General features: G+C 46.7%; 1 pseudogene; it reads right to left on the reverse strand.

Moving 5' to 3' along the window:
- Nucleotides 1-16,108: 16,108 nt before the first annotated feature.
- LOC123114655 (probable glucan 1,3-beta-glucosidase A) lies at nt 16,109-29,127 on the reverse strand (annotated as a pseudogene).
- Nucleotides 29,128-72,089: the final 42,962 nt, after the last annotated feature.

A 72,089-nucleotide genomic window follows, 5' to 3' on the forward strand; every position in this document is an offset into this window, starting at 1 on the left:
ACAAATAAAAATAAAAAGGGCAATGCTACTATCTCTTTTTCCACACTTGTGCTTCAAAGTAGCACCTTGTTCTTCATGTAGTGAGTCTCATATATTGCGCTTCAAAGTAGCACCTTGTTCTTCATGTAGTGAGTCTCATAAGTTGTCTTTTTATACTAGTGGGAATTTTTTATTATAGAACTTGGCTTGTATATTCCTACGATGGGCTTCCTCAAATGCCCTAGGTCTTCGTGAGCAAGCAAGTTGGATGCACACCCACTAGTTTTCTTTTGTTGAGCATTCATAGCTCTAGTGCATCCGTTGCATGGCAATCCCTACTCCTCATGTTGACATCAATTGATGGGAATCTCCATAGCCCGTTGATTAGCCTCGTCAATGTGAGACTTTCTCTTTTTTTGTCTTCTCCACACAGTCCCCATCATCATATTCTATTCCACCCATAGTGCTATATCCATGGCTCACGCTCATGTATTGCGTGAAGGTTGAAAAAGTTTGAGATTATTTAAGTATGAAACAATTGCTTGGCTTGTCATCGGGGGTATAGAAGTTGGGAACATCTTTGTGTGATGAAAATGAAGCATAGCCTAACTATATGATTTTGTAGGGATGAACTTTCTTTTGCCATGTTATTTTGAGAAGACATGATTACTTTGATTAGTATGCTTGAAGTATTATTATTTCTTTGTCAATATGAACTTTTGTCTTGAATCTTTCGGATCTGAATATTCATATCACAATTAAGAAGATTTACATTGAAATTATGCCAAAGTATCACTCCGCATCAAAAATTCTTTTTTATCATTTACCTACTCAAGGACGAGCAGGAATTAAGCTTGGGGATGCTTGATACGTCTCCAACGTATCTATAATTTTTGATTGCTCCATGCTACTTTATCTACTGTTTTGGACTATAATGGGCTTTATTTTTCACTTTTATATTACTTTTGGGACTAACCTATTAACCGGAGGCCCAGCCCAGAATTGCTGTTTTTTGCCTTTTTCAGTATTTCGAAGAAACAGAATATCAAACGGAGTCCAAACGGAATGAAACCTTCGGGAACGTGATTTTCTCATCAGATAAGACCCAGGAGACTTGGACCCTCCGTCAAGAAAGCTACGAGGCGGTCACGAGGGTGGAGGGCGCCCCCCTGGGTGCGCCCCCTACCTCGTGGGCCCCTTGGAGCTCCACCAACGTACTCCTTCCTCCTATATATACCTACGTATCCCCGTATGATCAGAACAGGAGCCAAAAACCTAATTCCACCACCGCAACCTTCTGTATCCACAAGATCCCATCTTGGGGCCTGTTCCGGAGCTCTGCCGGAGGGGGCATCCACCACGGAGGGCTTCTACATCATCACCATAGCCCCTCCGATGAAGTGTGAGTAGTTTACTTCAAACCTTCGGGTCCATATCTAGTAGCTAGATGGCTTCTTCTCTCTTTTTGGATCTCAATACAATGTTCTCCCCCTCTCTCGTGGAGATCTATTCGATGTGATCTTCTTTTTGCGGTGTGTTTGTTGAGACCGATGAATTGTGGGTTTATGATCCAGTATTATCTATGGAAAATATTTGATTCTTCTCTGAATTCTTTTATGTATGATTGAGTTATCTTTGCAAGCCTCTTCGAATTATCCGCTTGGTTTGGCCAACTAGATTGGTAGTTCTTGCAATGGGAGAAGTGCATGGCTTTGGGTTCAATCTTGCGGTGTCCTTACCCAGTGATAGAAGGGGCAGCAAGGCACGTATTGTATTGTTGCCATCGAGGATAACAAGATGGGGTATTTATCATATTGCATGAATTTATTCCTCTACATCATGTCATCTTGCTTAAGGCGTTACTCTATTTTTAACTTAATACTCTAGATGCATGCTGGATAGCGGTCGATGAGTGGAGTAATAGTAGTAGATGCAGAATCGTTTCGATCTACTTGTCATGGACATGATGCCTATATACATGATCATTGCCTAGATATACTCATAACTATGCTCGATTCTATCAATTGCTCAACAGTAATTTGTTCACCCACCGTAGAATACTTATGCTCTTTAGAGAAGCCACTAGTGAAACCTATGGCCCCCGGGTCTATTCTCATCATATCAATCTATATCACTTTATTTACTTGCTTTGGTTTTACTTTTTACTTTGCATCTATCTATCAAAAATACCAAAAATATTATCTCTATCAGATGTCACTCTCGTAAGTGACCGTGAAGGGATTGACAACCCCTAAGCGTTGGTTGCGAGTTGTTATCGTGTTGTGCAGGTACGAGGGACTTGCGCGTGACCTCCTACTGGATTGATACCTTGGTTCTCAAAAACTGAGGGAAATACTTACGCTAATGTGCTGCATCATCCTATCCTCTTCGGGGAAAACCAACGCAAGCTCGAGACGTAGCAAAATACAAGGCTATAAGAGATCACGCATATAAGAGATCAAAGAACTCAAATAACTTTCATGGATATAAAAAGATATAACTGATCATAAACTCGAATTTCATCAGATCCCAACAAACACACTGCCAAAAGACTTACACCATATGGATCTCCAAGTGACCATTGTATTGATAATCAAGAGAGAGAGAGAGAGAGAGAGAGAGAGAGGAAGCCATCTAGCTACTAACTACGGACCCGAAGGTCTACAAAGAACTACTCACGCATAATCAGAGGGGTACCAATGGAAGTGGTGAACCCCTCCGTGATGGTGTCTAGATTGGATGTCGTGGTTCTGGACTCTGCGGCGGCTGGATGAAAATTTTGTCGACTACCCTAGGGTTTCTGAAATATTGGGGTATTTATAGAGCAAAGAGTCGGTCCAAGGGGCACCCGAGGTGGGCACAATCCACCAGGGCACGCCTGGGCCTCTTGGCGCGCCCTGGTGGGTTATCCCCTCCTCGGGACTCCCCCCAGGTGCAACCAGGGCCCATCTTCTTCCTTCTGGTCCATAAAAAATCATCATAAATTGGTGTGGCATTTGGACTCCGTCTGATATCGATTTCCTGCAATGTAAAAAACATGCAGAAAACAACAACTGGCACTTGGCACTATGTCAATAGGTTAGTACCAAAAAATGATATATAATGATTATAAAACATCCAAGATTGACAATAAAACAGCATGGAATAATCAAAAATTATAGATACGTTGGAGACGTATCATCCACTTCAATACTTCTTTCAGACATTTTATGGCCCAAGACAATACCTTCATTAACCATAAAGTGACACTTCTCCCAATTCAAGACAAGATTAGTTTTTTCACATCTCTGCAAAACTCGATCAAGATTGCTTAAACAATCATCAAAAGACTTCCCATAAACAGAAAAGTCACCCAGGAAAACCTCAACAATCTTTTCACAAAAATCAGAGAATATAGCAGTCATACATCTTTGAAAGGTAGCAGGTGCATTGAATAGACCAAAAGGCATATGTCTATAAGCATAAGTTCCAAAGGGAGAAGTAAAGGTGGTCTTTTCTTGATCAGGTTGAGAAACAGGTATTTGTGAAAAACTAGAATATCCATCAAGGAAGCAAAAATGTGTGTGCCCAGGCAATCTTTCTAGCATTTGATAAATAAAAGGCAGAGGGTAATGATATTTTCTAGTTGCCTTGTTTAGTTTTCTAAATCAATTACCATTCTATAGCCTATAATAATTCTTTGTGGAATAAGTTCATTCTTATCATTAGGAACAATAGTGATACCTTCTTTCTTAGGGACACAATGAACAGTACTTACCCATCTACTATCAGCTATAGGATAGATTATACCTTCTTCCAGAAGTTTTAATATTTCCGTCCTTACCACTTCTTTCATCTTCGGGTTTAACTGACATTGGTGATCAACGACGGGTTTAGCACTAGGTTCCATATTAATTTTGTGCTGACACAGAGTGGGACTAATGCCCTTAATATCATCAAGAGTATATCCACTAGCAACTCGGTGCTTCCTTAGAACTTTCAATAATCTTTCTTCTTCATGTTCTGAAAGGTTAACACTAATAATAACAGGATATATCTTCTTCTCATCAAGATAAGCATATTTCAAAGTGTCTGGTAATTGTTTTAAGTCAAACATAGGATCACCTTTAGGTGGAGGAGGACCTCCTAGAGTTTCAATAGGCAAATTGTGTTTAAGCAGAGGATGTTGTTCAAAGAAGATCTTCTCTATTTCATTTCTTTCATGCATATGTAAATCATTTTCATGGTCTAGCAGATATTATTCTAAAGGATCAGTAGGAGGCACGGCAATAGAAGCAAGACTAATTATTTCATCCTTACTAGGCAAATCTTTTTTAAGAGGTTTTCTACTAAACTTGGAAAAATTAAACTCATGAGACTCATCACCAAAGCTGACCCCGACAGTTTGTTTCTCACAATCTATTTTGACTTTGACGGTGTTCAAGAAAGGTCTACCAAAGATAATGGGACAAAATCTTCTTGTGGGGAACCAAGAACAAGAAAATCAGTAGGATATTTTATTTTGCCACACAAGACTTCAACATCTCTAACAATCCCAATTGGTGATGTGGTATCTCTATTAGCAAGTTTAATAGTAGCATCTATTTCTTCTATTTCAGTGGGTTCTATGTCATTCATAATTTCTTGATATAAGGTAAAGGGAATATAACTCACGCTAGCACCTATGTCACATAAACCATGATAACAGTGATCTCCTATTTTAACTGAGACAACATGCATGCCAACAACGGGTCTATGATTATCCGTTTTATCAGGTTTAACAATTCTAGAAGCTTCATTACAGAAGTAAATAACATGCCCATCTTTATTTTCTTCCAAAAGATCCTTAACCATAGCAACACTAGGTTCTACTTTGATTTTTTCATCAGGTGTAGGTGTTCTAATATAGCTTTTATTGACCACAGTTGAAACTTTAGCATGTTCCTTTATCCTAATAGGGAAAGCTGGTTTCTCAATATAAGCAGTAGGAACAACTGGATCAACATTACAAATAATAGTCTCCTTTTTACCTGATATCGGTTCTTTAATTTCTTCTTTAATAGTTGGGTGATATTTAAACCACTTCTCCTTAGGGAGATCAACAGGAGTAGCGAATGATTCACAAAAGGAGGCTACTATCTCAGAGTCAAGTCCAAATTTGGTGCTAAACTTTTGGAAAGCATCGGTATTCATAAAAGATTTAACACAATCATACTTAAGCTTAATACCTGACTCTTTACCTTCGTCGAGTTCCCAATCTACAGTGTTGCCTTTAATTCTTCCCAAAAGATCCCAACGGAATTCAATAGTCTTCTACATATAAGAACCAGCAAAAGAAGTATCAAGCATGGATCGATCATTATGAGAAAGTCGAGCATAAAAATTCTGGATAATAATTTCTCTTGAGAGCTCATGATTGGGGCCTGAATATAACATTGACTTTAGCCTCCCGCAAGCTAGAGCGACACTTTCTCCTTCACGAGGCAAAAAACTATATATATATATATATGTATATATATATATATATATATATATATATATATATATATATAAAATTCTGATCACGATGAACTAGATGCATAGGATAATTTTTTTGGTGAAAATCCAATTTCAATTGATTCCAATTCCAAGATCCAATATCATCGCATAGCCTATAACATGCCAATGCTTTTCCCTTCAAAGATAAAGGGAAACCTTCTTATTAACTTCATCTCCGGGTAAACCTGCAAGCTTAAATAATCCACAAATTTCTTCCACATATATCAAGTGCATATCAGGATGTTCTGTTCCATCTCCTGCATAAGGATTAGCTAGCAGTTGTTCTATCATACCCGAAGAAATTTCATATTCAAAATTTTTAGTATGTGCGGTAGGTTGAGGGATAACTAATTGTGGTTTCCGGTCTAGGTGAAGTTACCCCGAACAAACCCCTCAAAGGATTGTTTTCCATAGTAACAAGTGACAACAAATTTCAGCATGTAGTAATAATTTTTCCTTACCAATTTCCACTAACCAAGAGTTCTTCACTCCCCAGCAATGGCGCCAGAAAATGGCCTTGATGACCCAAAAGTATGTGGGATCAATTGTAGCCTTTTCAATAAGTAAGAGTGTCGAACCCAACGAGGAGAAGAAGGAAATGACAAGTGGTTTTCAGCAAGGTAATGTCTGCAAGTGCTGAAATTGTAAGTAACAGAGTAGTTTGATAGCAAGATAATTTGTAACGAGCAAGTAATGATAGTAGTAAAAAAGTGCAGCACGGTAGACCAATCCTTTTGAGGCAAAGGAAAGGCTAAAACGGTCTCTTATAATAAGCAAAGCGTTCTTGAGGGTAAACGGGAATTTCATCTAGTCACTTTCATCACGTTGGTTCAATTTGTGTTCGCTACTTTGATAATTTGATATGTGGGTGGACCGGTGCTTAGGTTCTATTATTAATTGAACAAACCTCCTACTTATGATTAACCCCCTTGCAAGCATCCACAACTACAAGAAAAGTATTAAGAATAAATTCTAACCATAGCATTAAACTTTTGGATCCAATCGGTCCCTTACGGAATAGCGCATAAAATTGGGTTTAAGCTTCTGTCACTCTCGCAACCCATCATCTAATTACTACTCAACAATGCATTCCCTTAGGCCCAAATATGGTGAAGTGTCATGTAGTCGACGTTCACATGACACCACTAAGGGAATCACAACATACATACTATCAAAATATCAAACACATATCAAGTTCACATGATTACTTGCAACAAGATTTCTCCCGTGACCTCAAGAACGAAAGTAACTACTCACAAATGATAATCATGCCCAAGATCAGAGGGGTATTAAATAGCATATTGGATCTGAACATATAATCTTCCACCAAATAAACCATATAGTAATCAACTACAAGATGTAATCAACACTACTAGTCACCAACAAGCACCAATCTATAGCTCCGGTACAAAGATTGAACACAAGAGATGAACTAGGGTTTTAGAGGAGATGGTGCTGTTGAAGATGTTGATGGAGATTGCCCTCCCCAAGATGGGAGAGTTGTTGGTGATGATGATGACGATGATTTCCCCCTCTGGGAGGGAAGTTCCCCCGTGGAATCGCTCCGCCGGAGGGCAAAAGTGCTCCTGCCCAAGTTCCTCCTCGAGACGGCGGCGCTCCATCCCGAAAGTCCTCCCCTTATTTTTTTTCTAGGTCAAAATGACTTATTTACCGGAAGATGGGCACCGGAGGTGGGCCGAGGGGAGCACAACCCACCTGGTGGGGCCCCTCTGGTACTTATTGGCTCAAATATTTCTCATTTATTCCTTAAAAAAATCCCATGAAGTTTTAGCTCATTTGGAATTGTGCAAAATAGGGCCTGACGTAGCTTTTTCAGGTCCAGATTTCCAGCTGCCAGAATTCTCCCTCTTTGTGTGTACCTTGCATATTATGAGAGAAGAGGCATTAGAATTACTCCAAAAAAGCATTATTATGCACAAAAACATCATAAATAACAGTAGGGAAACATGATGCAAAATGGACATATCAGTAGTTACCCCCTCTTTCATGCTTCCATAAATGTTATCAGTGAGATGTTGGAGATGCTTTAGCTTGGCGACCACTTTTTGCTCTTTGAGTGCAAGCTCTTCATCACTTGGTTTTTAACTTATTGAGGAAGCTTGACCTTGAGAATGTTTTAGCCTTGGAGACACCCTTCTTTTCGCAACCACAAGCTCTTGTTCATTACGAAGTGATGATGTGGAAGGCACTTGTGGTTGGAGTTGATCTTGGTCCTGATATTGAACTTGAGATTGATCTTGAGCCTCAATAAACCATTTGGTTGAGCTTGCCCTTGATCTTGCTCCAGAACATGAGGGACTTGATCTTGTTCTTGGATAGGCTCATGATCTCCTGAAGCATCTTGCACAAGTGGTGAGGGTGATGACTTCCCTTGTGGAGAATCCACAAGAGGGGATCTTACTCTTTCTTCTTCTATTTGGACTTGGGGTGTTTCTTATGGATGAATGTAGCCTATCCCCCATAGTCCTGATAGATTATGAAGGAGCCTCATCACCTACAAAACTAGGAACAATTTGCTCGGCACAGGAGCCGTTATCTTCATTAAACTCCACATTTAGCGTTTCCTCAATGCATCTGGTGGATTTGTCGAGAACTCGGTAAGCATGAGATTTTTATGCATATCAAATAAACATGCCCTCATAAGTTTTAGGTTCAATCTTTGCAAAATGGGATTTTTTGTTTAGAATGAAACACTTACAACTGAATACTCAAAAGTATTTGACGTTAAGCTTTCTCCCAATTTGGAGTTCATATGGGTTCTTGTTCTTAAGCTTGCGAAGGTAAAGCCGGTTTGTAGCATGGCACACATTGTTGATGGCTTCGGCCCAAAGCTTGTATGGAGACTTGTACTCATCAAGCATGGTCCTAGCCATCTCAATGAGTGTTTGGTTGTTCCTCTCTGCAACATCATTTTTTGAGGAGTATATGGCGTGGCATATTGATGCTTGAATCCCCTCATCACTTAAGAACTCGTTCATCGTATAATTCTTGAACTTGGTGCCATTGTCACTTTGGATTGCCTTGATCTCACAATTGTGTTGACATTGAGCTTCTTTGGCAAAGTTGATGATGGTGTCATGAGTTTCATCCTTAGTCTTGATAAAGAACACCCATGTATATCTTGTGTAATGTCGACAAATGACAAGGCAATACCTCCTCCCTCCCGTACTATCATAATATGGAGACCCAAAGAGATCCAAGTGGATGAGCTCGAGAGGCCTCAAGGTGGTAATGATAGTCGTTACTCTATGTGCTTTTTCATGAAGTTTCCCGATAACTCAAGCACTGCAAGGATGATCTTTGGCAAAAGACACATTAGTTAGTCCAAGAATGTGATCCCCCTTTATGAGAGCTTGTAAATTGCTCATGCCAAGTTGGGCTAGTCGTCAGTGCGAAAGCCACCCCACGCTGGCCTTGGCCATTAGGCATGTTGCAAGATAAGTTTTATCTTTTGATAAATAAACCACGTAAAGGTTGTATTCAACATGCCCAACAAATACCACATTGAGATTGATCCTCTGATATATGGTCACATGAAATTCACCGAAATGAGAATCATAATTGACATGTGCCAATTGAATTGTTGAAAGTAAATTGTAGTGAAGGGATTGAACAAGCATGACATTCGAAAGTGATGAATCACTAGATATTAACACCTTTCCCAAACCCAATACATTGCCCTTGCTATTGTCACCAAAGGATATGTTCGAAGAGACCTTGAGCGAATCAACAAACTCCACAAGCATCTCCCTCTCTCCGGTCATATGATTGGTGCATCCACTATCGATCACCCATTGTGTTCCACCGGGGATACATTCCTACAAGAATCAAGCTTTGAATTTAGGTCCCCATTTTGCAATGGGTCCTAGAGAATTATTAACAAGGGTCTTAGGAACCCAAATAGTCCAAGCATAATCGTCATAGTTAGTGCCAACAAATTTAGCAAAGGTGTAACCATCATTTCCTCTCATGAGGATATATAGGATGGGTTGTTCTTGCTGGCAAAGTTTTTGGGAATGGCCTTGTTCCTAGTGACATTGCCATTTCCAACATCCCCCTTTTGCTTCTCCTTCTCTTTGTACCCTTCGTGCACAATACTAGCTTTTGTTGAGGAGGAGGAGTAGGACCGATCTTCTTCTTGTTGCTCTTCTTCTTGTTCGTCTTTTTCTTAGAGGAGGGGTCAAACCCAATTCCCTCCTTGGCAACACACTCCTTTTTGTTGATCAAGAGGTCATTGAGGTTTTTCTCCCCTTGAATGCATTACACAAGCCCTTTCTCAATTTGGGCTTTCAACTTATTATTATCCTCTTGGAGAGAGGAGCAATCATGAACAAAGTTAGCCGAACAATATTCACCATTTAAATCAATATGAGGGACAAAAGTAAGAGCCTTAATGGTTGTAGCTTTAAGTTGAGCATAAGACTTGGTGAGGGCAATGAGGTCACCTTTGACAACCTTGGAACTAGACTCACAAAGGAGCTCATGTTCCTCAACAAGTCTCTTGTGATCAACTAGAAGCTTTTAGACCATAACCTTAAGGGCATCTTCATTCTCAAGTGCAAGTTGCAAGGCATCATTGATTTTAACAAAGTCAATTTGATGAGCTGACAAGGCTTCCTCAAGTGATTCTCTCATGACACTCTCTTCATGTAGTTCGTGCTCGAGGATTTCGACTTTTCTTTTTCCTCTATGAGGAGGTTTTCAACGTTCTCAATGAAATCATCACGTTCGGCGAGTGACTTAAGGAGATCACCAAAATGAGCATTAGCTTCACCATGAAGAGTTTTCATGAAAGCCATCAAGGATCCCTCATTACTATACATGCCCTCTTCACACACATCCTCCACTATCTCACATGAGACATTGGAAGTGTATATGGCGAGTTTTCAATATTTGGACTTTGTTTTTACCTCTTTGGCCATAAGGCAACGATGAGTGTAAGTGCATCTAGTGCCCCTTAGTGATTTTGGTGTATTGAAGACTTATAGGTTAAGGTACTGATGCGTTTGTGAGCATACACGGGTCTATAAGTCTATGAGGAGTTTGATATTTACAGAGAAAGACGACCCCTAAAAATGAAGTTCTTCAACTGAAGACTTTGGATTTCTGAAGACTTTCTGAAGACTTTGAAAGTGAAGAAATTGGTGTGACCTTGAAGACTTGGCAATCATTCGAGGAACATGAAGCGTGAAGACTTTTGTTTTTGTAGTTTCATTTTCTCTTTCTTGAGTCATGTGATGCTCAACTCAAAATCCTACAACTACCAAGCCCTTCGATTGAAGCCATTGGAAATCTCATATAGTTCAGTCATATTCTTCATTGATAGAGACGAAGTTCTACTGGTCTCTGAGGAATTTGTTCTGACTGAGGAGTTAGGAATTCGCCAGTGCGGATTGCCTACACAGTGAGGAACATGATAGCCCTGAGGAATTTGAGAGTCAAATTTTCGACCGTTGTTGTGTTATGCGCCAGCTGTCCCAAAATATCTACCCACCTAACGGTTATATCATCGAAGGGCATTTATGTCTTATCATGTCGGGCTGCTCCCTAGGCTATAAATAGCCGCCCCCTACAACCACTAGTTGGTTGGCTGCTCCGAGAAAAATTGACACTTGTCATTTGAGAGCATCCCATCCTCTGAGGACTTTGAGCGAAAATCATCAAGTGAGTAAAATCCAAACCCAAACACACCTACAAACCCAAAGTGATTGAGCATCACTGAATAGATTGATCCTGCGTGGATCCGATGCTTGTTACCTTTGAAGACTGTGCTTCTTCCAGATGGTTAGGCGTCATGGTCTAGAGCATCCAAGAGGAATTGTGGATCACCGAGTGACCTAGTCTGTGAAGGTTTGGAAGTCACCTGAAGACTTACCACGAGTGATTGGGCGAGGTATGTGTGACCTTAGCTCAAGGAGAATACGGTGAGGACTGTGTGTCCGGGACTGTGTGTCCTCAGGTTTAAATACCTAGCCGCTCCAACCAGACGTACAACTGAGACAGCAGTTGGAACTGGTCTACCAAATCATTGTCCAAGCTTACTGGTTCTATTTCCTCAACTCTTCTATTTCCTCATTTCAGTTGTTGTGTGCCTGTTCATATCTGTTTGAAGACTTTGACTGAAGACTTTCTCAATTTCCTCAGTTCAATTTCTTTAGTCTGTCCGTCTTCATCCTGTGTTATCCTGTGCTTACGCTTTCTGTACTTTGTGTTTATCTTCATTTCATCATGATGACTATGCTTGTGTTCTGCTATGTTTACTTTTGAGTACTTATTCCGCTGCAAGTAGTTCTTCGTTAAGGAATTTCCTCACTAGCAAATTCCTAAGTGACGAATTCATAAAAATCGCCTATTCACCCCCCTCTAGTCGATATAACGCACTTTCAATGAGTGAAAGGCTTGTCCTAGTTTGGATAGTCGAAGAGGCCGATGGTGGAGGAGGAGGTAGTGGCATGCATGGTAATGGTGGACGTGCCCACATGGTCATCATCACCATCATCTTCATCTCCGGACATGTATTCTTCATGGACTAGCTAGAGCATTGTCATCTTTCCTCTTTGTGAACTTGGTGAACTTCTTCTTCTTGGGCACAAGCTTCTCGGACCTGTCTTCACGTCTCTCATACGGACAATCATGCACAAAGTGTCTTGGGCTATCACAATTGTAGCATTTTCTTCGTCCAAACGATCCTCCTTGAAGATTCTTCTCTTTATTTGCCATGGTCCCGGAGTACTTTTTGACTAAGAGAGCCAAGTCTTCCGCGAAGTCATTTGTCGGGCATGAGGTGTTAACATCTTCCTCACAAGTCTCTTCAACCACTTTATCGTCCCTTGAGGGTTGACTAACAACTTTCTTGGCCTCCAAAGCAGGATTTGAGTTCTTGGTTGCTTGAGCAATAGAAAAGGTCTTCTTGGACTTGGTCTCTAAAAGAACATGAGTCGAGAAAGTGGATACAACTTGAGCCGCGATCAACTTGTGATAATCCGGGCGTTGATGTATCATCATCACCATGGTGTGCTCCCTAAGAACCATAGCGTCAATGAATTGGTCCTTAATGAAATCATTATTTTCCCAAGTGCACCCATAGGTCCTTAAGTTGAGCATCTTCAACCTTCGGTACACCTCTTCCGCGGACTCACCCTCATTCCTTACAAATAAATTGACTTCTTGCTTGAGCAAAGCGAACCGAGATCTTTGAATTGCTTGATCACCTTTGAGGGCCTCCTCAAGGCAATCTCAAATTTCCTTGGCGGTCTTCAGAAGAGCAATGGATTCACTATAGAAATTGGTCACCGCGGTGCACAAAATGTTGTGGGCGGTGGCATTGAGTTGATCATCAACCGGTTCTCTTGGGGTGAGATTCATCGGGTCTTTAGGATTGAATCCATTGACCACAATCCACCATAGGTGCGTAGAAGCACTGCTAATGTGAGATTCCATATCTAGCTTCCGCTTAGCAAACACATTAGCTTTCAAAGGAGATGGAGGCCCAACAGGATTAATGTGAGGGTGTTGCAAGGGTCGAGGTGAGTAAAAAGGTTCCACCGCATTGTACTTGGGAACTTGAGTGTGAGCCAGGGATGCAAGGGGTTCTCTCGAGTAATCCACATCATGAGTGGCATTTGGATCAAATGAATTTGATGCGAATGTCGAGGGCTTTAAGAGAGCATCAATTTCCTCCTTGAATGAGGAACAAACTTCTTTCAACATGGCGGTTTTGAGGTCCACAAACACTGAAAGAATGTCGGCCGCGGTTAAGGTGGCACTTGGATTAATGGAGGCGATGGGAGCATCGACCGAAGCAGCTAGTGCATCGGTCGCGGCGGGGGTATAGCTTTTGACCATCCCGTGCAAGTGGTGCGACACCTCCCTCATTCCCTATATCAACCATATCCTCTAAGGTTGTAAAAACTTATATTAGAGAACGAGGCTCCGGTACCAATTGAAAGGATCGGTACGGTCGACTAGATGGGGGGTGAATTGGAGACTACAAATTTTAATGTTTCTTGTCAAATTTAAGGTTTAGCGGATAAATAGGTTTCACTAGATATGCAACTAGGTGAACACAACCTATATGACAAGAAAGCTTAAAGCTAAATATGCTAGGCAATAAACTAATTTGCAAAGTAAAGTGCGGGAAATGATTGACCACAAGTGAGACGAGGACGCGGATTTTATCCCGAAGTTCACTCTTCCTTCTAGAAGATCTACTCTCCATTTAGAGCAGTGTCGGAGCCAAAGCTTGCGGAACGCCACCGAAGGCTCGTAATCTCTATCGAGTCACCCCCAACGGATGAGCCTCGAATCGCTCGGGGTTGGTCTTGAAGGCAACCACCACACCTTTACAAACTTCTCCAGAGCACACCACAAGCAAGGAAGCTTCCGGAGGAACATCTAACTGCCTAGGAGCCCAAGCTCCAAGAGTAACAAGTAAATGGTGGATGAATATTGCGGGGAACGCGATTTGGTTTGGTCAAAGTGTAGATCGCGTCTTGCTCTCCCAATCCCGAAAGTTTCAGCAAGTTTGGGTGGAGGGATTGAGAGTATTGAGCAAAATGAGATGTAGCAATGGTGGAGCTCAACAAGATATTAGGGTTTGAGATGGAGGAAGAAGAAGGTTTTTTTAGTGTTCTTGGCTGGGTGACCGTTTCTACCCATTGGACCCCGTGTGCACAGGCTAAGTCAGCCCCATGTGCACGGGGTACCCAAGAAGATATGCAACACCCTGTGCGCACGGGGGTCAAAAGACCCCGTGAGCACGGGGTACCCTCGGAGTTACGCACCCCCCCTACGCATGGCGGTTGAAAGACCCTGTGCACATGGGGTACCCAGAAAGTTCCTGACTACCCCGTGCGCACGGGGGTCGACCCCGTGCACACGGGGTATCCAGAAACTTCAGTTGTAACTTCTTGGATACCATAGCTAGCACACAAGTGAAAATATGGTGGTAGGAGTGGGAAGGCTTGTGTATATGGTTTTGACGATGGCATTCCCACACGACATAAATCCATAATGACCCCTCTTAGTACTGTGCTTTTTCCTACGACTCAAATGGAACCAAAAGAAAACCTTTGAGTCACCGGTAAACCACGCCTTTGATATTTTTGAATTGGGGGTCGCACACTTCAATCAATGATAACATCGAACCAATATCTTGAGATAAACCATAGCAATTGATATTAGTTCCACTAAGGACATTGTTATCACACCAAAATATAATATAAGTGACACTTGCACTTACACATAAGTCGTTACAAATTTATTTCAAGACACATAGAAAACATACCCTAGCTTTTCAAGGAGATGTATCCATTGTTGATCATCCAATCCATACTCGAGTGGTTGTTTAAATTTGTGAGAGTCCAATGGGCCCATCCAAATGTTGCCTTCCCATATACATCCATCTCTGCATTTGCAAACATCTCGTACTCTTTCTTCACTGCATTGGGCACCTTCCACTTAGCCACCCATTCTCCCACGGAAAATATGTCATCCATGCCACATGAAATGCATGAACCGATTATTGGCAACGGATTGCCGTCACCAATAATGATCTTAGGTGAAAAATTGGCTCCATAGGTCACGATTTGGCCCGTCACCAAAACTGGCCGTCAATGACAAGATTAAGTTCGTCACCTAAGATGCGAACTTGCGTGACGAAAAATTGGCATCGTCAAAAAATTATTTTCTGTGACGACGCTTTAGTGACGGTGGGGTTGACGGCCGAAAAACGTGACCAGGCCTGGTGACGATAATTTTTTACGTGACACAAGTGAACCATCATAAAATAGTCCACATTTTGTAGTGAGCTAACCAGGATATTTTTTATGATGAAACTAAGCTTCACCTAATGGCGAAGCATGCATGGCTGCACACCAGACAAGACAAACAAAAAGAAGTAGAACTACCTCGGTATATTGTGGCCAGAAGCATGATTTACTCAATACTAGGCCTCGTGATTTAGAAGCGAGCTTCTTGTTTAAATAAAATCAAATTATGAGTGAAGTCCCATTTTATATTTCCATGTGAGCTATGTTATTTAATGAATGTGCATCTTTAGTTGATACTGTTATTTTAGCTTAGCCAGGAGTTGAGATGTCTCCACTATCTCTACTCAATGTTGTTTTTGTGTCGTATCACCTAGCTGGTATATTGTTAAGGTATAAATTAACAGAACAAAAATCACACTCATTTTTGGTTTTTTAATTAAAAAATTAGATGCTTACTCTGAACAATATTTCTTTAAAATATTTTTTGTCATCAACTTATACTACCTTTCATAAACTCTCTCATGTTTTTAAACATCAAATTAATTATTGTTCCCACAGCAACGCACGGGGTATCAACTAGTTATCATAGACTCCCATATTGAATTACATGCACCAAACGGTTCACCCAAGCCTAAGCTCATGGAGAAAAGGGGATATATATTTATACACATGAGACATGTGTTGCAAATGGCCAAATACTACAATTTTATTCAACTCGAATCATTTTTCTAGAGATGTATCCATTGTTCTAGAATTTAGTTTCATGAGTCGTTATAGACTTATTTCAAGAGACATGAGTAACGACACATAGCAAACATATCCTAGTTTTTCAAGGAGATGTATCCATTCTTGATCATCCACTCCATACTCCAGTGGTTGTTCACATTCTTGAGATTCCAGTAGGCCCACCCAAACGTTGCCTTCCCATACACATCCATATGTGCATTTGCAAGCATTTGGAACTCCTCCTTCATTGCATTGCGAACCTGACACTCAAACACCCATTCACCTGTGGAGAACATGCCATACATGGCACATCAAATACTTTCACTAAATTCTTGTAGAAATGGGGACAAAAATATACATGCTCCAAAACCAAAAGGGGCCAAAATATTAGTTACACTCACCTACAAAGCTGAGAGGACCATTTTGTTTCGTCACAGTGCTGAGAGCGCTTGAGTAGTTGGTCTTGATAAAATCAATGTTCTGCTGAACGGTGAAACTATCAAACATGTTGTTGAACAACACGTAGTAATGCACATAGATGACAGATCGGGTAACCCGCCGGCGAGCCCGAGGATCTTTGTTGGGTCCGGGGATGACAAACAGTTGGACATGATCACGTGGGCCTCCGACGAGTACTTCCTGACGGCGTTGTACCCATCGCGATGATACGTTTCCAGGCTCTCCAGAGACACCCCGGGCACCAGCGGCTCGTTCATCAGCTCAATAGAGAGGAGGCTTGGACTTTTAGCGTACCTGGATGCAAGGAAATCTATCACTTGCACGGTTTCTATGTTGTTAGCATCGGTGGTGCCCCAGTCTTGTGAACCATCCTTGTAGGAACTATGCTCAAAGGGGTTTTGCAACCCAGGAGCTGCGTGTAGGTCAATGATGACGCCTAGATTGTACTTCCTGTTTACGCACATAAATTGAGCATTTATAAAGCCAAATATGCCCTAAAATAATTAGATGTTTAAAAAAGGAGGATTAACCCCTGGCCAAAATGTAATTAGATAACAGAAGCTTTAGTTTGCTCATGATGATGCCAAGATCAACCCCTGGCTTGAAATTTCTTGAAGTTGACCCGATCATTGGTTTCTACATTTAGCACCATTAGATTACAAGTTTCTGAAGGTTGCTTACTCCGCCCATATGAATGCCTTGTCCAACGTTTCAAGTGAACCTCCAACGTAGGGTGCAGGAGGCCTGGGGTCGTTAGCGATCCATCATCCCACTGGTATTCTCACTGCGATCAACCCGCTTTCGGAGATGAATCCGAAGTCATCTTCCACTATATATGTGCTCTAGTGTTTCTGCCAAACATGTAACATTCCAAAAAATTGACGTGCCAAGAATGATATGTATTCCTAACTTCGAGAGAGAGAAATGATACTTATTCCTAGTTTAGCTATGAACCCTGCCAACTTTGGGTATCTACCTTGTCAAGACAATAAAACCACACTTCTCGCAAAAATAGTAATAATAGAAACACACGATCAGTTAGATAATATAATACTAAGTTCTTGGCACAATGATCGCCACTAGGTGCCATGAATAGTTCCCACTTCGAGTTGGTTTTTTATGCAATAATTTCAAACTAGGCGTATCAAATCAGATTATCGGCACAATGATCGCCACTAGGACTCATTCTTGGTTTCCTCGTGCAAGTGGACTAATATATAATAACACAAGAGAATCAATGAGGAGGGAAACCACCGAGGACAGTGATCTCCGCATCATGCATGATAAGCAGAGCAGTGGCCACAGTGATGTTAAATGTATTATTTTACCCTGAGAATAGGTGTAGCTTTTGCCGTCCCATAGCCATTGCAGATTTGGTATTCCCCTTGGAGGCCAGAAACTCTGGTCACCGCGAACACCGACGGGTCGTCGTCGCCCCAGCACTGGTGGAAAAGGGCCTTTGGTCGCGGTTCGCAACTGCCATTAGTCGCGGTTGCGCAACCGCGACCGAACGGGCGCGACTAAAGGCCCCCCCTTTAGTCGCGGTTGCTTAAGAACCGCGACTAAAGGCCCGTCCACATGGGCGCCAGGTGGCCGTCGGGGCGGAGGACCTTTAGTCGCGGTTCTTCTGGCCAACCGCGACTAAAGGCCGCCGCAGGTTTAGGGTTTTAGCCCCCCCCCCCCCTTAAACCTGTTTTCTGTTTAATTTGTATTGTTTTATTTCTTTTGTGCTTTATTTTAATTTTGAAGGAGTTTCATATATTCTACGGTACTACATACATGCATATGAATGTACAATTTCAAATAAATTTGAAATTAGAACCAAAAAGAATTCAAGAGGAATATACAATATATATTCAATATCATCGGATGACCATATACAATTTTGAACAAGTTTCCATACATGATTTAATGCATATAAAGTTCTACGTCCTCGTAATAGTGTTCTCCTTTAGGATGGAGGACTTCCCTGCTGAACCATCCAGCTAGTTCCTCTTGAAGTGGTCGGAAGCGAGCTTCTGGACTAAGCATCCACCGGAGGTTATTCCTCTGAGCATTGGTATCACTCGGAACCCGCTCAGAGGTGTATCTCCGGATCATCTCACAGACATAGTATCCACATAGATTGGTCTCCGGTGGCTGAATATCCCCAGCATTCTTAGCCTTTAACATTTTGAATTCTAGCTCTTTTTTGAATTCACCGACCTTTGTATCTACGAACCGTCTCCAAACCCTACGAGGCAAAGAAAATTAAATGAACAAGAGAGTTATTAATTAGTTACTTGATATTAGGAAATGAACGAAATAGGCCGATCGATATAGAGCGCAAATGAATGAAAATAATTACTTCTGCAGCATTCTTCTCATGCCGCCCCAAAGCTTTGGATCCATATTCACAGAGTCGTGGACGAGACATTCTGAGGTGTTAACTTTAATTACTAGCAGAATCCAGTGGAACCTGCGGACACGATACATGCACAGTACGTCATGCATAACTCATCGATTAGCCGGCCACATACCATGCATGGAGTAAACAAAAGAGAATGTGCTCAAGACAGAAACACTCACTCAAAATGGTAAGGAAATAGAATATCACTTTTGAGTTCCTGCTTTGTAAGAAACTGCCACAGGTCTGCCTCCACGTCGGCGGGGTAACGCTCCAACACATGTCCATTAACGATGTGTGGGTCAATGAACCCAACATCATGGATGTTCCTTACTCTGCATTCCTTAATCTTCATTCTGCATGTATAATAGCGGACACAACAATATAGTTAGGACATATATATAGTGCAGGCAATATGAACGAGATGGGGTAGAAATTAATAAATCACTTACAGAACGTAGCAACTGATGATAGATTTATCGAGCTCGCGCAGATTGAAAAGCTGGAACAATTCACTCAGTTCAATTTGTACATAGTAATGTTTGAAGTGATGCTCATGTCTAACTTCCGCATAAATATATTCTTTGGCGTTTTTATTTTTTATGTAACCCTTGTACCATTTCAGCAGACCTTTCATTTGTGGAGGTAGATCCTTTTCCTGCGCAGGCTCGACGAGAGGCCCATTCTTGACATATGTAATTACTACCTCCTTCACTGGCGCCTCATCAAGGCCTAACAGTTCACGAAGAGTAATACCTAAGTTGGCCGCTTGTTCTCTGGCACTCGTTACAGTCAATCCCTGTGCTGCCGCAGCTTGTATGATCTCGGGGGCATCCGGACAGAAGGCTTCCACTATAAGCGGGGCAATCGATTGTTTACTTTGTTCCCCGAGCTGGGCAACTTGTTTCCCGCTTTTTTTACTTTCGGCCTTCTCCCGCTCTTTGTTCTCCTTGAACATGAGTGCCTGCCTGCGAAGTTCACGTGCATAGTCGTTAGGCAGATTCTTCGCGGCTTGGGACGGTGTGCTCAAAAATGACTTAGCCCACTTCTTTTGCTCATCAGAAAATACTGGCTTGGGCTCGGGCTCTCTTTTCTTCTTGCAGTCCGCCTTCCATTTCTCCAAATCAGCAGCCGCGGCCGCGTCGACTTCCTCGGCACTACGTTCCCAAGGCCTTGTGGGGAGAGGCTTCAGTGATGGCTCCGGTACCTTTGTGGTCTTAGGTACATAAGGGTCCGGGTTAATAATCCAGGACTGCTTCTGCTTCTTTGCCGGAGGTGGATTGGGGGGCGGCGTCTGATCACCCGCCGGACGAGGACTGGGGGGCGGCGGCTGATCACCCGCCGGACGTTGTGGACTGGGGGGCGGCGTCGGCTGACGTGACGGAGGTGTAGGTGAACCGCCACCACCACCACCACCACCACCACCACCACCGCCACCGCCACCACCACCACCGTAGGGGGGTGGACTTGTTGTCCTTGGCGCCTCGCCTGGAAACTTGATAAACTTCTTTTGCCATAGAATGAAATGGCGCTTGACATCTCCAAGTCTTTTCTCCCCTTCAGGTGTAGCAATGTCAATCTCCAGGTCCTCAAACCCTTGGACTATGTCCTCCACCGTGACACGAGCATAGCCATCTTGAATGGGGTTGTTGTGGTGGAGTGCTCCAGGTAAACATGGTAAAGCACTGCCGATGGCTACCTTCATGGACATGTTCCCGATAGGATAATACAGATGACATTCTTTCATCTCCTTTATATCGTCCACGGGGTAGCGAGGAGGCTCCGGTGAAGTAATTTCGACCACCAGAGGCTCCGGTGCAGTAATTTGGACCACCAGAGGCTCCGGTGCAGTAATTTCGATCGTCGGTGCATCTGCACCAGCCGGTGGGGCCTCCGTGGAAGCCACGCTGCTTCTCCGCTGCTGGCTTCCGAGATCCGCTGGATGATCTTCATGCTGCACCCGAGCTGCATCTCTTTCGGCTACTAGTACACTCATGGTTTTCTTCATCACATCCATTTCCGATGCCAACCGCGCCACAACATCTGCTTCCCGATCCATCTTTCTCTTACGGCTTCTGTAACCGTACGGGTCATCGTTCTGGGGGAACCCTATTTTCCACGGAATGTGCCCCATGCCTCGTACACGTCCTCCGTGTTCAGGATTCCCGAGGGCTTTTGTCAGCGCGTCGTTCTCTCTGTTGAACTTGATCTTCCCCTGTTGAGCATCCCTCATTGCGTTAATAAGGGCTTGGGTGGGTTTAATTAATTTGCCCCGGTAAACACACTCCCCTGTCTCCGGGTTCAGCGTTCCCCCATGCCCGTACCACCAGCTTTTGGCCCTTGGGTCCCATCCCTCCGTACCTGGACGGATTCCTCGCGCCCTCAGCTCGTTCTCCATCTTCTCCCACCTAGGCTCCCAAAGGCGATACCCTCCTGGCCCCATAACATGATTGTACTCCTTCTTAGCCGCATTTTCCTTATTTTTTTCGATATTTGAATGAACTGCTCCGATTTCTTTTGCTTCACAAATTCTGGCCAATCATGTTTCAGTTTCTCATATTGTCCTTTGAAATCCGGAGTCTTGTTCTGCTTGACAAAGTCATGGGCTAGATTTTGCTTGAATTTCCGGAATGCGTCGGCCATCTTATGAAGAGCGAACTGTTTGACTAGCCTCCTCCTCTCCTTGTTTTCCTCAATCTTGTTACCCTCCTCATCGAATTTGTTGTATTCCGGAGGTAGAACGAAATGTTCCATAAGCTTCTTGAAGCAATCTTTTTTTGTTCTCTTATCGACAAAAGTGAAACCATCAATTCGTGCCTTCTTTGGCTCATTCCACTCCTGGACGGTGATCGAGACGTTGTCTCTAACAATGGCTCCGCATTGGCTGACAAACTTGGTGGCGTTCTTGCGGGGCTCCAGCGGCCTGCCGGTTGCACTGTCGACAACCTCGATGGTGCATGTTTCTCCTTGTTTCATCGTCTTGGTTGCGCCACGCTTTGACGACGTACTCGATTGTTTCGACGATCCGGCCGAGGGCTAAAATAAGAAAGAGTCGCGCGCGTTAGTACACACATATTTATTCAAATCAGTTAGTTTGTATCACCAGAGGCTCAATGTATATATATACCTCGGCGCCGGAGGTGGTTGCTACTTCCATTTGAAGATCGTCGTTTATCGACGTTTGTTCGGCATCATCTTGCTGACGGCGCCCTTCATCTTCACCGTCAAGGTTCAGATAAGAAGAGATATCATCTTCTTCTTCTCCGGTCGGCACATATAGAATATCGCCGTTTATGATGCCGAACATATGTGCTTCACCGTCCGGATCATAGTTGTCCATAATCGGGTCAGCTCTATCGTCCGCCATTATGTCAGTCCTGAAAACATGTAGTAAAAACAAATTAATTAAGTGAAGAAGGGGGGCGGTGGCGGTGGCGGTGGCGAAAGGGCGGTGGCGAAAGGAGGGGGCGAGGAAGGGGTGGGAGAGGGTGTCGCGGTAGAGCGCGAGACGGGGCGGCAGACGACGGCGTCACGGAGAGGGGAGGCGAGGACAACACATTTATAACCCTCGCCGTCCCCTCTCGATCCCTAAAAAAACACCGCGCGCATCGCCGCCCCCCTCGCCGCCCCTCTCCGTATAAACAAATTGTCCGAACAGAGCTTGGAGTAGACTGGCTAGGGTTTGGCCAGGGATGCGGATGGAGACGAATATATGTGGGGTCGGGATGGCCCATGTGCAGGGCGGGGGGTGCTGGCCACACTCTTTTTTCTTTTCTTTTTCATTTCATTTCATTTTTTCTTTTCCTGTTTTTATCCTTTTCATCTTTAAAACAATTCAGTATATCAAAATATAGCAATGAAAAAAGATATTTGAGAAATCATAAAATGTATGTGAATTCAAAAAAATGAATCATAAAATGTTCATGGATACAAAAACATTGTGATTTTGCAAAAAAAAAGGTTTTCAAAAAATATTGATGATTTTGTGGAAAAAACAGGAATAAAAACATATTGTGTATTCAAAAAATGTTTAGGGATTTCAGAATAGTTCACGTATTTAATTTTTTCACTGATTCATGACATATTCGTGAATTTAAAAATTATTCGTGTATTTCAAAAAATTGATTTTATTAGACACAAAAAATTCTTTCACGTATTTTCACGTATTTAATTTTAAAAATTCTTTCTTTTTTCTTCTTCCTTTTTTTCTTCTTTCTTTTTTTCTTCTGTTGTTTTCTTCCTTTTTCTTTTTTCTTCCTTTTTCCTTTTTTCTTCCTTTTCTTGTTTTTCTTCTGTTTTTCTTTTGTTTTCTTCTTCCTTCTTTCTTCTTCTTCCTTTTTCCTTTTTCTTTCTTCTTCTTCTTCCTTTTTCTTCTTCCTTCTGCTTCTTCTGCCGGCGCGCGGAGGACGGCAGGCAGGGCCAGCGGGCGGCGGGCGGCGGGCGGCGGGCGGCGGGCAAGGGCGCAAGGCACGGGCGGCGGGCAAGGGCAGGGCACGGGCGGAGGCGGCGCTCACTGGGGACGGGGGCGGCGGCGCGCAGGGCTTCGGCGTCGGCGTCGGCGTCGGGGCAGGGCTTCGGCGTCGGCGTCGGCCGGGGCAGCGCTTCGGCGTCGAGAGAGAGGAGAATGGGAAGTGGCAAAACTGCTAAGTGCAGTATTTATAGACGCACCTTTAGTCGCGGTTGGAGAGGCGGACCGCGACTAAAGGTACCCTTTAGTCGCGGCCCGCCACCCCAACCGCGACTAAAGGGTACCCTTTAGTCGCGGTCCGCCTCCCCAACCGCGACTAAAGGGTTTTGGCGCCGCTTCCGTTCCCGCGCAGAAAGACCCTTTAGTCGCAGTTGGGGACAACAACCGTGACTAAAGGGTACCCTTTAGTCGCGGTCCGCCTCCCCAACCGCGACTAAAGGTCTGTGCTAGAACTGGCGCGGTGCGGTGGGATGTTTAGTCCCACCTCGCTAGCCGAGAGGCTTCGACAGTGGTTTATAAGCGCGGCTGCGCTCACCACTTCGAGCTCCTCTCAAATGCAGGCTTACGGGCCTATTCTGTCACTATGTGCCTGTGGGCCTACTCGGCCTTCTGCGGGCCTGAATCCTGGCCCTTTAATGGGTTTCTAGTCGTATTCAGGCCGTGGTGGCCCAGTAGGTGGCATATTTTCTTTTTTTCTTCCTTTTTTCCTTTTTCCTTTTTTCTTCTGTTTTTTTCTTCTGTTTTTTTCTTATGTTTTTCTTCTGTTTGTTTTTTTCTTCTGTTTTTCCTTTTTTCTTCTGTTTTTTTCTTCTGTTTTTTTCTTCCTTTTTCCTTCTTTCTTCTTCTTCCTTTTTCCTTTTAAAATCAGAAAAATAAAACTAATTCATTTTAAAATCTTAAAAATACAATTATATATCAAAAAAATCAGAAAAATAAAACTAATTCATTTTAAAACCCCTTGAAGGTTTGACAAAAGGTTTGATACATCATTCAGTTCATCGACCAAATACAAAGTTTGGTACAATAAATTATTACACATCAATTCTTCCCTTGTGTCCCTGCTTGCTTACGATTGTGCTGTATCCATGGAGCATCCTCATCATTTAACTTAATGCTTGGGTCAATGTTCACTTTGAAGGGCGGAATTTCACCAAACATATTATAATCTTCTGACATGTCTGTCTTGCCCTCCACTCCCACGATGTTTCTTTTCCCTGAAAGAACAATGTGGCGCTTTGGATCATCGCATGATGTACTGATCGTTTTCTTATCTTTCCGTTTCCTCGGTTTGCTACTCATGTCCTTCAAATAAAAAACCTGAGCGACATCTTTGGCAAGGACGAATGGTTCGTCAAGGTAACCAAGATTGTTGAAATCCACCATTGTCATTCCGTATTGCTCGTCCACCTTTACCCCACCTCCTGTTAGCTTGAACCATTTGCACCGGAACAAAGGGACCTTAAAGGAGGGTCCATAGTCAAGTTCCCATATCTCCTCTATGTAACCATAATATGTGACCTTTTGCCCATTCTCGGTTGCTGCATCAAAGCGGACACCACTGTTTTGGTTGGTGCTCTTTTTATCTTGGACGATCGTGTAAAATGTATTCCCATTTATCTCGTACCCTTGGAAAGTCGTTATAGTCGAAGATGGTGTCTTGGCCAACATGTACAGCTGATCTACAACATCATTGTCATTCATTAAATGTTTTCTCAACCAACTGCCGAAAGTCTCCATGTGGGCCTTCCTAATCCAGGATTCAGGCTTCCCCGGGTTGTCCGAGCGTAAAATATTCTTGTGTTTCTCAAAGTACGGAGCCACCAAGCTGGAATTGGTCAGTACAGTGTGGTGTGCTTCAGTCAGAGAATGGCCGTCCATACATATCGTTGATTTCCTTCCGATCGTGCCTTTTCCACTTAGTCTCCCCTCGTGCCGCGATCGAGGAAGACCAATCGGCTTAAGGTCAGGAACAAAGTCAACACAAAACTCAATTACCTCCTCATTTCCATAGCCCTTGGCGATGCTTCCTTCTGGCCTAGCACGGTTACGAACATATTTCTTTAATACTCCCATGAACCTCTCGAAGGGGAACATATTGTGTAGAAATACAGGACCGAGAACGAAAATCTCTTCGACTAGGTGAACCAGGAGGTGCGTCATAATATTGAAGAAGGATGGCGGGAACACCAACTCGAAACTGACAAGGCATTGGATCACATCGTTCTGTAACCGTGGTAGAACTTCTGGATTGATTACCTTCTGAGAGATTGCATTGAGGAATGCACATAGCTTCACAATGGCTACTCGAACATTTTCCGGCAGGAGCCCCCTCAAAGCAATCGGAAGCAATTGCGTCATAATCACGTGGCAGTCGTGAGACTTCAGGTTTTGGAACTTTTTCTCCGCCATGTTTATTATTCCCTTTATATTGGACGAGAATCCAGACGGGACCTTCATACTGCTCAGGCATTCAAAAAAGATGACCTTCTCTTCTTTGGTCAGAGCGTAGCTGGCACGACCTTGAAACCATTCCGGATGCCGGTCATCAGGGTCTTTCAAACGTTGCTGGTCCTGCCGTGCTTCCTTTGTATCATTTGTCTTCCCATACACGCCCAAGAAGCTTAGGAGGTTCACGCAAATATTCTTCGTAACGTGCATCACGTCGATTGTAGAGCGGACATCTAGGACTTTCCAATATTCTAGCTCCCAGAATATAGATTTCTTCTTCCACATGGCTGCGTGCCCGTCAGCTCCCTTCGGAACTGATTGTCCGCCAGGACCCTTTCCAAAGATGACTTTCAAATCCTTGACCATATCAAATACCTCAGCACCAGTGCGTTCCGCAGGCTTCGGCCGGTGATCTGCCTTGCCGTTGTAATGCTTGCCTTTCTTTCTTACTGGATGAATTTTCGGAAGAAATCGACGATGCCCAAGGTACACGTTCTTCTTACAATTTGGCAAATGTACACTTTCAGTCTCATGTAAGCAGTGCGTGCATGCATTGTATCCCTTATTTGACAGTCCCAAAAGGTTACTAAGAGCAGGCCAATCACTGATGGTTACGAAAAGCAACGCTCGTAGGTCAAATTCCTCTTGTTTGTGCTCATCCCACACACGGACACCACCCCACAGCTGTAAAAGTTCATCAACTAATGGCCTTAGGTACACATCGATGTCGTTGCCGGGTTGCTTCGGACCTTGGATGAGCACTGGCATCATAATGAACTTCCGCTTCATGCACAACCAAGGAGGAAGGTTGTAGATGCATAGAGTCACGGGCCAGGTGCTATGGCTGGAGCTCTGCTCGCCAAAAGGATTCATGCCATCCATACTTAGAGCAAATCTTATGTTCCTTGCGTCAGCTGCAAAATCTTTGAACCATCTGTCGATCTTTCTCCATTGCGTTCCATCTGCGGTGTGTCCCAACTCCCCGTCCGACTTACGGTCCTCTTTGTGCCATCGCAACAACTTGGCATGCTCTTTGTTCCTGAACAGACGTTTCAACCGTGGTATTATAGGAGCATACCACATCACCTTGGCGGGAACCCTCTTCCTGGGTTTCTGGCCCTCAACATCGTCACCAGGGTCATCGCCTCTGATCTTATAACGCAATGCAGTGCATACCGGGCATTCATTCAAATTCTCGTATTCACCGCGGTAGAGGATGCAGTTGTTGATGCATGCATGTATCTTCAGAACCTCTAAACCTAGAGGGCAGACAACCTTCTTTGCTTCGTACATACTGGCGGGCAACTCGTTATCCTTTGGAAACATATTCTTCAACATTTTCAGCAAGTTTTCAAATGCCGAGTCAGCTACACCTGCCTCTGCCTTCCATTTCAGCAAATCCAGTGTGCAGCCCAGCTTTTTTAGACCATCATCGCATCCGGGGTACAGCGCCTTTCTGTGATCCTCTAACATGCGATCCAAATTCTCCCTCTCCTTTTCAGTTTCGCAGCGTCTCCGTGCATCAGCAATGGTCCGACCAAGATCATCAACGGGATCATCACGTGCCTCTTCTTCACCTTCCCCTTCACCTCCAGCATCCTCCATGAAAGTATCACCGAAATGAGCAAGATAGCTTTCATCGATGAAATCATCCCCTTCTTCATCTTCTTCCATTATAACCCCTCTTTCTCCATGCTTGGTCCAACAATTATAGCTTGGCATGAAACCGTGCCGAAGCAGATGCATGTGAACATCTCTTGAGGAAGAGTAACCCTTCTGATTCTTACAGATAACACATGGACAGATAACAAAACCCCCCTGCTTGTTCGCATTAGCCACTACGAGGAAATCTTTCAAACCCGTAGTGAACTCGCCGGAGAGTCGGTTACCGTACATCCATTGCCGATTCATCTGCATTATTATAATATAAAATATATAATTAACCATCATGCATTTGTTAAACTAACTAGCTACAAACAATATAAATTAAACAATGAACTGCACACATGCATATTTTATCAATGACACACATGCATGAAAGGTTCAAGTTGCTAACCGCGATCGAGGAGGAAAAAATAAATGAGGAACCTCAAGTGTGGCTCCAACACTTCATATCATGTTTGTTTCACCCTCTTAGGGCATTTCATCAAACACCTTGTGTGCATAAGAGGAACCAAAAGCAAACCTACACCCCCTTGTGAAGCTTGTGAAGAGAAGTGGCACCAAATGGCTAAGTGAGCATGCTGAACTGGTATATATAGGGGAGGAGCTTTAGTCGCGGTTGGCCTGGCCAACCGCGACTAAAGGCCTTTGCGCACCTTTAGTCGTGGTTGGCCTGGCAAACCGCGACTAAAGCCCCTCACGTGCACCAGCTGGCCACCGAGCGCCCTGGGCCCAGGCCTTTGGTCGCGGTTCGTCTGCCGAACCGCGACTAAAGACTTCATTAGTCGCGGTTCCTACAGTTTCGCGACTAATGGGGCTGGACGGAAGCCTCTTTTTCTACCAGTGCAGCTGGTGCTCTGGCCATAGTTCGTCGTCAACGAGCCATCTTTGTTTGCCTGCACGCCACCAACAGAATGTGACTAATAGTTTGGATTATGAAAGAAAATGAGATTTCTAATTACTTTTTTTTGTGCTAGTCAAAACCCCTAGACAAGTCCCATCGCAAAAAAAAATTCCCTAGACAAGTCAACGTTGGAGGCTCAGGTTGAATAATGGAGTATTGGTTTTGAACGCACATGCATGCACCTTGCTGGCAGACACTTGTTGCCCAGTTGGCAAATAATACGAGTACTGCAGAGCAGACCAACATGCTAGTGGAAGTATTTCTTATTATCTTTACCTACAAGAAGAACCCGTTAGGCGCCATGATCCGCATCCTGTACTTGTCGTTGGGGCTGCGCACCAACTGGAAAGTCTCCGGCCGCCTCGGCACCACCCCCGTCGCAACCAGCGAGCCGTCGCTCTGGACGCTCACGAACTGGTTGCCGAACACTTTGAAATTGAATTTCACCTCGTTGACCCGCCACAGCTTGAAGGTCTCCCAGCCAGGCGGAGGAGCGAAGGGCAGCCGCCGCCGAGCCGGCCCTGGAGATGACGGCGGAGTCGGCCGAGGCACAAGCTGACGCGGCAGCCAGGGACCGAGCGGAAGCTGAGGCCGCAGAGAGGACGGCGGAGGCCCTGCATGGCCAGCCTCTGCAACTCGTCATCCCCCTCCGCTTCGCGCCCCCGGACGTCCCGGAGCCCCCGCCGGAGGAGATCGGCCACGACCAGCCGATGAAGGAGAGGGAGGGGGCGACGTAGTCGTCCTGGAGGGAGAAGTGGTGCCGCCTCCATTGGCCAGGACCGGCCATGGCGGCCAGCCCAAGGTGCCGCCTGAGCAGCCGACTGCACAAGCGGATCTTGTGGTCTTGTCGCCGACACATCGGCATGCTGCGAGGGCGGCTTCAGAGCCGGATCCACAGAGGGCGGCCGGCTCCAGCTCGTTGTCGCATGAGCTGGAGTCGGCACCTGCTAGCTCGCCAGGGTGGACGCAGGGCGGTGGGACGGCCGCGCTGAACATGGCGGCGCAAGACGTCCACAGCCGGCTTCAGGCTCAAGCCACCGCGCTACAGCAGTGTACCCGAGAGTTTCTTGCGACACGAGCGGTCGTTCGGGTGAGTTCTTTTGTTCTTGAATTCTTTCCGTGGGGGCGCGTCAGCGCACCCACTGGGTGTAGTCCCAGAGTTCCGAGTCGGCTGCTGAGCAGGAGGCTTGGAACTTCTTCGAAGACTTTGTTTTACTGATTTGCTCTCGCTTGCTTCTTCGTCCCGTTTGCAGGATTATCACAACCTCCACGCCGCTACCTTTAACTCCCAAGTCCGGGAGGCAGACAAAAGGACCGCTGATCTGTCGAACAGCCGGCGTGAGTGTCTTTGACTTTTTATCTCATGTGGGGGCGCGTCAGCGCACCCACTGGGTGTAGTCCCTGAGATTTGGGCCGACTGCTGAGCAGTTGGGTCGGATCTTTCTTGCCGACTTCTTTCTTAATTTCTTCTTCCCATACTGGCAGGAGCCAACGCCGACTTGAGGTAGCAGCTGGGTGTGGCCCAGACAGCCCTTCGGACCAAGGAGGGCGAGCTCAGTGCCTTGGCTCAGGAGCGTGACCGCCTGGCCAAGAGACTAGCCGACCAGGAGGAAAGCCACAAGGCGTCCCTGAAGGCGGCCCAGGACAACGATGCCGCCCTCAAAGCCGAATACGAGACCGAGGAGGCGTGCTGGGCGGAGGGAAGGCAAGCTCTGAGCGAAGGCTACGGCCGTGTCGAGGAATTGGTTGATGGTAGGCCTTCTTCTTCACCTCTTTCTTGTCCTTGCAAGTCAGTTTATCTCCTGACTTGCTCTGTTTCTTCTTCTTTGTGAAGAGTACTTTCCTGGGCATTCTGTCGCCGCCAACCAAGCCATTGAAGCCCACCGAGAGGCCCGTTGGCAGGTTGGGGTTGAGATCGCGTCGGATACCGACCGGTCGCTTGAGCAGCAGCTTCTGGCGATCGAGGCCCGCCTCCAGCCGGCCTACCGCATGCTCCGCCGGCTTCAGCATGCCGGGGCACAGGTGCTGGCCGCCCTTTGGCCTGGCGACGTAATTCCTCGCACCCCAGCCGCACTGCCGACTGGCTGGAGGTAGCCGTCGGCCGCCTTGAGGCCTGGAAGGCTTCAGCAGCTCGATCTGGCGCTCGACGGGCGCTAGAGTTTGTCCGGGCTTGGTACCCTAGGCTGAACTTGGATCAGCTGCGCACCTGGCGGTAGGAGGCCGACGAGGAGCTGGAGGCGGTGTGGCCGGCTATCATCCAGTGTGCTTCGGCGATCGCCGACTTCACCGAAACCAGCGCCTTTGCTCCTGAGGTGAACGAGGACGGTGTCGCGCAGCCGGAGGAATGGTTTGGGCTGAACCCGGTCGATGGTGAAGACTCGGCGGAGGAGATTGATTCCAGCGACGAGGGCGAAGAGGAGGAGGAGGAAGACGGAGAAGATGTTGTGCCGGATGTCGGAGCAGCCGGCCAGCCTCAGCCTGACCGTGCCTCCAGCAACGAGGCGCGCGCGAATGCTCCGCCTGCCATCGGCGACGATCGGGCCGAGACTCGCCAGCCGGCCACTCCTCCAGCCGACACTGCCATCTCCACCATTCTTCCTGAAGCTCCGGGCGCTCCCTTGGCCTGATTCACCATTTTACTTTCCTGCTAGTCACTCTTTGAACAGACTTGTTATTTTTGTGCAATTCCACCCACTGGGGGTGTATTCAAACTTCGTTGAATGCCAGCCTTTCGAAGGCTTTGGGTATAAATATTATTATGCACGTGCTTGGCTTCCATTCCTACTTGCTTTTTATCTTTTTGCTTTTTTCCTTTGCCGCCTTCCCTTGGTTGCCGCCTTCCCAGCCGGACAGCTGCTCTGCAGTCTGCGGCCGGGTAAGGAATTCAGCCGTCTGGGAAGGCAAGGGCTCAAGCTTTCTTAGATTGTGGCAGGGTAGGAAAGGAAGCCGGCTAGCTAACTGCTTCGACAACCGGTTGGCGAGGGGGGAAGCCGGCTTGTGTTATGTAAGTTCGTTAGTCCTTAGCCGTTTTTCATGTGGGCATCCTTTCCGCCTTTAGCCCTTGCTAGTCGGGTAGCTGATTCTTCGAGTTGTGACTCTCGCAAGAGAGGGCTTGGGTGCCGACACATTACTTGTCTGACTGTAGGTAGAACTTGGACATAACTCAAGGCGGCAAGTCCCCGGGCCGACTAGTCGAACCCGGTGCCGGACGGAGGAAGTAAATGCAGTGGGGTAACCATGGGTGTAAAACCCGGCATACATAGATAAAATAGGGTAGTCCCCTAGAACTCCTCGGGGGGCCTGTTGTCTCATACTTAATACAAAAGGTAGCATGATACATACTGCATTTCAACTGTAAAATCTTCGATGAATATTGGCGTTCCACGGGCGCTCCGACTCCTTGCCAGAGTCGTCTCTCTTGTGTGCCTTCGGCTTCTGCGCGTCGATTAGGTAATAGGAGTCGTTTCCCAGAGCTCGGCTGATGACGAAGGGGCCTTTCCAAGGGGCCGAGAGCTTGTGCTGGCCGGCTGTTCGCTGAATCAGCCAGAGCACAAGGTCTCTCTCTTGGAAAGCTCTTGGCTTCACCCTCCGATAGTGGTAACGGCGTAGTCCTTGCTGGTAGATAGCAGATCAGCTGAGGGCTAACAGCCGGCTTTCTTCCAGCAAGTCGACACCGTCTTCTCTTGCTTCCTTGGCCTCCGCCTTCGTGTACATGGTGACCCGAGGTGAGTCGAACTCGATGTTAGTTGGGATGACAGCCTCAGCACCATATACAAGGAAGAAGGGGGTGAAGCCGGTTGACTTGTTTGGTGTAGTGCGCAGACTCTAGAGGACGGCCGGTAGCTCGTCGAGCCAGCAGCCGGCCGAACGCTCTAGTGGCACGACCAGTCGGGGCTTGATACCGCAGAGGATGAGGCCGTTTGCTCGCTCGACTTGGCCGTTTGACTGCGGGTGGGCAACGGACGCTAAGTCCAGTTGGATGCCTTGTGTCGCGTAGAAACGTGCCAATGCTCCCTTGGTAGAATTCGTGTCGTTGTCGGTGATGATGCTGTGTGGTACGCCATACCGGGTTGTAATGTCTGCAATGAATGTCACGGCAGTCGGCCCATTCAGTTTCTTGATCGGCTTTGCTTCAATCCACTTCATAAATTTGTCTATGGCGACAAGCAGACGTGTCATGCCGCCACACGCCGTCTTGAATGGTCCGACCATGTCCAGCCCCCAGACGGCAAAGGGCCAAGTGAAGAGGATGGTCTTGAGTGCAGAAGCCGATAGGTGTTGCTTGGAGCCAAAGACTTGGCACCCTTTGCAATGTTTGACTAGTTCCTTGGCATCCTCCAAAGCAGTCGGCCAGAAGAATCCATGGCGGAAGGCTTTGGCGACGAGCGCCCTAGAGGCGGCATGGTGGCCGCATTCGCCTTGGTGGATGTCTTCGAGGATTGCTCTGCCCTTCACTTGCTCGACGCAATGCTGGAAGACTCCGGTAGCACTGCGCCTAACTAGCTATTGATTCATTATTGTGTAAGCTCCGGCTCGGCGTTGGACTTGTCTTGCCGAGATCTCGTCAGTCGGTAGCTCTCTATTTACCAGAAAACAGAGGATGGCTGAGCCCAGGATGGAGTTGGATTTATTCGACTGCCAAGAGGGCTATTGCAACCAGGGTGAGCGGGCTGGGTTGTGAGGAGCTGGAGTCGGCCTCCGCCTGATGTGTTGCTACAGTCCCCGGGCCGGGTTCGACTATGGCAGTCCCCGAGCCGGCCGCCGAAGTCCCCGGGCCGCCTGCCTGGTCCCCGAAGTCGGATCTGACTGCGTTGGGGTCAGGCGGCACGAAGATGGAACTGGATTCTGGAGACGGCTTGACAGATGGCTTGAGGAGGCGTTGGAGGGCAACGCCGGTTGGTATAGCTTGTCGGGTGGAGCCTATTCGTGCCAGGGCATCTGCTTGCTCGTTGTCGGCTCGTGGCACGTGAAGGAACTCGCACCCCTCGAAATATCCGCTGAGCTACTGGACGAGGAAACGGTAGCTTGCCATGTTTGCGTCCTTGGCATCCCAGTCGCCGGATGATTGCTGAACCACTAAGTCCGAGTCGCCATAACACAGGATCCGGCGGATGCCGATTTCCTTGGCTAGCCGGAGTCCGTGTATGAGCGCTTCGTACTCGGCCACATTGTTGGAGGCAGCAAAGTGGATTTGCAATGTGTATCAGAGTTTGTCGCCCTTGGGAGAGGTGAGGACGATGCCGGCTCCCAAGCCGGTGCGCATCTTGGATCCGTCAAAATGCATCCGCCAATGAGTGAAGTCGGGGGCCGGTGGCAGGTACTGGGTCTCGGACCAGTCGATGAGGAAGTCGGCTAGTGCTTGGGATTTGATGGTGGTGCGGGGCTGATAGTAGATTGTGTATGGAGCCAGCGCAATGGCCCATTTCGCCACTCGGCCGGATGCGTCCCGGCTGCCTATGATCTCGGCAAGCGGGGCAGTGCATATGACCGTGATGGGATGCTCTTGAAAGTAGGGCTTGAGTTTCTTGGAGGCAAAGTACACACCATAGCACATTTTCTCATAGTGCGGGTAGTTCTGTTTTGAGGTGGATAATACTTCGCTCAAATAATATACCAGCCTCTGGACTAGCTGAGCTCGGCCTTCTTTTGGGCGCTGAACCACAATGACTGTGCTGACCCCCAGGCTGGTGGCGGCGATGTAGAGGAGCATGGGATCCTTCTCAGTTGGGGCCGCCAAGACAGGCAGTGTGGACAGCATCTTTTTCAGTTCGTGGAAAGCTTGATCTGCCTGGTCATTCCACTCAAAGTGAGTGGACTTCTTCATAAGACGGTAGAGGGGGAGATCCTTCTCTCCGAGCCGGCTCATAAGACATCCAAAAATTCACCGGATGCCTGGTTTTCAAGCGATCAGCCGGGTTCAGCTTTATCTGGTGGTAGCCGGAATAAGCATCCAAGAAACTTGACAGTTCGCATCCAGCTGTGGAGTCTATCACTTGGTCAATCCTTGGTAGGGCCAACGGATCTTTAGGGCAGGCTTTGTTGAGGCTGGTGTAGTCGATGCACATGCGCCACTGCTTGTTTTTCTTCAACACAAGGACCGGGTTGGCAAGCCATTCTGGAAAGAACACTTCCATAATGAAGCCGGTTGCCAGAAGCCGGGCTATTTCTTCTCTGACTACTCTTCTCTTCTCTTCTGACAGGCGGAGCAAGGGCTCCCTGACCGGCTTTGCGTCAGATCGGACGTGTAGCTTGTGCTCGGCGAAATCCGTCGGGACACCCGGCATGTCTTTGGGAGACCATGCAAAGATGTCCCGATTCTCACGGAGGAAATCGACGAGCTCGCCTTCCTATTTGCTGTCAAGTCCTGTGCCTATGACAGCGTGCCTCTCCGGGTGCTCTGGGTCCAGGGGTATCTTCTTTGTCTCCTTGGCCGGCTGGAAAGAACCTTGAGCTTCACATTCTTTGGGGTCAGGAGACAAGGCCGGCTGCTTGCCAGCCAAGGTCTCAACTTGATCCAGCATCTTCTTCTCTTCGGCGATCACGACAGACTCGGCCAGCCGGCTGCTGGATGCTGCACACTCAGAAGACTTCTTGTAGTCTCCGGCTATGGTGATAATGCCCTTGGAACTCGGCATCTTCATATTGAGGTAGGCGTAGTGGGGCACAGCCATAAACTTGGCCAACGCTGGTCGGCCAAGCAATGCGTGGTATGGGCTCTCCAAATCCACTACCTCGAACCATATTGCCTCTCGGCGGAAATAATCCTTGTCCCCAAAGAGGACATCTATCTTGATCTTGCCGATTGGTGAGCAGGACAGGCCGGGTACGATGCCATGGAACACAATCCGGCTTGGCATGAGTTGCTTTGGCTTGATGTTGAGCTTCTCCACTGTATCTTGGTACAGTATGTTGATACTTCTCCCGCCGTCTATCAGCACACGGGAGAAACGAGCGGCGCGCCTCTTTGTCGCCAGGGTGGGGTCCAAAATAAGGGCATAGGAGCCAGGAGACGGCATCACCTCTGGGTGGTCATCCCGGCTCCAGCCGATGGGCTTCTCTGACCAGTGCATAAACTTAGGGTTGCTGGAGGCGACTGTGTTGACTTCTTGGTGTTATCGGCGCCGACTTCGCCGATCTTCTGGCTGGCTCGTGAAGACGACGTAGGCGGCATGCTTGTTAGGGAACTTGTCATGGACGGCTCCGACTGCTGGCCGAGCGGCCGGCTGCTGGGGGGCAGGAGGCGGCTGGCCCGTAGGCGGAGGCGGCAACAACCCCTCGCCCTTGGAAATTCGGGTGAGCCAATGGCACTTCCGGGTTGTATGGTTGGACGGCTTTGCGCCGCTGTGGAACTTGCAGGGGGCGTCGAGAGTTTGTTCGTAGCAGAAAGCCGGCTGCGAAGCAGGCCTGCCGCCCTTCTGCTTCTTAGGCGCGGGCCGCCCCTCAGGTTGTTCATCTTCGATGGTGGCTACTTGCCGACTAGCAGAAGTCGGCATCGGAGTCTTGCGCTTGTTGTCGTTCTGGTACGGGCGCCGAGTGGAATCTCCAGCCGGCGTCTTGGGAGCCGGCGCAAGCACCTTCCCGGAAGCATCGACTCGAAGCTCGGTCTTCATGGAGGAGTCAGCCATGGCGTATTTGTCCGCGATGATCAGCAGCTCGTCAAGGGTAGTCAGCTTGTCGCAGAGGAGTCAGTGCTTGAGGAGGGTGCCTTCTCGGCACCCGGCCGTGAAGTACTCTATTGCTTGAACCTCGTGCACCCCTTCGCAGCAGTTTCTGAGCTCGGCCCAACATGTAAGGTAGTCACGAGTCGACTCGCTGGGTCCTTGCACGCACAAGGAGAGCTGAGCGGCTTGTGAGCCCGCTTGTAGGTGCTCGTGAAGTTGCGGATGAAGGCTTCCGTGAAGTCGAGCCAGCTGTTGATGCTATAAGGCTTGAGGCTGTTGAGCCAGGTGCATGTTGTGCCTTGGAGCATCAGGGGGACATATTTCACGCCAACGCGTCGGTTGCCGTTTGCTACGCAAACCGCGGTGGAGTAGTCGATCAACCAGTCCTCCGGCTTCACGGAGCCGTTGTACTTGGGCGTGTCTCTTGGGAGCGAGAACCCTTTGGGAAAGGGCTCGTCGCGGATGCGGGGGCCGAAACAAAGCGGGCCGACATCATCTTCTTCTTCCAGGGCCAAGGATCGAGCAAGGTGGTCGATCCGATGGCGGGCATCGTTCTCGCCGACTCCTTCACGGCGACCAAGTCAGCCGCCGAGAGTCGGATGCTCGATAGGCGGCGGGGTGGGATATCTTTCCCCACGAGGCGGAGGAGGAGGCGGGTCACCTCGTCTCTCCACACCTCGGGGACGGCCTTCTGCGTCGCGCTCGATGGTGGTTCGTGTCCGGCTGTGGCTGGCAGCCGGCTCCTTCTCTTGTCTTACACGGGCGCCACCCACGGTCGGCGTACGCGACGTCGCGCCGTGCTCTCAGTTGGGAGGGGGGGCTTCCAGCTTGGATGTTGGCTTCGTGCCACGCTGCGGCCGCGTCGATCAGCTGCTGGGTGCATCTGGTGATGTAGGGGAGCTCGTCGGCCCCCAGTCCGTTTAGTTCGTCAATGATCGACTTGGCAGCGCGTAGATTCTCGAGGGGCGTGGCGTAGACCGGGCGGTCGGCCCCAAGCATGCTGGCGATGGCCGCGCCGCATTTCTTGACGATGCCGACTCGGCTTGGCCCTTCTGGAGGTGGCGTGCCAAAGGCGGCGCGGTCGACTTCGCGCTGGTGGGCTTCCGTGAGGCGTCTCATGGTGTTTATCTTCTGGCCCTCCGCGACGAGGGCAAGGCGGCGAGCCTCCAGCGCCTCGGCGTCGGCGTCGGCCGGGATGGCGACGGACAAATCCTGCGGCACTACTTGTAGGGCGTCGTGGGTGTTCTCGCCGGAGGCAGCTCCGTGGCTAATGACCAGCACCTCGGTGATGGTGCTGCCGCCACTGTCGGCTCGCGGGAGAGGGTCATCGAAAACGATCACGTCGGTGGGGAAGGCGTCGAGCGACTCCGTGTCGGAGTTGACAAGCATTGGGTCGGTGGAGCCGACTGACTCCAAGTCCGCGGTAGGCTCGCCGGAGACGTGGAGTTGGTCGAGGAGGCTGACGAGGCGGCTCTCGGGGCAGCCTGTGCCCGCGTCGGATGCGGGCTCGTCGGAGATGCGAGTCCCGCCAAGAAGATCGGCGAGGCAGCTCGCTGCTCAGGCGTCGTCGATGCTTTGCAACGCGTCGGGGCAAGCGCCATCGAGCGTGCCGGGCTGGCTACGCTCGTGGGGGAGAAAGAGGGTTCCCGTCCAAAACAGGTCTCCGGACGACGGTGCACCTAGCCCCATGGTGGGCGCCAAATGTCGGGTGGTAGATGCCACATATGCCAACGGATGACTTATCATTGTGGGAGCCAGTAAGACATCGCCGGTGCCTGGAAACGGGATAAGGCGAAGACATGAACGCCGGCGGATCTTACCCAGGTTGGGGGCTCTCCATGGAGATAATACCCCTACTCCTGCTCTGCGGGGTCTCCGCATGATCACTAGATCGATAAGAAGCTACAAGAGGCTCCTTGAGCTGTTCGGTGGTAGGAGGAAGAAGGGCAAGGCTAGCTCTCTCCTCTCCCTATGGTAGTGTCTAAAACTCTCTGAGATCAACCCTTTGCATGGGTGTCCCGGGGGGTTTATATAGGCCTACCACCCGGGGGTTCAATAGTAATCCGGCTGGGTGCGGGCCCAGGCCGTCAGTGTCTACGACCGTCGGCTTCTAGGGCCCGCCAACTGGTGGGTCCCGCCGGCTGTCGGCCCGTTGGTCGACAGGCCGGCCCCACCGCTTGGGGGATCTTGTCGGGGGCTGGTTACTATTGCCTTGCCTCTGATGACGAGGGCTTTGTCGAGGTAAGCATGGCTACAGTGCGCCGTCTTGCGGGCTCCCACTGTAGCCTTACCTCGTCTTGTTTGCTTAATGGTGCGCGCGCCCCGAGGGTGGGATCAAGCCGGCTATAGGAAGCCTCCCCGGCCTTAGGCCGGCTGGGGGAAGTTGGGCGGCCTTCGGATGTCTCTCTAACCGAAGGGGCCCGCCGCCTGCGGGCCGTACTAGCAACCCATCGTGGATGGCGTCATGATCCGCATGGCAACAGTGCCTCGCCAGACGGAGGATGGCTGCCCCGTACGGCATACTGTAGCCATGCATGCTCCGGGATTAGGGGGTAGCAGGGTTCGCTGTAGCCACGCCCCATCCCGTCACCGTTATGGGGGGTGGATTTTAGGATGCGGCCTTCGGCCGCTTGCTCCTTGGAGTCGGTCCTTCGTGGGCCGGCTTCTTGGAGTCGGTCCTTCATGGGCCAGCTTCCTGGAGTTGGCCCAATCGTGGCGTCTTCCAAAGGTTGTTTATCGCCGGGCCGCCTTCCGCCAGCCGGCCTAGGTGATAGCCGGCCGGAAGAAGGCGGCCCCGTGTCTTAGGTGCTTCAAGGCCTGATCGGCCCATTATTTTTTCTGAGGGACAAAGGGAGCCGGTTAGGCTAACCGTGGTCATTTACTCCGACAGTCATGATGGCCACCACAGGCAGCTTATTGATTACATATGCAATGAGTCCATAGATGTGGTAGAAATCCAAGAAACAATGCACACCAAATTCTCTCTCGTGGAACTTGAGCGCCTTAGCAGACATCTATTCGCTTGGCACTGGCTTCCATCTAGTGGAGTGATAGGTCACTCCGATGGCATCCTTTTAGGTGTGAAGGATGCCACCTTGGAGGTGGGCTCCATGGATTGTGGATCGCACTTTGTTAGCATGGAGGTCTGGGAATGCGATATGAATTTCAAGTGGGAGATCATCGTGGTGTATGGCCCTGCTGATCATAGTCGCTCAGCCGCGCTCTTGGCCGAACTTCATGCCAAGATCTCTTCAGCGGCCCTTCCGGTGGTTGTAGGGGGAGACTTCAATCTCCTTCGCTCTGCCGAGGAAAAAAGCAACTCGCAAGTTGATCTTGCAGAGGTTCGTCATTTTAACGACTGGGTTGCAGACCTAGGTCACCTTGAGCTAGACAGGGTCGGGGCGATATTTACCTGGACCAATAGATAGGTTTCCCCAACCCATAGTGTGCTAGATCGTGTGTTTGTCTCCCCCGACTGGGAGCTTCGGTTCCCTTTGGCCTCCCTCCAGGCTATTACTCGCATTGAGTCCGACCACATCCCCCTTCTCTCATCATCTAGGGATGAGAGACCGCATCCCCCTCCACGGTTCCATTTCAAACTTTTTGGCTCTAGCAACCAGGCTTTGTGGCAGCCGTCTAGGCTCACTGGGTCTCGGCGTTAGCCGAGCCCCATAGGCAGATGTCGATCCTGGACGAATGGCACCACCTATCCAAGCGATCCCGACAGTTCATGAAGGGATGGGAGGCTAATATCAGGAGGGATCTTTGGATCCAGAAGGCCTCCCTCCTTGAGGAGATCCAGGCCCTTGACCTCTGTGCAGATATTGGTGGGATCTCTGTGGAGGAATGGGCTCATAGATACAGTTTGGAGGACTCCCTCATGGAGATCTACTCCAAGGAGGAATAATATTGGCGCCAACGTGGTTCTATGAACTGGGTGCTGTTTGGGGATGCCAACACTGCCTACTTCCAGGCCATCGCCAATGGTCGTAGGCGTCGCTGCTCCATTCCCCTTTTATGGGAAGGAGGTCAGCTGTTTCAGGAACCTCAGGCTATTCTCCTACTGGTCGACAACTTTTACAAGTCGTTATTTCGGGGGCGCCCTTAGAGTGGTATCGCTCTTGCTGACCACATCTGGTCGCTGGACCAACAGGTTTCACTTGCGGAAAATGCGGCCTTGCTCGCCCTTTGGATGCCGCTAAAGTGGAGGCTTTTGTCAAAGCCATGAACCCAGCCTCGGCCCAAGGCCCCGATGGACTGCCAGCCCATTTTTTCAGGCCTTCTGGCCGATGGTCAAGGAGATCATCCTTGACCTTTTCCGTGAGTTATCTAGGGGAACATTAGACGTGTGCCGGCTTAACTATGGGATCATATCTTTGATTCCCAAGGTGCCGGGTGCGGCGCACATTAGGCAGTTCCACCCTATCATAGTCCTCAGTGTGATATTTCAGATTTTGGCGAAGGGGTACGCCACTAGGGCGGCCCTAATCACCCCCGGATCCATCACTCGAACCAGTCGGCCTTCATGAAAGGCACGTATATTTTGGATGGGATCCTCATTCTCCATGAGGTTATCCGTGAGGTGAAGAGCAAGCATCTCCATGTTGTGTTCTTCAAGATCGACTTCCACAAAGCTTATGGCACCGTCCGTTGGTCCTTCCTCCGGGAGGTGTTGCTCAAGCATGGATTTGATCCCCACTGGTTGACCGAGTGATGCAGTTAGTGACGAGTGGTCGGACGGCTGTTAACATAAATGGGAGGCCGGGCCATACTTCAAGACTGGCCAAGGGGTGTGACAGAGAGACCCGATATCCCCATTCTCTTCAACCTTGTGGTTGATGCCCTCACTTCGATCCATGATTTGGCCAAGCGCACCGGCCACATTAGGGGGATTTTCCCCCAGCTTGTGGTCAATGGAGGTCTGACACACCTCCAATATGCTGATGACACCATTATGATGGTGGAAGGCTTAGATGAGGATATTCAGAACCTTAAGTTCCTCCTCATCTGCTTTCAGGAAATGTCGGGCCTCAAAATTAACTTCGCTAAGAGTAAGGTGATGGTCCTGGGATATTCTCAGACGGAAGCTCAGCGAATCGCTAATTGCCTGAACTGTCGCTTGGGGTCCTTCCCGACGACTTACCTTGCCATGCCACTTAGTGACATGCGCCTATTGGAGAAGGACTTCCGTCCAATAATCGCCAAGCTCCAACCTAGGATGGAGCCGTGGCAGGGGAGATGGCTAAAGCCGCTCGAGAGATTCTGATGAATTCCTCCCTTATTAGCCTATTGATGTATGTCATGGGATTCTATACTTTACATGAATCCCTTCATCATGAGGTCACTAAACTCCTCTCCAGATTCTTCTGGGCGGGAGAGAACAATAAACAGAAGTACCACATGGTCAAATGGGCTGAGATCTGTAAGCCTAAGGACCAAGGAGGCCTTGGGGTTATTTCCTCCAAGCGGATGAATATTGCCCTTCTGTCCAAATGGCTTTGGCGGATCCAGACCGATGAGGGTGGCCTATGGCTTGAGATTATCCGTGTGAAATACCTTCGCGGGCAACCACTAGTTTTTGCAAGTAGATCGAGCGGGTCCCAGTTCTAGCAATCGGTGATCCGCTTGATGCCGGTCTTGTGCATTGGGACCTCTCCATTAAAGTTGGCACCGGATCATCCACCTTATTCTGGCTGGATAGATGGTCCGGGTCGTGCCCCTTTGTGGAATGCTTCTTTGCATTATTCTCGATCTGTGTCCGCCCACAGCTCTCCGTGGTTGTGGCCTTGGCTGACTTGGGTGCTATTGCCTTCCGCCGTACCTTCAGGGCGGTGGAGCTCGAGCAATGGGATGAATTGCTCAAGTGTATTGCCCTCCACTCCCCCTCCCTTGAACCCGACTCGCTATCTTGGCATCTCGAGCCAAGTGGTAGATTCTCGACTAGATCCCTATAACAGGCGATTGTTCCCACCCCTGGTCCGGTGGAGCTCTCAGTGCTCTAGGAGATCTAACTCCCCCTGAAAATCTGCATATTTCTCTGGCAATGGGTCTGAGGTCGCCTGCCCTCAGGCACGGAAGTACGAAAACATAATGGCCCTGGGGATGGACTCTACCCCATTTGTTTGCTACCTGAAGACTGCAACCACATCTTCTTCCGATGCCCTGCGATGCAGTTCCTATGGAGTTGCTTCCGGGAGGTGGTTGGTGGTAATTGGTGCCATGACAACCTCCCAGATTTGTTTTGGGAGGTCCTTAGGCTCCCTGGTGCTAGTCGCGCCCCCATTTGGGTGGCTTTGGTTACCCTTTCCTGGTCCCTTTGGTGTACCCGTAATAAACTAGTCATCGATCGCGTAATTCCGCTTCATGTGACTGATGTGATCTATAAAATGTGTGGCTTCTTACAGAACTGGAGACCGCTTAGCAAGCAGCACGACCGAGATGTCATCTACAATATCATTGCGGGTCTTTGTTCCTCGGCATCGGCCTTCGCTCCACCACCGCCACCACCGCCACCGCCTCCCGAGCCGGATTAGTTCTCCTTTTTTAGCTTTCTTTGGGGCTTGTCTTGCTGTGCCCCCAACATGACTCTTTGACTTATTGTACTTTATACTGTTGTGTTTGATGCTTGGTTCATTGCTTTATATAATATAAAGCGGGGGGAAACCCTTTTTCGTAAACTATGGAGGGGGGCGCCGCACACGGCTTGGAACAATTGGTGTGTTCTCTAGGGGCGCCCCCTGTAAATAAAGGACAGAGAGAGAGGAGGCCGGCCTAGGCGCACCCCAAGTCGGAAGGAGTCCCACTTAGACTCCTAGTTGGATTTGGCCCCCCTTTCCTTCTACCGAAAGGGGGGAGGGGGAAGGAAAGGGAGTATGAGAAGGAAAGGTGGGTGGCACCCCCTTCCCTAGTCCAATTCGACCTCCTCCCTTGTGGGGGTGCACCAGCCCCTTGTGGTCTGGTTAGCCTCCCTCCTATGGCCCATATGGCCCATATCTATCCCCGGGGGATTCCGGTAACCCCGCCGGTACTCCGGTATGTACCCGATATACTCCGGAACCCTTCCGGTGTCCAAATACTACCTTCCAATATATCAATCTTTACCTCTCAGCCATTCAGAGACTCCTCGTCATGTCCGTGATCTCATCCAGGACTCCGAGCAACCTTCAGTTAGCAAAACACATAACTCATATAATACATATCATCATCGAACGTTAATCATGCGAACCCTACGGGTTCGGGAACTATGTAGACATGACCGACACACCTCTCCAATCAATAACCAATAGCGGAACCTGGATGCTCATATTGGTTCCCACATATTCTATGAAGATCTTTATCGGTCGAACCGCAATGTCAACATACGTTATTCCCTTTGTCATCAGTATATTACATGCCCGAGATTCGATCGTCGGTATCTTCATACCCAGTTCAATCTCATTACCGACAAGTCCCTCTACTCGTTCCGTGATGCATTATCCCGCAACTAACTCATTAGTCACATTGCTTGCAAGGCTTCATATGATGTGCATTACTGAGAGGGCCCAGAGATACCTCTCTAATACTAGGAGTGACAAATCCTAATCTCGATATGTGCCAACCCAACAAACACCTTCGGAGATACTTGTAGAGTATCTTTATAATCACCCGGTTACACAGTGATGTTTGATAGCACATAAGGCGTTCGTCCGGTGTCCGGGAGTTGCATAATCTTATAGTCGGAGGAATATGTATTCGACATGAAGAAAGCAGTTGCAATAAAACTGAATGATCATTATGCTAAGCTAACGGATGGGTCTTGTCTATCACATCATTCTCCTAATGATGTGATCCCGTTCATCAAATGACAACACTTGTCCATGGCTAGGAAACTTAACCATCTTTGATCAATGAGCTAGTCAAGTAGAGGCATACTAGGGACACGATGTTTTGTCTATGTATTCACACATGTATCAAGTTTCCGGTTAATACAATTCTTGCATGAATAATAAACATTTATCATGATATAAGGAAATATAAAATAACAACTTTATTATTGCCTATAGGGCATATTTCCTTCAGTCTCCCACTTGCACTTGAGTCAATAATCTAGTTCACATCACCATGTGGTTTAACACCAATAGTTCACCTCTATATGTGATTAACACTCATAGTTCACATTGCCATGTGACCAACAACCAAAAGGTTTACTAGAGTCAATAATCTAGTTCACATCGCCATGTGACCAACAACCAAAAGGTTTACTAAGGTGTGATCATGTTTTGCTTGTGAGAGAAGTTATAGTCAGCGGGTCTGCCATATTTAGAGCCGTATGTATTTTGCAAATTTTCTATGTCTACAATGCTCTGCTCGGAGCTACTCTAGCTAATTGCTCCCACTTTCAATATGTATCCAGATTGAGACTCAAAATCATCCGGATCGGTGTAAAAGCTTGCATCAACGTAACTCTTTACGACGAACTCTTTATCACCTCCATAATCGAGAAATATTTCCTTAGTCCTCTTAGGTAACTAAGGATAACTTTGACCGATGTCCAGTGATCCACTCCTGGATCACTATTGTACCCCCATGCGAAACTCATGATAAGGTACTCAATAGGTCTGGTACACAACATAGCATACTTTATATAACCTATGGCTGAGGCATAGGGAATGACTTCCATTCTCTTTCTATTTTCTGATGTGGTTGGGTTTTGAGTCTTACTCAACTTTACACCTTGCAACACAGGCAAGAACTCCTTCTTTGAGTGTTCCATTTTGAACTTCTTCAAAAACTTGTCAAGGTATGTACTCATTGAAAAATCTTATCAAGCGTATTGATCTATCTCTATAGATCTTGATGCCCAATATGTAAGCAGCTTCACCGAGGTCTTTCTTTGAAAAACTCCTTTCAAACTCTCCTTTATGCTTTCCAGAAAATTCTACATCATTTTCGATCAACAATATATCATTATATACCTATCAGAATGGTTGTAGTGCTCCCACTCACTTTCTTGTAAATACAGGCTTCACCGCAAGTCTGTAAAAAACAATATGCTTTTGATCGACTCATCAATGCGTATATTCCAACTCTGAGATGCTTGCACCATTCCATAGATGGATCGCTGGAGCTTGCACATTTTGTTAGCACCTTTAGGATTGACAAAACCTTCTCGTTGCATCATATACAACTCTTCTTTAATATCCATTAAGGAATGCAGTTTTTGACATCCATTTGCCAGATTTCATAATCATAAAATGTGGCAATTGCTAACATGATTCGGACATACTTAAGCATTGCTACGGGTGAGAAAGTCTCATCGTAGTCAACCCCTTGAACTTTGTCGAAAACCTTTTGCGACAAGTCGAGCTTTGTAGATAGTGACATTACTATCAGCGTTAGTCTTCTTGAAGATCCATTTATTCTCAATGGCTTGCCGATCATCGGGCAGTCCACCAAAGTCCACACTTTGTTCTCATATATGGATCCTATCTCAGATTTCATGGCCTCAAGCCATCTGTTGGAATCTGGGCTCATCATAGCTTCTTCATAGTTTGGAGGTTCGTCATGGTCAAGTAACATGACTTCAAGAACAGGATTATCGTACCACTCTAGTGTGGATCATACTCCGGTTGACCTACGAGGTTCTGTAGCAACTTGATCCGAAGTTTCATGATCATTATCATTAGCTTCCTCTCCAGTTGGTGTAGGCATCACGGGAACAGATTTCTCGGATGAGTTATTTTCCAAATTGAGAGTAGGTACAATTACCTCATCAAGTTCTACTTTCCTCCCACTCACTTCTTTCAAGAGAAACTCCTTCTCTAGAAAGGTTTCGTTCTTAGCAACAAAGATCTTGCCTTCGGATCTGTGGTAGAAGGTGTACCCAATTGTTTCTTAGGGTATCCTATGAAGACGCACTTCTCCGATTTGGGTTCGAGCTTATCAGGCTGAAGCCTTTTGACATAAGCATCACATCCCCAATTTTTAATAAACGACAACTTAGGTTTATTGCCAAACCACAGTTCATACGGTGTCGTCTCAATGGATTTTGATGGTGCCCTGTTTAACATGAATGCAGTTGTCTCTAATGAATAACCCCAAAACAATAGTGGGAAATTGGTAAGAAACATCATAGATCGCACCGTATCTAATAAAGTGCGTTACGATGTCCGGACACACCATTACGTTGTGGTGTTCCAGGTGGCGTGAGCTGTGAAACTATTCCACATTGTTTCCAATGAAGGCCAAACTCGTAACTCAAATATTCTCCTGCACGATCAGATCGTAGACACTTTATTTTCTTGTTACGATGATTGTGCACTTCACTCTGAAAATCTTTGAACTTTTCAAATGTTTCAGACTTGTGTTTCATTAAGTAGATATACCCATATCTGCTCAAATCATCTATGAAGGTCAGAAAATAACGATACCCGCCACGAGCCTTAACACTCATTGGAGCTCATACATCGGTATGTATTATTTCCAATAAGTCATTAGCTCGTTCATTCCGGAGAACGGAGTTTTAGTCATCTTGCCCATAAGGCATGGTTCGCAAGTATCAAATGATTCATAATCAAGTGATTCCAAAAGTCCATCTGCATGGAGTTTTTTCATGCGCTTTACACCAATATGACCTAAACGGCAGTGCCACAAGTATGTTGCACTATCGTTATCAACTTTGCATCTTTTGGCATCAATATTATGTATATGTGTGTCACTACGATCGAGATTCAATATACCATTAACATTGGGTGTATGACCATAGAATGTTTTATTCATGTAAACAGAATAACAATTATTATTTGTCTTAAATGAATAACTGTATTACAATAAACATGATCTAATCATATTCATGCTCAACGCAAACACCAAATAACATTTATTTAGGTTCAACACTAATCCCGAAAGTATATGGAGTGTGCGATGATGATCATATCAATCTTGGAACCACTTCCAACACACATCGTAACTTCACTCTCAACTAGTCTCTATTTATTTTGCAACTCCTGTTTCGAGTTACTAATCTTACCAACCGAACAGGTATCAAATACCTAGGGGATACTATGAACACTAGTAAGGTACGCATCAATAACATGTATATCAGATATACCTTTGTTCACTTTGCCATCCTTCTTATCCACCAAATATTTCGGGTAGTTCCGCTTCCAGTGACCATTTCCTTTGTAGTAGAAGCACTCAGCTTCAGGCTTAGGTCCAGCTTTGGTCTTCTTCAGGAGAGTGACTACTTGCTTGCCATTCTTCTTGAAGTTCCCTTTCTTTCCCTTTGCCCTTTTCTTGAAACTAGTGGTGCTGTTTGATCATCAACACTTGATGCTTTTTCTTGATTTCTACCTTCGTCAATTTCAGCATCACGAAGAGCTCGGGAATCATTTTTGTCATCCCCTTGCATATTATAGTTCATCACGAAGTTCTAGTAGCTTGGTGATAGTGACTAGAGAACTTTGTCAATCACTATCTTATCTGGAAGATTAAATCCCACTTGATTCAAGCGATTGTACTACGCAGACATTCTGAGTACATGCTCACTGGCTGAGCCATTCTCCTCCATCTTGTAGGCAAAGTACTTGTCAGAGGTCTCATACCACTCAACATGGGTATGAGTCTGAAATAGTAATTTCAACTCTTGGAACATCTCACATGCTCTGTGGCGTTCAAAACATTTTTGAAGTCCCAATTCTAAGCCGTAAAGAATGGTGCACTAAACTATAAGGTAGTTATCATATTGAGCTAGCCAAACGTTCATAATGTCTGCATCTGCTCCTACAATAGGTCTATCACCTAGCGGTGCATCAAGGACATAATTCTTCTGTGCAGCAATGAGGATAAACCTCAGATCACGGACCCAGTCCGCATCATTGCTACTATCATCTTTCAACTTAGTTTTCTCTAGGAACATATCAAAAAAACATAGGGGAGCTACAACGCGAGCTATTGATCTACAACATAATTTGCAAATACTATCAGGACTAAGTTCATGATAAATTAAATTTCAATTAATCATATTGCTTAAGAACTCCCACTTAGATTGACATCCCACAAGTCATCTAAATGATATGTGATCCAAATCAACTAAACCATGTCTGATCATCATGTGAGATGGAGTAGTCATCAATCGTGAACATCTATATGTTGATCATATGCATTATATGATTCACGTTCGACCTTTTGGTCTCGAGTGTTCCGAGGCCATATATGTAAATGGTAGGCTCATCAAGTTTAACCCGAGTATTCCGCATGTGCAAAACTGGCTTGCACCCGTTGTATTAGAACGTAGAGCTTATCACACCCGACCATCACGTGGTGTCTCAGCACGAAGAACTTTCGCAACGGTGCATACTGGGGGAGAACACTTATACCTTGAAATTTAGTAAGGGATCATCTTATAATGCTACTGCCGTACTAAGCAAAATAAGATGCATAAAATATAAACATCACATGCAATCAAAATATGTGACATGATATGGCCATCATCATCTTGTGCTTTTGATCTCCATCACCAAAGCAACGGCATGATCTCCAACGTCATCGGCTTGATACCTTGATCTCCATCCTAGCGTCGTGGTCGTCTCGTCAACTATTGCTTCTATGACTATTGCTACCGCTTAGTGATAAAGTAAAGCAACTACATGTCGTTTGTATTTCATACAATAAAGCGACAACCATAAGGCTCCTGCCAGTTGCCGATAACTTTTACAAAACATGATCATCTCATACAACAACGTATATCACATCATGTCTTGACCATATCGCATCACAACATGCCCTGCAAAAACAAGTTAGACATCCTCTACTTTGTTGTTACGTTGCTACTACGGGCTTATAGCAAGAACCGTACTTACCTACGGCACAAAAACCACAACGGTGATTTATCAAGCTTGTTGTTTTAACCTTCACAAGGACCGGCCGCAGTCAATTTTGATTCAACTAAAGTTGGAGAAACAGACACCCGCCAGCCACCTTTATGCAAAACTAGTTGCATGTCTGTCCATGGAACCGGTCTCATGAATGTGTTCATGTAAGGTTGGTACGGACCGCTTCATCCAACAATACCTCCGAATCAAAATAAGACATTGGTGGTAAGTAGTATGACGATCACCACCCACAACCCGTTGTGTTCTACTCGTGCATATCATCTATGCATAGACCTAGCTCGGATGCCACTGTTGGGAAACATAGCATGCAGTTTCAAAAAATTTCCTACGCTCATTCAAGATCTATCTAGGAGATGCAGAGCAACAAGAGGGGAAGAGTGTGTCCATGTACCCTCGTAGACCAAAAGCGGAAGCGTTAACTTAACATGGCTGATGTAGTCGAACGTCATCTCGTATCAACCGATCAAGTACCAAACGTATGGCACCTCCGAGTTCTGCACACGTTCAGCTCAATGACGTCCCTCGAACTCTTGATCCAGCAGAGGGTTGAAGCAGTAGATGAGTTCCGTCAGCATGACGGCATGGTGACGGTGATGGTGATGTGATCTGTGTAGGGCTTCGCCTAAGCATTGCGAGAATATGACCGGACGCGTAAACTGTGGAGGGGGGCGCCGCACATGGCTTGGAAGAATTGGTGTGTTCTTTAGGGTGCCCCCTGTATATAAAGGAGGGAGAGAGAGGAGGCCAGCCTAGGCGCGCCCCAAGTGGGAAGGAGTCCCACTTGGACTCCTAGTTGGATTCGGGCCCCCCCTTTCCTTCTACCGGAGGGGGAAAGGGGGAAGGAGAGGGGGTAGGAGAAGGAAAGGGGGGTGACGCCCCCTTCCCTAGTCCAATTCGGCCTCCTCGCTTGTGTGCGGCACACCGGCCCCTTGTGGGTTGGTTAGCCTCCCTCCTATTGCCCATATCTTTCCCCGGGGGGTTCCGGTAACCCCTCTGGTACTCCGGTATCTACCCGATACACTCCGGAACCCTTCCAGTGTCCGAATACTACCTTCCAATAATATATGAATCTTTACCTCTCAACCATTTCGAGACTCCTCGTCATGTCTGTGATCTCATCCGGGACTCCGAACAACCTTCGGTCACCAAAACACATAACTCATATAATACATACACTACAAAAAAAGACACATCTGTGACATTTTGGGCCGAACGAAATTTTTTTGTCATACTTATGACACTTCTATGACGAGAATTGTGACAAAACTTGGTATCATCATAGATGTGGTGGGCTCCTACTTCAATGACAAAAAATCTTGACAAAAAATGGGCTTTTCATCCTGGCCGGGCCAGAGACGCAGCTGCATGACATCTTTGGGCCGTCCATGACGGAAAAAACCGTGGTAGAAGCGAGGGCGAGGAAAATTTTGGCGAGCTCCCGGTTACGGTGGGTGGTCGGGGGCCGAGCGATGTGCGTTTCTCTCGTACACGCACGCGTGTGGGTGCGAGGCATTGGGCTGTAACTGAACCCGAGCGAGGCATTGGGCTCTAACTGAACCTGAGCGATTGCACTAGCTAAGTTACTGAACCCGAGTGATTGCACTGCAGGCTACGCGTTACTGAACCCGAGCGATCGATCAATGGCTGTTAGCTGAACCCGATCGAGCAATTCCTTTGCTACTGCTGCTAACTGAAGCCGATCGATGTTGCCTCTGGATGAACAATGAGTGTTGGGGGGGGGGGGTTGGATGAACAGTGAGCGATGGGGGTGGATGAACAGGACCCCGTGGTGTTGCCTTTGGATGAACAGGACCCCGATCGATCGAGCCGGTTGGGGCTGGATGAACAGGACCCCATGGAGGGCTGGATGAACATGATGACCCCGTGGAGGGCTGGACGAACAGTGTTCGGTGGAGGGGTGGATGAATAGTATCCCATGGAGGGGTGGTTGAACAGGAGCCCGTGGAGAGGGGTGGTTGAACATTAGCCGGTGGAGTAGCGCGCGGTGGAGGCTAGATGAACAGGAGCCCGTGGATGAACAGTCGCAGGTGGAGGCTGGAGGAGGTCGATGGTGGATGAACAGTATCCCGTGGAGGCTGGAGGAGGTCGACGGTGGAGATGAACAATATCCCGTGGAGTCCCATTTTGCGGTACGCCACACCCCTTCTGATGAACAGGACCCCCGTTTCGGCCCTACCGCTCCAACACAAGTCCGTTTCGTCTGTTTTCCGGTACGCCACACCCCTCCGGATCAACAGGACCCTGTTTCGACCGTAGGAGGTCCAACACAAGTACGTTTCCTCCGTTTTGCGATACGCCAGACCCCTCCCAATGAACAGGATCCTGTTTCAAACATGGCCGGTCAAGCACAAGGCCGTTTCCTTCGTTCTACGGTACGCTAGGCCTCGTTTCCATCGGCTATTCCGCCCAAGCCGGTTGGCTCCCACGCATTCCGTTGCCTCCCGATGAACACGACGCATTCCGTTGCCTCCTCATGAACACGACGATGAAGCAGTTTATCCATTCTGACCCAACCATTTACACGAGCTCTGGCCGTACGTATGCGCGAGTAGGCATTCGAGACCCTGCTCGTATGTACGTACGTGGCCGTATTTTCTTTCTTGCACACTGGTCGTTGTACGTATGTGTACATGCTACGTGTGCGTCTCTACTACGACATGTGCGCGCATCTACATCGACCAGTATGTACGTACACGTTCGCGACCAAATTGACAACGCTACGTACGCTTTGACCAGGTGGCTCCCGACTGTCAGGCACTTCCTTGCGTGCGAAGATGTAGCTGGTGGGTCCCAACAGTTAGGGGGACGAATCATTTTTTTTGCCCAGACGCACTTCCTTGCGTGGGAAGATGTAGCTGGTGGGTCTCAGTAGTCAGGGGGAAACGTTTTTTTTTTCATGAAATACGGTGGCCCCTCCGGTGGGTCTCTGCTGTCAGGTGGAGGAATAATTATTTTGCGCGTAATAAGGAGGCACTTCCTTGCGGCCGCCGTGGACCCAGCTGTCAGCCTCTCCACATACAGTACTCTTTCGATGGAAGTTGTTCCTTGGCCACGTTGACCACGCCGCGCGGAGAGCACCAGGGCGGTGGACGACGGCGAGGCCTAGGAAGGGGACGACGCGGAGCTGGGAAAGATGCGGCAGTGGAAGCCCGCGCGGAGAGGAGTATGAGGGTTCGCTGGTTCGGCTGCGGTGTGAGGCTTCCGATGACTCTTGTTTGTTGACCATGTTGACCACACCGTGCCGAGCGCACCAAGGCCGATGGACGACGGAGAGGCCCTAGACTGGAACGGCCTGGAGATGGGGAAGACGCAGCAGTGGAATCGCAGATGGAGAGGAGTGGGAAACTGGACTGGTTCGGGTGCGTGGCAGCACTGCCACCAACGAGAGACAGGAGCAAGAACAGAGGTTGAAGAAGAAGCATGGTTGTTGGATTAACATCCAACGGTCCAGCTGCTAGAATCATTTGTTGATTAAGTTGATAAAGCCCTGCGTACACGTCTGCTTAGTAGGCCCACAAGTCAGCCACCAAATCTGCCGGGTCCCAGCTATCATCGGGAGGAATAGTTTTTTTCGCATAACAAGGAGGCACTTCCTTCCGTGCGAAGATACAACCGATGGGTCCCAGCTGTCAGGGGAAGGAAACATCTTAATAAGGAGGAACTTTCCTTGCGTGCAACCATGGACCTCGTGGGTCCCAACCGTTAGGGTCTCACATACAATCCTCTTCTGATGACTCTCGTTTGTTGACCACGCCGTGCTGAGTGCAGCGAGGCTGTCGACGATGGCGAGGCCCCAGACTCGAATGACCCGGAGATGGGGAAGACATGGCAGTGGAGTCGCAGACGGAGAGGAGTGGGAAACTTGACTGGTTTAGGTGCGGGGTGGGCCTACACTCGGCAGAGAATAATAGGAGGTGCGGAGTGGAGGGATGGCCTGGCCGTCGGCGGGGTAGCATTTCACTGTGAGGGGCGCAAAACAACACCGCTGGATGCCGGAGGTTGGAGCAGGTGGTCCCGGCAGCGCTGGGGGAAGAAGATGAGAGATTGAAGAAGAATGCTGGCCGTTGGATGTAAATCCAACGCCTTGCTTAGGCTTCGACCTACTGGCCCACATGTCAGCCAGTCCATTTGTTTATTTAGTCCATTTGGTGGGTTGGGTGAAACAACGATGTAGCATCTATGCAGCTCGTTTATATATATGGTAGAATTTAAAGCCCATTTGATTTCTTTTCTCGAAATCCGTGACTTGTTGGGCTGGGTGAAAATATCATGTTGGGTTGGATGGAGAAATGTTATAAAAACATAAACACATGATTGCATGTCTATTACTGCATTGGTCAGTAAAATCTTTGCAAGCTTATGTACGCAATCACTAGGAGTTAACTTGCCAAGTTATATATAAACAATTATGATTATTATTTTGTAAGAACTTTCAATTTACGAAATAAAATATCATTTTCATTTGATGAGTTAATAGGACGTGGGGTATTATTATTTTTTAGGCTAGACGTGGGACAGTTGAGTTGGTTCTAGGGAAATGTACTGAGAGAAAACTCAGTTTACATTGAAAAAGAAAGAGGAAGAAAATTCAGATGTAGGATTAATGAAAACAAAAAATAAAGGAAGTGGGAAGGTCTATAAAATGGTTGGACGAACGACAGGTTTAATGGAACCTTATGTTGTTTCTATATATATATATATATATATATATATTATTGAAGGGAAAACATAGGTTCAGTTTTGCATTCTTATAGAAAATATGAAGTGAGTTGTGCGTCATCTTGAAAAACAAACATAACTTGGGCTGCTGATGTTATAGACAAGCTAGGTTGGGAGGCCCAGAGGCTGCTTGATCCAAAAAACGTTGAAACATGTCGTGGGCTGCCCATGTTAAAAAAATGAGACCAACCCAAGGGCTAACCCTCATTTGCATTTTTTTATAGGAGAAACTCCGCGAGCACCACACGTCCAAGCTGGGACTTGAACTCAGGTGGGCTAGCAGCAACCTCAGCTGCCCAACCAATGGGTTGATGTCCCGTCCTCGTGGGCTGCCCATGTTAAACAACAAAACCTATGCCATGGACCTGATGGGCCCGGGACTGTTAGCCTCTCGACGAACAGTTGCCTCCCGATTCTTCTTGTTTTGCTAACCATGTTGGGAACGATAGACGGCAGCGCCAGGCGACATCACCAAGGTGAAGGACGACATCGAGACCATGGACCGAATGAACCGGAGCGGGGGAAGACGCAAGCGGAGGGGATCGAGTACGAGGGTTGACTTGTTCGGATGCTGGGTGCCCGGTGGAGCTCCTTTGTATCGTTGTCTTCTTTCATGTTGGCGTAGCAGGGGTTGATGATGGTCTCGGCGAGGTCAACCACTGAGTCCTTCTCCTGCCCATTGCCGATGATCTTGTATTGCTTCTGGATGTCGACAAGCTTGCTGCACTAGATGGCCAAATCGTCGCGTTCTTCCTTCTCTCCACCGTAGCAAAGGTGCAGTCAGCGCTTCCGATGAAACAGGCGAATGCTCCAGAACCTCTGATGGCCTTACAGCATTGGTAGATGAGAGCTTGTCCCGCACGCATACCTGGGCGACCGCGATCCGCTGGTCCCTGTCAGGAGATGAATGGATGGGCACAAGGTCTAGTCCTGCGACCTTGTGCTTTCTCGTCCTATAGGTATTGCTTGAACTCGGCGAGGCAGAGCTTCACCGAGTCCGGATCGTTGGTGTACATCACATTCAACTTGGTGCCGCCATGGGACTGAATGGAGAAATCAAAGGTGAACTCCTTGCTGAAGTCCATATCCAGCAGGCTCACCCCTCGGATCGCCATTGGAGTCTCTTCAAGTGAACGAGTGAGTAGGCGGCAGCAACAGTTCATTTTTCAGCTCTTGGGGAACTGGATTCAATAGTAAACTGAGTGTGTATAGGTGACAACAGCTACTACCCCTCCTTCGCCCGCTGCACGCCCGACAAAATATACACCCTCGGCGCATTCAAACGCCTCCATTAAGAAACCTATCCCAGACACACATCGGTTCACGAGCGGGTCTGTATTGGTACTGTAATAACAAGTGTTAGTGGTCACTTTACTTAAATTTAATTAGCTTTAATTAAAATGTATTCTTAAAACAAGCAATGCATTGGCTCGTTCTATCAGTGCCACAGGATCAACATTGCACAACAATTAGAATTATTATTCTAAGGACGCACATGATCAGCACATTTGCCGCACTTCCACACAGAAAATACTACCAAGTTTGAATAGTTTGTTATGGTTGCTGTCCTCTACATCATCATGCCGTGTTTCCCAGCTTGCAAGATTCATAACCAACAAATTAGATTCAAGTAATAAGTACAACGAAGATGCCTACACATCTCATTGGTTCCCAGCTTCCAAGATTCAGAACCAACAAATAAGATTCAAATAATAAGTACAACAAAGATGCCTACACATCTCATTGATTCCCAGCTTGCAAGATTCAGAACCAACCCATTAGAGCCTTTTGATAAAGTGAATGTCGGGATTAAGTCCATCTTGGCTAGCCGTGTCATACAACCCAAGAACTTGGCGAATGCTCTTGACCATCACAACATCTATAGTAGAGTATTCCTATTTCCACAGATAAGAAAGAGCATGATTACTATAATAGTGACACTAGTTGAAGCAATCGGTGTGAGGGGCCCTATACCGCCACGACTCGATGTGGTGAACCTACAACTCCACTCGGATGAGGCCAGCCTGGAGTTCCATGATTCAATTCATGCGCCTTTTTCTGCAGTTCACCTGAAATGAAGCAAAGATTGCATCATTCAGCTAGCAAGAAGTACTGGCTCTCATGAGCTAGCAGGTTCTTCTTTAGTAGTTGCACTAAAATTCAGCAACATTGAGGTTAGCTGTCCTGCTCATGTAAGGTGCAACTATAATTGCTTATCCTTTTGTGCAGTTCCACTAAAATAAAGTGCCATTGTGGTGACAGTGACGGCTCATCTTGCAAAAGCTAATAAAATGTTGTACGAGCTTACCAGCAGAATTTGATGGAGATTTTGGAAACTCCAATCTCCATTTTGTGCAGTTCCACCAAAATTGAGAGATGTTGCCCACGTGACATTTTAGTTGAACTGCACAAGACACTCATTCCAAAAGAAAGTGTTTTGTGCAGTTCACCAAAAGTTCACAATAGCAACAGGTGAAATGGATATCCCTGTCTGCACAAATAGATAGAAAGTAAATAGCTGTTGGTCAAAAAGAATATACGAAACATACACAAAATGAAAAAAGAAGCATATTAATTATGTTCATGGCAATCACGCAAGGACAGTAGAAATGTTAAAACGTCAGCAATGCTTCATGTTACCGGAAGCATTACGATCAACTATGACATTCATCAAATATGGGATTACTTTAATGGTGGCATTGCTTGTTTACCAGATACAGTAAATCAACAGCAGCTAAAGAGTTGGTTTAAGGGCGTGGGACCATGGGGACACCAGGTCACTCAGCAGAGTAAAGTAGCAACTTACTTATCATACTTGGGAAAATAGCAGGAGTACCATTTGTTAACACAGTTTAATTGCATCATATCACTGTAGGCATTAGATTAACAATAACACTAGTTAGACATGTCGTTAAGGTAATAGTGTGATCGCTTCATTTTACATGCGCCCTTGCATTAACATCAGCAAAAGGTTGGTATAAGGACATGCGACAGTGGACGCATCAGCATAATGTACCTACAAAGAGGCATAAAGTGGTGATCCCGAGTTTGTTCATGCTTTGTGAGGGCAGCAAATCTAATCTTGGACAACTTTTCCTGTGTGCGGGCAGCAAATCTAATCCTGGAGACCTTTTACTATGTGAGGGCAGCAAATCTAATCCTCGAGACCTTTTAATATGTGAGGGCGGCAAATCTAATCCTGGACATACTCTGTTGACTTGTCCACCAGCCGCCACTTTCTATCCATTTTTCAACCAATAATAGATCTGTTCCTTATCCAGTTTGTACTGAGTTTTCCCATTATTTCCCTTTTCAACCAAGAGACTGGTTGGGTACCCGGTCTCTACTACTTTCCCCCTGTTATTTCCTCTTTGAATCAAGTCCTAGATTCATGCTATGATTTCCCCCCTTTCTTCGTTTTTTGAACCAAGTCCTAGATTCGAATGCATGAAGTAGCTTTACCTCTAATAATACTAAAAATTTAGGTGGATTTGAAAGAGCTGATAGAAATAGAAAAAGATGCACATGCAGATATGTTGGGAGCTGGGGCAGTAGAGCAAGGCTGCTTTCGAAGAACTTGTACCTGAGGTTCATCGGGATGTCGGCGGCGGCAGGTCCGATCTGCGCATAATACAGCAGGAAGGAAGAACGGTCGATCAGAGGACCTCCCGAGCCGGTGCTCTGTCGGAGAGAATGGCACGGGCGGAGGATCGGGCCCCGCCGGCAGCTGTGGGTTTCCTCCATCGGCGGCGATGACCGCGTGAACGATGCACCTTTTAGTCCTCTACACACACCGGCCGAAGGATCTGGCCGGATCTGTGACCAGCGGTGAGCAGAGAGAAAATGTCGCTACCGCTGTCTTGTTTAGATCTTGAGAGGATGAAAGAATGAAGGGAGCAACCCTAGTAAAGCAAGCGCTCAGGCCCCTGCATACATATATAGTGGAGTGATTATCTTTTTCTCTCCGCAACAAGCGTTTCAATTTGTGTACGTGGCATTAAAGAAAAGAAACTCTCTATTTAAGGTGACTAACTGTACGACTCCTACTTACTACTACAAGTAGTACTAGTACTGTTCACTTGTGCTGCCCGGCCCTCCATTCATTGAACAACCCCACGGGTGAATAAACATACAGTAAGTATTTATATAGAACGAACAAGCTCGAACTATTTTCTCGTAGTTAAAAGTTGAGGGCGGGGCTTTTCCCGGGCAGTACACGCAGCAGTTTTCGGGTAGGCGGTTTGACAGAGAGGCGAGGAGGGTGAGAGAGTGGCGGATTCTCAAACTTACTGCTGGAAAGGTCGGGCTATGCGATTTGACGACGCGTTACTGCTGGAAAGACTTGTGATATGACTACTCATTATAGTCATGAATTACTGGCGCTCCGACCAGGGTGATGCCCCCCTTCCGTTCCCCACTCTAATCTGGTGCATGACACATTGACCCGGATGCTGGCTCTCCCACATGTCAGCGAAGTACGTAGTACTAGTAAGAAGGAGCAAAGAATGATGTGGTATATACTACTACTACTACTCAGGTCAAAGGAGTGCGAACCACGGCAGCCCAGTGAACCAGAAGTGCGAACCACGGTAGCCCAATGAACCAGCAGTAGAAAACAATGTGGTGATATGGCCATAAAAAACAATAATGTGCTACGGTCCACACTGTAGCATGTACAGTACTACTCCTCTTTGTTTGGATCCCTGAGTTAGAGCTAGTTTGGGTTGAAATAGCCTCAAATTATCGAAACAGGAGGGGTTAGTTTGAGCTAGTTTGCTCTAACCCAGCTAAAAAAACTAGCCCAGTGGAGATGTTCTAATTGGGTTAGTTATCCTCGGGCCCACTAAAACAGAACTAAAAAAATCTCCCCTACCTATACCAGATTGCTCCCCCCCTCTTGCACGACTCCTCTCTGTTCCCCATAGGGCCGCCCGCCCAAGCGCCGCTCGCCCTCTCTCTCCTTCGACTGCCCTCTCCTTTCGGCCTCCGCCGCCCTACTCCAGCTGCCCTCTCCCTCCGGCCTTCGAAGGTCGCCCCGCTCCCCCTTCACTGGTCGTTTTTTCCCTCTATCATGTGCGGCGGCGGCGCATCTACCAGGGAGGTCGCGAGAGGGGTGAGTTTGTTTGTTCCTTCTATGTCTCATAGCCATATCATTGATCTTGATCGCTCTAGTGCTAATTCTAATTTGGAAAAGTAGATCCTGATCAAACTTGGTATAGATTTGTGGTGCACGCATGGTATTGTTTGATGCTGCTTGAGAAGGTAATAAATCTTTCTAGGGGCCCAAAGATTCAGTTCACCTTTCTAGGTATTTCAGTTTCAGGCTTGCATTATTTCTAGAGGCCCAAAGATTCAGTTCACCTTTCTAGGTATTTCAGTTTCAGGCTTGCATTATTTCTAGAGGCCCGAAGATTTAGTTCACCTTTCTAGGTATTTTAGTTTCAGGCTTCCATTATTTCTAGTGGCCCAAAGATTAAGTTCCCAGTCGGCGGCAAGCGGCCCTGCTACCCATGCAGGTGTCGACCTCAACTCGCAAGGGCCGGCGTCGGAGGGGTTCTCTGGGCTTGGGCTCAAAAGAGCCTTCCTCTAGAGCGACGATGACGAGCTCCTCCCTCGGTGCGTGAGGGGCTCCGGGCTCCCTCCCTATCGTGAATGACTTCCGTGATGAGTTAGCTCATGCTTTGTTTCATGGAGTGTTTTTTTGTGAAGCTTGATTGATGACTTGTATGTTTAAGTGGGATATCTCATTTGTATGGACAAAGTATCATGTTTTGCATGCTTGATTTGTAAAGATGGCTCGTTTATGTCAATTGTGAGCGGGAGGAGGCCACACAAGAGCCGGCCACACCAAATCCGGCAGGAAATAGGGTCCAAAGTAGTGAAATGATTGAGAAAGAGCATTTATTGTCAATCTAACCCTACCATCCATACACCTCTTTGGTTTAGAGTTAGTTCAGGGTTAGAATCTAACTCTAACCTCTAGCTGAGTTAGAGTTCTCCTTGTCTCGGTTCATCGCCATCATACTTTCCCCATTCCTGTGTTTTCAGTATCCTGCGAATCAAAGAGGCCCTTTTTTTGCGGGAAAAATCAAAGAGGCCCTTAGACTGGTTTAGGCCCGGTCATTTTTTATAAATGTGTTATGTCCAAAATTTAATGAACGTGCTCCGGTTTCTATGAAAATAATCCGGTTTCATGTAGTAATTCATTTATTTATTTATGCTTCTGCGGGGGGTTTGCATGTAATTCGTGAGGTCTGAAATGTAAAGCAAAATTGTTGTACGAATGACATAAACCAGCCGAATCGTGAATGACGGGAGGATTCGACGGTGATGTTCACTTTTGGACTACACATGGATGGCTGGATGCCCTACATCGTCTGCAAATCATCTGAATATGTCGTCTGTGTAGCAGCTCTCAATGTAAAGTACCCCGGCATATGCTCCGAGTCGTGCATGCACTACGACCCAGATGCTCTATGTCCCACATGTCGGCGAATGGGAACACGTGGAAATAGCCTAGGAGTACATATAGGAGGATAAATGTGTGAAAAAATATGTATTGTGAAGCGTAGTTGCGGTTCTAAAAGGAGACCTAAAGTGATGACAGCTATAGGTCACACGCACCCAACTAGTGGTACTAGACATACGACTAATTTTTTCCTCAAAAAAAAGAGGTATCAGTGCTCAGTACTCCTATTCTATCAACACGAGTCCTATCTGACAACAGCGTCCGTGCTACAGCTAGCTCTCCTCCCTCGTTTCTCTCTTCTAATTCTAAACTCGGCCAACGCCCGGTGGGCGGGGTGGGTTTGCTCAACTGCGGCCCCACCTCACAGTGAAAACGTTATGGCTGGAATAAAAATGCCATATACTCCCTCCGTTCCTAAATACTCCCTCTGTTCAGAATTACTCATCCAAGAAATGAATGTATCTAGATGTATTTTAGTTGTAGATACATCCTTTTTTGTGACAAGTAATTCCGAACAGAGGGCGTATAAGCCTTTTTAGATACTATTTCAAATGGAATACAACATACAGATGTATGTAGACATAGTTTAAAGTGTTGATTCACTCATTTTGCTCCGTATGTAGTAGTCACTTCTTGGAATCTTTAGAAAGACTTATATTTGGGAACGGAGGGACTACTATACTAATAAAACATTAGGGCCACGAGGCGATGCAGTGCTGATTACAGGAGGCAAGAAGAAGAGATGCATCCATTGACAACGTCCACCTCCTCGACTCAAGGCGCCGGCCCACCAAACGACGCCTAAGTAGCAGCGGCTTTCGTGGCCAAGTCGACGTGCTTCTGAACAATGGCGTCCAAAGATTCCAGCCGCTAGAAGAAGGCCAACGTCTTTCTGTCCTTGCTTGCCTTGCAGCGGCTTATGTAGACGATTTCCTTGTAGACGTGGATGTGCAGGTCGACGGTTTCTTGCATGGCGAGGCACTGCACGGCGAGCGCGGCCTCGAGGTGCACATTCTTTGTCGCGACCTCCGGCACCTGCAAGGCCACCAGGGCTTGAAAGAGTTCGGCACCATGGAGTCCGATGAGGGTGGCAAGCAATGAGGAGCCTGGGCGCGCGGGCTGGAGCAGTACGGCAAGGTCCTCCATGCACTTCTTAACGGCGGTGAACTTGTGGATGGAGTTGACCGTCAAGTCGTCCATGCAAGAGGCGAAGCCGGTGTCAGTGAGAGCTACGATGCCGGTGGTCACCAGCACCGTCTGGAAATGGTGCGTGGTGCGGGGCCGCAGGCCGGCACCTTGGATGATTTGGCACAGTGGACTACCTTTCTCGTCCATCGCTTCCATAGGTGCTTGTGGCTTCTGGTCACTTGGTCTTGGATTGGAGTGAGCAGTGTTGCGCAGAGACTTAGGAGTAGATGGATTGGAGTGGTGGGGTGCCTTTATATGAGAGTCCAAACTCTGTTGCATTCACATCGTGTTGGCTCTATTCTGCTTCTCCAATTAATTCCCTTTGCATGTAATTGAGGATGCATCATTGACCGTTCAACGTCTCGGGAACCGCTACCCTCTCCCTCCTTGGCATTCAAGCACCTATGGAGGCGACTGCCACTCGTGTCTATCGCGTGTCAGGAGACGTTCCCGTCGATAACGAGGTGCCTATGGTGACTTCTTAAATTTCAAGATGATAGTGCCGTGCGTGTGTGCATTCATAGGCGTGAGTGTATGCGCGTGTATATGAGCGCTTGCGTCTGTACTGTGTCAATAACGTAAATGCGTGTCAAAAAGAGACTAGTCAGTATACTCAATATTGTGCACCTTGGAGAGGAAAACGAGAGAACTACGTATTTATTTATGGTGCAGATTCACTCATTTTGCTCCATATGTACTCCGTCTCAGTGTAGTCTAGTCACTTGTTGAAATCTCTAGAAAGGCAAATACTCCTTTCTAGTTTACAGGGCTATACTAGCAAGTAGTAGTACATACTAGTACAATAGTGGGCTCACATAGCAATTTTGTCTAATGCAAGAGCCTGGCTATATGCGTGCTCCAATGATCCCAACTGCCACGTTCGGGTTGCGGTTGGCTCTTCACCTCTTCGAGAAGACGAACAATGATGTTACAACTACTACTTCTACAGTGTCGAATCCACTGCTGCATGTCCGTCCACCGCAAGCGGGAGGGATAGCTTGTTGTAGTACTATAAGCAAAAACATGTCCTCGTTTGCGAGCAACCGCGCGCATTGGCGAGGGAGAAGGCGTGTAGTAGTAAAATCAAGCTTCTCCTCGTTGTACGAGTTGATGCGACACATCATAGCACTGGCCTCACATGCTTGCCTCTAAACTTGGCTGAAAGACCCGCAGTGTACAATATATTTGCTGCAACCTCTAACATTTACCCACCACAAATTAAAATATATATTCCTGTCTTGACCAGATGAACATGCAAACTACAATCACCAGGATGACAGGTAGGGCCAGAAGATTATTTTAAATTTTTTTAAAAAAACTTCGAGACGGCCACATAGCATGGAGCCGACCCTAATGATTTTTTTAGAAGCCGACCCCAACGATTTTAAGCTTACAGGCAAGGTACACGCTATCCTAGACTACTCTACACATGAAACTGCCACACGAGCATCCGGGCTGCGCTTGGCTCTTCGCCTCTTTGGGAAGTCGAACAATGATGGAGTACTACTGCACTGGAGGAGTACTACAGTACGCTTCTGGCCATCTGACACCAATTGAACTGCTGCATGTCCACCGCATGCGGGAGGGAGAGCATGTAGCGAAAGCTTCTCCTAGTCTTGCCAGCCACCACCTCATGGGTGAGGGAGGGACACTCATGCCTTTGCGTGTATGACAGGTGGGCCCGCTAGGTGGGTGGCCAACCTGTCATACAGCCAAAGGCAGGTGTAGTTAAGTCCGCGAGGGAGAGGATAATCAAACTTCTCATTGATGTACGAGTTGACGCGACACATCAAAGCACTGCACTCGATATATTTTAATAATTTGCGTTTACCGATGCATTAATTACAACGCATGCATGCATGCCGTGACTCTCCTTTTGATACTTGCATGTGTTGATTTAATGCACCTTGAAGTAGTATAAATATGTGACGGTAAAGCTTTGTAATGCCCTGTCCCTAAAGCGAGAGATGGTTGTGCACGAGGAGGGCGAGATCATGCAGACGGAACAGGACCCGACGATGGAGCTCTCTAAGGTCTCGATGGACCTCACCGTGCTCCACTGCCCCTTTTGCCTCCACCCCTTGACGCCTCTAGTGTATGAGGTTCGAATACACCTCGTCTGTTCGGCTGATTGAGCAAGGTGCAGGTTTCTTGATTGATGTGATGTTCGATTGATTTCTGCAGTGCAAGGGAGGGCACCTCGCTTGCGCGAACTATTGCATCGAGCGCCCCGGGAACCAGCGGCAGTGCCAGAAGTGCGAGCGCGGTAGTGGCTTCGACGTGCGGAACATGGTGGTGGACGTCGTCCTTTCGTCGGTGAGGGTGCAGTGCCCGCACGAAGGCTGTGGGCTCTACGTCACTTACCACAAGCTCGCTGATCACCAGAGCGTGTGTCCGCTCGCGCCCTGCAAATGCCTGATACGTCTCCAACGTATCTATAATTTTTGATTGCTCCATGCTACTTTATCTATTGTTTTGGACTATATTGGGCTTTATTTTCTACTTTTATATTATTTTTGGGACTAACCTATTAACCGGAGGCCCAGCCTAGAATTGCTGTTTTTTGCCTATTTCAGTGTTTCGAAGAAACGGAATATCAAACAGAGTCCAAACAGAATGAAACCTTCGGGAACGTGATTTTCTCACGGAACGTGATCCAGGATACTTAGACCCTGCTCCAAGGAACAAAAGAGGCGGTCACGAGGGTGCCCCCCCCCCCTAGGGCGCACCCCCCTGCCTCGTGGGCCCCCTGTTGCTCCACCGACGTACTCCTTCCTCCTATATATACCTATGTATCCCCAAACGATCAGAACAGGAGCCAAAAACCTAATTCCACCGCCGCAACCTTCTGTATCCACGAGATCCCATCTTGGGGCCTGTTCCGGAGCTCCGCCGGAGGGGGCATCCACCACAGAGGGCTTCTACATCAACACCATAGTCCCTCTGATGAAGTGTGAGTAGTTTACTTCAAACCTTCGAGTCCATAGCTAGTAGCTAGATGGCTTCTTTTCTCTTTTTGGATCTCAATACAATGTTCTCCCCCTCTCTCATCGAGATCTATTCGATGTAATCTTCTTTTTGCGGTGTGTTTGTTGAGACCGATGAATTGAGGGTTTATGATCCAGCTTATCTATGAATAATATTTGAATCTTCTCTAAATTCTTTTATGTATGATTGAGTTATCTTTGCAAGTCTCTTCGAATTATCCTTTTGGTTTGGCCAACTAGATTGGTAGTTCTTGCAATGGGAGAAGTGCTTAGCTTTGGGTTCAATCTTGCGGTGTCCTTTCCAGTGACAGAAGGGGCAGCAAGGCACGTATTGTATTGTTGCCATCGAGGATAACAAGATGGTTTTTTTTATCATATTGCATGAATTTATCCCTCTACATCATGTCATCTTGCTTAAGGCGTTACTCTATTTTTAACTTAATACTCTAGATGCATGCTGGATAGCGGTCGATGAGTGGAGTAATAGTAGTAGATGCAGAATCGTTTCGATCTACTTGTCTTGGACGTGATGCCTATATACATGATCATACCTAGATATACTCATAATTATGCTCAATTCTATCAGTTGCTCAACAGTAATTTGTTCACCCACCGTAGAATATCTATGCTCTCGAGAGAAGCCACTAGTGAAACCTATGGCTCCCGGGTCTATTCTCATCATATCAATCTCCATTACTTTATTACTTGCTTTGTTTTTACTTTGCCTTTTACTTTTCACTTTGCCTCTATATACCAAAAATACCAAAAATATTATTTATCACCTCTATCATATCTCACTCTCGTAAGTGACCGTGAAGGGATTGACAACCCCTAATCGCGTTGGTTGCGAGGAGCTATCGTTTTGTGTAGGTACGAGGGACTTGTGCGTGGTCTCCTACTGGATTGATACCTTGCTTCTCAAAAACTGAGGGAAATACTTACGCTACTTTGCTGCATCATCCTCTCCTCTTCGGGGAAATCCAACACAGTGCTCAAGAGGTAGCAAGAAGAATTTCTGGCACCGTTGCCGGGGAGGCTCACGCAAGAGCAAGTCAACCATACCAAGTACCCATCACAATACCTATCTCTCGCATTACATTATTTGCCATTTGCCTCTCGTTTTCCTCTCCCCCACTTCACCCTTGCCGTTTTATTCGCCCTCTCTTTCCCAATATCCTTCTCTCTTTTCCATTTGCCTTCCCGTTGCCATGGCTGAATCAAAAAGAACTACGGGTTTTCTCCCGAGCTCTAGTACCTTGGACAACCCTTCTATCCTCTCTAAGCTCATAAATAATGATGCTATAGAAAGACCCACCGGGGTCTCCAATAAGAGCTTGAATAATTTTGATGAGGATGACTCTGGAATTTTTCATTATTTACTTGATGAGTCTTTAAAAGATGCTTGGGATAGGTTACTTGGGATTCGGGCTAGTTATGTACCACAATACCAAATTGAAATTTACCTAAAAAGTTTTTATGTTGGCTTGCCCGCTTCCTTCAAACAAGTTTTAGATTCCATATTTGAAGAAGGTTTTCTTGAAGGGGATGCTATAGATACCTATGAAAGAATGAAAACTATATTTGGGCATCCCATGAATGATAAGATTGAATCAACTACTCTCTTGTGCTTTTATCAAAATGAAATTATTAAAGAGATGAAGTCTAGTTTAGAGGCAAATTTCCGTAACGTGTTTAATCTTACTTCTTCCATTAATGGTCATGTGCTTAACTTAAATAGAAGAATGAATGCCATAGAAAGGAGATCCTCCTCTCCAACTACCAAACATGGCAACACCTAGAGTCCTCTCTTTTATGCCTAGCTAGGGGCGTTAAACGGTAGCGCTTGTTGGGAGGCAACCCGACTTTATTTTTTGTCTTTTTATTTTTGCTTCTGTTTAGGAATAAATAATCCATCTAGCCTCTGTTTGTATGTGGTTTTATGTTTTAATTAGTGTTTGTGCCAAGTAGAACCTATAGGATAACCTACGATGATAGTTGATTTGATTATGCTGAAAAACAGAAACTTTGCACACACAAATATAATTTTGTTAAATCACAGAAACGTGAATTTGAATTGATTCTTTTTGCTTCTGTTCAATAAACAAATTGTACAGGACTTCCTATTTTGGTAGGATTTTTAGAGTTCCATAAGTTTGCGTTATTACAGATTACTACAGACTGTTCTGTTTTTGACAGATTCTGTTTTGCGTGTGTTCTTTGCTTATTTTGATGAATCTATGGCTAGTAAAATAGTTTATAATCCATAGAGAAGTTGGAATACAGTAGGTTTAACACCAATAGAAATAAAGAATGAGTTCTTTATAGTACCTTGAAGTAGTCTTTTGTTTTCTTTCTCTAACGGAGCTCACGAGATTTGTATTGAGTTTTGTGTTGCGAAGTTTTCAAGTTTTGGGTGAATTCTTTTGATGGATTATGGAATAAGGAGTGGCAAAAGCCTAAGCTTGGGGATGCCCATGTCACCCCCAAGATAATCCAAGGACACCAAAAAGTCAAAGCTTGGGGATGCCCCGGAAGGCATCCCCTCTTTTGTCTACTTCCATCGGTAATTTACTTGGAGCTATATTTTTATTCACCACATGATATGTGTTTTGCTTGGAGCGTCTTGTATTATTTGCGTCTTTTCTTGTTAGTTTACCACAATCATCCTTGCTGTACACACCTTTTGAGAGAACCATACATGAATTGGAATTTTCTAGAATACTCTATGTGCTTCACTTATATCTTTTGAGCTTGATAGTTTTGCTCATAGTGCTTCACTTATATCTTTTGAGCGTGATAATTTTTGCTCTAGTGCTTCACTTAAATCTTTTAGAGCACGGTGGTGGATTTATTTTAAATAAACTATTGATCTATCATGCTTCACTTAGATTATTTTGAGAGTCGTTAATAGCATGGTAATTTGCTTAATATTAATATACTTGGTATTCAAGATATGTGAAACTTTCTTTTGAGTGCGTTGAATGCTAAGATAAGTCTGATGCTTGATAATTGTTTTGAGATGTGGAGGTGATAATATCAAAGTCGTGCTAGTTGAGTAATTGTGAATTTGAGAAATGCTTGTGTTGAAGTTTGCAAGTCCCGTAGAATGCACGTATGGTTAAAGTTGTGTAACAAATTTGAAACATGAAGTGTACCTGGCTTGTGCATCCTTATGAGTGGCGGTCGGGGACGAGCGATGGTCTTTTCCTACCAATCTATCCCCCTAGGAGCATGCGTGTAGTACTTGATTTTTGATGACTTCTAAATTTTTGCAATAAGTATATGAGTTCTTTTGACTAATGTTGAGTCCATGGATTATACGCACTCTTACCGTTCCGCCTTTGCTAGCCTCTTCGGTAGCGTGCATTGCCCTTTCTCACCTTGAGAGTTTGTGCAAACTTCGCCGGTGCATCCAAACCCTGTGATACGATACGCTCTATCACACATAAACCTCCTTATATCTTCCTCAAAACAGCCACCATACCTACCTGTCATGGCATTTCCATAGCCATTCCGAGATATATTGCCATGCAACTTCCATCATCATATTCATGACATACATAACTTTTTTCATATTGCCATTGCATGATCATGTCGTGACATCGTATTTGTGGCAAAGCCACCATGCATTATTTTTCATACATGTCACTCTTGATTCATTGCACCATCCTGGTACACCGCCGGAGGCATTCATATAGAGTCATATCTTGTTCTAAGTTTCGAGTTGTAATCCTTATGTTGTAATCAATAGAAGTGTGATGATCATCATTGTTAGAGCATTGCCCAAAAAAAGAAAAAAAAGAAAGGCCCAAAAAAAGAAAAAAAAAGGGCAATGCTACTATCTCTTTTTCCACACTTGTGCTTCAAAGTAGCACCTTGTTCTTCATGTAGTGAGTCTCATATATTGTGCTTCAAAGTAGCACCTTGTTCTTCATATAGTGAGTCTCATAAGTTGTCTTTTTATACTAGTAGGAATTTTTCATTATAGAACTTGGCTTGTATATTCCTACGATGGGCTTGCTCAAATGCCCTAGGTCTTCATGAGCAAGCAAGTTGGATGCACACCCACTAGTTTTCTTTTGATGAGCATACATAGCTCTAGTGCATCCGTTGCATGGCAATCCCTACTCCTCATATTGACATCAATTGATGGGAATCTCCATAGCCCATTAATTATCCTCGTCAATGTGAGACTTTCTCCTTTTTTTGTCTTCTCCACACATCCCCATCATCATATTCTATTCCACCCATAGTTCTATATCCATGGCTCACGCTCATGTATTGTGTGAAGGTTGAAAAAGTTTGAGATCATTTAACTATGAAACAATTGCTTGGGTTGTCATCGGGGGTATAGAAGTTGGGAACATCTTTGTGTGACGAAAGTGAAGCATAGCCTAACTATAAGATTTTGTAGGGATGAACTTTCTTTTGCCATGCTATTTTGAGAAGACATGATTGCTTTGATTAGTATGCTTGAAGTATTATTATTTTTATGTCAATATGAACTTTTGTCTTGAATCTTTCGGATCTGAATATTCATACCACAATTAAGAAGATTTACATTGAAATTATGCCAAAGTATCACTCCGCATCAAAAATTCTTTTTTATCATTTACCTACTCGAGGACGCGCAGGAATTAAGCTTGGGGATGCCTGATACGTCTCCAACGTCTTGATACGTCTCCAACGTATCTATAATTTTTGATTGCTCCATGCTACTTTATCTACTGTTTTGGACTATATTGGGCTTTATTTTCTACTTTTAAATTATTTTTGGGACTAACCTATTAACCGGAGGCCCAGCCCAGAATTGTTGTTTTTTGCCTATTTCAGTGTTTCGAAGAAACGGAATATCAAACAGAGTCCAAACAGAATGAAACCTTCGGGAACGTGATTTTCTCACCGAACGTGATCCAGGAGACTTAGACCCTGGTCCAAGGAACAAAAGAGGCGGTCACGAGGGTGCCCCCCCTAGGGCGCACCCCCTGCCTCGTGGGCCCCCTGTTGCTCCACCGACGTACTCCTTCCTCCTATATATACCTACGTATCCCCAAACGATCAGAACAGGAGCCAAAAACCTAATTCCACCGCCGCAACCTTCTGTATCCACGAGATCCCATCTTGGGGACTGTTCCGGAGCTCCACCGGAGGGGGCATCCACCACGGAGGGCTTCTACATCAACACCATAGCCCCTCCGATGAAGTGTGAGTAGTTTACTTCAAACCTTTGGGTCCATAGCTAGTAGCTAGATGGCTTCTTCTCTCTTTTTGGATCTCAATACAATGTTCTCGCCCTCTCTCATGGAGATCTATTCGATGTAATCTTCTTTTTGTGGTGTGTTTGTTGAGACCGATGAATTGTGGGTTTATGATCCCGCTTATCTATGAATAATATTTGAATCTTCTTTGAATTCTTTTATGTATGATTGAGTTATCTCTGCAAGTCTCTTCGAATTATCCTTTTGGTTTGGCCAACTAGATTGGTAGTTCTTGCAATGGGAGAAGTGCTTAGCTTTGGGTTCAATCTTGTGGTGTCCTTTCCCAGTGACAGAAGGGGCAGCAAGGCACGTATTGTATTGTTGCCATCGAGGATAACAAGATGGGGTTTTTATCATATTGCATGAATTTATCCCTCTACATCATGTCTTGCATAAGGCGTTACTCTGTTTTTAACTTAATACTCTAGATGCATGCTGGATAGCGGTCGATGAGTGGAGTAATAGTAGTAGATGCAGAATCGTTTCGATCTCCTTGTCTTGGACGTGATGCCTATATACATGATCATACCTAGATATACTCATAATTATGCTCAATTGTATCAATTGCTCAACAGTAATTTGTTCACCCACCGTAGAATATCTATGCTCTCGAGAGAAGCCACTAGTGAAACCTATGGCCCCCGGGTCTATTCTCATCATATCAATCTCCATTACTTTATTACTTGCTTTGTTTTTACTTTGCCTTTTACTTTTCACTCTCCCTCTATATACTAATAATACCAAAAAATATTATTTATCATCTCTATCAGATCTCACTCTCGTAAGTGACCGTGAAGGGATTGACAACCCCTAATCGCGTTGGTTGCGAGGAGCTATCGTTTTGTGTAGGTACGAGGGACTTGTGCGTGGTCTCCTAGTGGATTGATACCTTGGTTCTCAAAAACTGAGGGAAATACTTACGCTACTTTGTTGCATCATCCTCTCCTCTTCGGGGAAATCCAACGCAGTGCTCAAGAGGTAGCAATGCCCCGTGCCCGTCTGCGGCTACGAAGGCCCGCCGCCGGCGCTCTACCACCACATCAGCACCGCGCATCCCATGCCCGTGCACAGGATCCAGTACGGCAAGGTGCTCCCGCTGCAAGTGCCACTGTCGGAGCCACAGCTCTTGCTGTTTGCGGAGGAGGACGGCCGTGTGTTTTTCTTGGTCGGCGGCGTGCTCGACGTTGGCGCGCCTATCGCCGTGTCGGTCATCTGCATCAGAGCGGGGGCGTCCCCACTGCCGCACTACGTGGCCAAATTGTGGGCGAACGGCCCGCCGAGGGAGCCCAAAGGCACGCCTGACACCGTCAAGGTGGAAATGGAGGTGACAAGCAGCAAGGATCCCGCCGACATCGCCGTTCAGGAGCTGACCTTCTTCATAGTTCCGCCCAAGCTGCTGGCCGGGGCTAAGCTGGTGTCCCTCCACATTCAGATTGACAAGCTCATGTCCTAAATGTTTCAACAGTGCCTTCTGTTTATCTTAGTAATATGCTAATATAGGGATTACCTCGGTCTACTTTAGCTTAAGAAATGGTGGGTTTTGGTGGCGATGCAGCAATTACTTCAACATCAGATCAGTAATTTCCAACAGTCGAACTGATATTTTGTGTCTGTTGGATATAAAGTTCCTTTGGGTAAGAAGTACTACTTGTCATCAAAATGGATAAAAGGATATGTGTAGACGTATTTTAGTTCTAGATACATCCCTTTTTATCCATTTTGATGACAAGCACTCCCTCCGTTCCACAATACATGCCTTCCATTTGTCAAAATATAGATGTATCTAGACATGTTTTAGTATATAGATACATCCATTTTTGGACAAATGGAAGTCAAGTAGAGTAGTACTCCCTCCGTCCGGAAATACATGTTATCAAAATGAAAAAAAGGGATGTATCTAGATGTATTTTAGTTATAGATACATCCCTTTTCGTCCATTTTGATGACAAGTATTTTTGGATGGAGGGAGTATTTTGGAACGGAGGGAGTATATGCTTGTTTGTTCACGGAGTGTTTCATACTTGTGCGAGTTGACGCGGCACATCAAAGTAGTACTACTACTTGTAGTACTCCCTCTGACCCTAATTTCTCAGCGCATAAGTCGAGGCGCAGATACCAAGCAGGGCCTGGTTGTGTTGGACAACTCACCGGACTGCACACCAGCAGACGAAGCTCGTGTCGTGTTGGTGTCATGTGTGGCCCGCACATTAACCAAAACCTCGCGCCTCCACCTTAGCCTTCGCGTTTTAAACTTCTCAATCTCAAGGCCAAGGAGCAATGTGAATCCTATGATAGAGCCAATTGGATGGTTGAGAACACTACAATTCGTAGCTACAAATGCGTGTGTGACTCCTAGATGCAGAGGCCGGGGGTCATCATCCTCCTTTTCAAGAAAAAACAGATGCGCGTGTGAGAGGACGAGTGCGTGCATGCACCTCTTCTCATCCTGTATAACGTACTAAACTTAGAGTGCAAGTTTTTGTGGGTGGCATGATGGTGCATGCGAGAAGTCCCGAGAGATAGGTTTAATGCGTCTGGAAAAAAAGACTAGCCTATAGCTCGCCATGCAGCTAT

The sequence above is a fragment of the Triticum aestivum genome, chromosome 5B (assembly GCF_018294505.1).
Source record: "Triticum aestivum cultivar Chinese Spring chromosome 5B, IWGSC CS RefSeq v2.1, whole genome shotgun sequence".
Lineage (NCBI taxonomy): Eukaryota > Viridiplantae > Streptophyta > Magnoliopsida > Poales > Poaceae > Triticum > Triticum aestivum.